The sequence below is a fragment of the Gorilla gorilla genome, chromosome 21, assembly GCF_029281585.2.
Source record: "Gorilla gorilla gorilla isolate KB3781 chromosome 21, NHGRI_mGorGor1-v2.1_pri, whole genome shotgun sequence".
In the NCBI taxonomy this organism is placed as follows: Eukaryota; Metazoa; Chordata; class Mammalia; order Primates; family Hominidae; genus Gorilla; species Gorilla gorilla.
This window is the reverse complement of record NC_073245.2, coordinates 5,472,084-5,544,172: the sequence shown is the minus strand read 5'-3', so window position 1 is coordinate 5,544,172 and position 72,089 is coordinate 5,472,084.

The following is a 72,089-nucleotide window of genomic DNA, read 5'->3' as shown; positions in this document are numbered from 1 at the left end:
GAATGGTATTGGCTAGGTTTTCTTCTAGAGTTGTTATGGTTTTAGATCTTATGTTTAAGTCTTTAATCCATCTTGAGTTAATTATTTTATAAGGTGTAAGGAAGGGGTCCAGTTTCAGCTTTCTTCATATGGCTAGCCAGTTTTCCCATCACCATTGATTAAATAGTCAATCTTTCCCCATTGTTTGTTTTCGTCAGGTGTGTCAGAGATATGTTGTATATTTCATGGTACAATGCCTTCTGTCAATGGGGAAAAATAACAAGCATATATGGGATGAATGAAGTCTGCTATGGTTAAGGTTGAGAATATTTACTGATCCTTGAGTTCAGTCTCCAGGAATGTTGGAAATAGAGAATGGAGATAATGGAGATAAAGAAAAGTTCTGAAAATGACACTTCCCATAGTGTCAAAATTGTGATCTATTGGAGAATTCTGTGATACATCAAAATCTCTGTTTATACTGATGTTTGTTATTGTGTATGAGCATATCTTTATCAGGTGTAGGCTATTTCTATACTTTCATGTCTTTAAATCAATGTTTCTATTCACATATGTATATGTGCAAATGGAAGCATGTTAATATTATATATATATTTTCTGTCATTACCATGATTGCTATGATTATCATTAGCATGTATTATTAGTGTGACCGAAGTATCATCAGTATCAGTTTCTTTTTAACTGCAGTGCTCCTGTAATGCTTCATTTCTACAGAGCCAACCTACACCCACCGTTTCCCTGACTATAACTTTACCTAAAGTATAAGCCCTTATAAAGCCATGAAAGCCTACCAAGAATTGTCAAAGAAGCTAGGCAGCAGCCAGGCTCTGCCTTAGGAAAAGACTTTACTTTTTATTATCATGTGCAGTACTTAACTACTTGTTTTGACCTCTAAGATTTTGCTCTCCTATATTTCTATCCCCTGGCTTTCTGATATTTCATGTGATTATATTTGAAATTTTAACCTTGCTTTTCTTTTTGGAATCTCTGATATCTCTGCTGCCACAGGTAATGACAGGTTCCTCTCTAACTGTTGGTGTTATCCCTGGTCAGATTATTACTGATGACAGAAGTAGATGTTTTACGTGGATTCTCTCGATATCAGAAACAAATACAGATATCACAACTCAAAAATGACAGACTGATAACCATTATGAACTTAGATGCAACATTCTTAATACAATATTAGCAAGTCGAGTCTAGGAATATTTAAAAATGATCATGTGTTTTAACCAAGTGGGGTATATCTCAAGTTGGTTTCAACAACTGAAAATCTACCATGCTGACAGAAAAAAGAAAAATCACGTGACACTCTCAATAGATGCAAAAAAGGAATTTACAAAATGTAACACATTTTTTAAATTAAAAACTCCCAGCAAACTGAGGATAGAAAAGTACATTTTCAAACTGATTATGTGTTTACAAAAAATCTATAGCAAACATCTTACTTAAAATGGTGAAAGCCTTAATACTTTCTACATAAGATTATGAAAAATGCAATGATGTCCTCTCTCCCTAGTTCTTTAAAGTATTGCATTCAATATTAAATAAGTGGAAATATATACCAAGTTCATTGATAAATATTTAATACTTATGAGATGATAATTCTCCTGAAATTGATCTCTAGATTCAGTGGAATTCCCATGAAACCTTATAGGTCCTTTTGGATAAATTACAAAACTGATTCTAAAACAGGGAGAAAGAAAGAAGGGAAGGAAGGAGGAATGGACGGAAAGAAGAAAGAAATAAAGAGAAAAGAAAAGAAAATAAGAAATAAGTGACACCCAAGTTGGGAAGAAAGAAAAATACTATTCTCCCGTGATGTAAACATATACATAGAAAATCCTTAGGCATCTGCAGAAGTGTGCTAGAGGTATGAAGTGAATTTAACAAAGTTGTAGGATGAAAGATCAATAAATAAAATCAATTGTGTTTCTATACACAATCAACACCAATTAGAAAATAAAATTATGTAAGCAATTTAACTTACAATAGCCTCAAAAATAATAAAATAATTCAGAATAAATTTAATAAAAGGTATGCTGATCCAAAATTTCTAAATCACTAATACGAGAGATTGAATAGGTAGAAATATGTATCAAGTTCATTGGTAAATATACATGTCATACTTATTAGATGATAATTCTTCTGAAACTGATCTCCAGATTTGGCACAATCCCAATCAAACCTATAGGCCTTTTTGGAGAAATTACAAAGCTGATTCTAATTTTTTTTTTTTTAATGTGGAAGTCCTAGAATAGCCAGAGCATGTTTTAGAAAGAAGAATAAAGTTGGAAAACTTTCCAAATTTCAAGACATATTGTAAAGCTACACTAACCAGTACAGTAAACTTACTGGCATGAAGAAGACATATATATCAGTGAAACAGAATAAATAATTTAGAAATATATCCAGCCTTACATGGCCAAAGTTGCCAAAATAATTCAATAAGGAAATCAATGTCTTTATAAAGATGGTACTAATAAAATTGGATATTAAATGGAGAATATGAACTTCAGAATTACCTCACACCATATCCTCAAATTAACTCAACATGTATTTTATACATAATGTAAATATAAAAAGTATAAAGCTTACTGAATAGGAAAAATTTTTAATAATCTTACTATAGCTAAAAATTTTTTAGATAAGAAAAGGATGGATGAAAATGGAAAAAAATAGTAAGTTGGACTTCATGAAATTAAGACTTTTGAAATTTAAAACATAGCATCAAAAAATGAAAAGGCAAACCACAGATTGGGACAGAATAATTTTAAATATGTCTGATAAAGAACTTTCATCTAGAATGTACACATAACTAAAAAACTAAATAACAAAACACAAATAACTCATTTAACATAATATTTTGACCTAAATGGGCCAAATATTTGTACAGATATTTTAATTTAAAAAGAGATGATGTCCAATACACAAATGAAAAGATACTTAACATTACCCGTCATCAGGGAAATGCAAGTTAAAGCCACATTGAGGTACCACTGTACACCCACTGGAGTGGCTGACACGAGCAGAACTGACCATACTACATGATGTGAAGAATTGCTATTCACACCTGGCTAGTGGGACTTCAAAATGGTACAGACATTGTGGAAAGCAGTTTGGCAGTTTCTTTTAATGTGAAACTTAGTACTGATCATATAGCCAAATAATTCCACTGCCACTCAAAATAAATAAAAACATATCCGTACCAAGCCTCATCCTTGAAGTTCATAGCAGATGTGTCCATCAACTTGTAAATGGATAAACCACTTGTAGATGGAGTACCACTCAACAATAAAAAGGAGCAAACTGGTACAACAGCAATATAAATGAATAGCAAAAGCATTATTCTCAGTGAAAGAAGCTAGACATGAAAGACACCAATGTATCATTCCACTAATAGGATACTCTAGAAAATGCAAACTGTAGAAACAGAAGCAGATTAGTGGTTGCCTGTGTTCAGGAATGGAGAAAAGATCAAATGCAAAACAGCAAAAGAAAACATTTTGTGATGATGCAGATTTTCTGTATCTTGATCATGATTGTGGTCAAATGATGATATTCATCTGCCATAACCCATTGAATTGCACATTGAAAAGGGTGAATTTTACTGTGTGTACATTATACTTAAATGGAGCTGTAAATATGTTTGGAGCTTATCTGTGAACATTAGTTGCAGAGCAGGAGTTATTTTTATAGAGTGGAAATCTGCTGAGTGCCAACTTGAGAAGGGTTGAAAAAAATTAGAACCTTCTTCCAACACATTTCAGTTAGAACACTCTTAGGATGTCGTTACAGCTGCGCTCTATATTGGAGTCTCTGATGAAATCACATGTCTAACAATCTCAGCATGCCTTTCATCAACAGAATACACAGGTGTTTTCTTTTTTTTACTATAAAGGATATACCAAACAACTTTTTCAAGACTTTACTTCAAAAAGGCACGTAGTTTTGCAACATTTTTGGTAAGTCTTTAATTATTTCAAAATGAAAAATTGAAAATAAAATGCAATTATTTACTCAGACCCCCACAAAAAAGGCCTGTACGGGGAATGCATGTGGGGTGTGTGTGTGTGTGTGTGTGTGTGTGTGTGTGTGTGTGTGTGTGTAAGTGTGTGATTTGAAGAATTGAAAAAATTTTAGTGGGGTTTTGTAGCATCACTTTGATAGCATCCTGTAATTTTGTATTGTGTTTGAAATAAAAATAAAGTGAATACACTGATAAAATAATTTGACTAGATGACGAGTTAGTGGGTGCTGCGCACCAGAAGGGCACATGTATACATATGTAACTAACCTGCACAATGTGCACATGTACCCTAAAACTTAAAGTATAAGAAAAAAAAAAAGAATTTGAAAAGAATTTGCATTATGGCCTAAATTATGTGTGGTTTCCACAGTGGCATGAATCGAGCATCTTTAACCTACATAACAATATATCAGAATGTATTAGGTAAAAAATAAGTAAACTAGTATAACAAAGTTAAATATTTCTAAAGGAAAATTATAGCTTTATTTTTTTTCCTGAAATGTTTTGAGGAGATATTTACACCAAAAGCTATTATCATTGATCAATGAAACTTTTTCAGAATTTGCTTGTGTCCCACCAATATTTGATTACATAGTGCTTCTGTGAGTTCCATTTCATTAATTTAGCATTGACAGGAGAGAAGGCAATGGCTCTGCAGCCTCTCTTGGTGTGGCATGATCCTGGTTCTGCTGGCTGATATCTATTAGAACCATGGCCTTAATCATGCCTTTCATGCTTCTAACTTGATTTGCATTTGTTGTGTAATCCAAATTTATTCTCTTGTTTAGTCGCTTCCACCCATAGAAAAGCAGGTCTTTTTCATTTCTCCTTCACCATTGCCCCCATTTTTTCTTTTTGTCTTCCCATGATGAAAAACAAGACAGAAACAAACTATAACAACAACAGACACCTTTTGTCTGTGGTCACCAATGCATTGTAGCACTAAACTTTGTTCAAAATCTCTAGATCTGACCTCTATATCTGCTGTTCCCAGAGTTTTTCAATGTATTCTCTAGACTGCTGTGACCCATTGACAGAAAGTCTAGCTATATTTAATTGAAAGTTATTACTGTCTGATATGGTTTGGCTGTGTCCGCACCGAAATCTCATCTTGCACTGTAGCTCCCATAATTCACATGTTGTGGGAGGGACCCAGTGAGAGATAAGTGGATCATGGGGGCAGTTTTCCCCACACTGTTCTAGTGGTAGTGAATAAGTCTCATGAGATCTGATGGTTTTATAAGGGGAAACCCCTTTCGCCTTTCACTTGGTTCTCATTTGCTAAATCATGCCTCTCAGCTGATTCTCTCTAGAATTTATTCTCAGGAGATCTAATTAATAACTTGTCAAGCTGATGTCCATCCTTGGGGACAACTCGTATCTGAAGAATGGCCAGTGAAAGGTATTAAAACTCCATACTCCTGCCTCAATTTAGGGCAACTCTGAAGGGTCACCCCAGCTTCTCAGCTCCCCCTTGAGATTAGCTGAGGTATTTGTTGTGACTGCCTCACATCTCAACTCCCTTTATCCAATTCAGCTTTTTCGCCACAGTTGTTGGTTCCTAGGATTTTACCCAGTTAAATGTTCTCTACACAAATCTCTATCTCAAATCTGCTTTACAGGGAATGTGGCCTCAGACAGGTTTTCATTAGGTTCTGGACATAACTCTCATTAGTCATTGATATGATTCGGCTGTGTCTCCGGCCGAATCTCACCTTGATTGTAATTATCCCCGCATGTCAAGGACGGAGTCAGGTGGAGATAATTGAATCATAGGGCTGGGTTCCCCCTACTGTTCTCCTGGTAGCGAATAAGTCTCACGAGATCTGATGCTTTTAAAATGGGAGTTTCTCTACACAAGCTTTCTTCTCTGCTACCATTTAAGATGTGCCTTTGCTTCTTTTTTGCCTTCTGCCGTGACTGTGAGGCCTCCCCAGCCATGTGGAATTGTGAGTTCATTAAACCTCTTTCCTTTATAAATTACCCGGTCTTGGGTAGGACTTTATTAGCAGCATGAGAACAAACTAGTACAGTCTGTTCTATAAGCCCAAGTCGGATCACAGAGTCCCGCTTTCTGTTTCTTTTGTTTTCTAGCCCATATTTCTACTAAAACTTGACTCATATAGACTTAAAACAAAATAATTAAGCATGGCTAATATTTATTTAATATTTTATACGTGTCAGGTACTGTATTTTGTAACTTATCTTTTAATAATCTTTCCAAATCTCTAAAAGGAGAATTCTGCTCTTTTATAGAGAAAATAAGGATGGCTCTGAAAATGTTAGTATTAGGGGAAGTAGGGTGAGGGACATAGGGGGCACTTTGTGTTATTTGTGCATTTTACTATCAGTCTAAAATCAGGTCAAAATAAAAATTAAAAAAAATGAGTAGTAGAAGCAGGTTGTTAAGATTTTCAGTGTGACTCTAGAATTTTTTTGTTTGTTGTTTGTTTTGGAGTGTAGTGGTAAGATCTCTGCTCACTGCAACCTCCACTTCCCAGGCTCAAGCAATTCTCCTGCCTCAGTCTCCCAAGTAGCTGGGATTATAGGTGTCCGCCACCACACCCAGCTAATTTTTGTATATATATATATATTTTTTAGTAGAGATGGGGTTTCAGCATGTTGGCCAGGCCAGTCTCCAACTCCTGACTTCAAGTCATCCGCGCGCCTCAGCCTCCCGAAGTGCTGGGATTATAGGCATGAGCCACCACTCCTGGCCCAAAGTTCATATTTTAACTACTAACCTAAATTATTTTAAAAACAATAGCCTCCTTGGACTCAAACCAGGTCAGAGTGACATGATCATGTGCCTGTTTTGTGCAGGGTGAAGTGAGATTATTATCTAGGAAATAGCTGAAATGTCTTGTTGTGGGCATAAATATTTCATATAAATTCTAAGCTTCGTATTAGCACTTAGATTATAATTATCTAAAGAATAGAGAACAATTTCATATAATTTTCAGTGTATCAGGCGAATCAAAAGTATACATACAAGCATGCAGATGAATTTCAGTGAATATAGTGGTGACAATGCTCAACAGAATATGTGTCCCCCACCCCATCCCTGCTTCTTGCTCTTTCACTGTCCTAAAGATAGAACAAAATGGTTCAGGCATCCAGCTTGTCCCCTCCACACTTCACACTTTTACTTAATAGCAGCTTATCTTTAACACTTTGTCATCTTTAAGATGTTGCTAATTCTTTCTGGTAGATCCCAGGACTGAGGATGAGGAAGAATGATTTTATTTAAATAAATTTGCTAAATTAAAAAAACAATTTTTTTTAGGTTTAAAATATTTGCATTATTTTATAAAATTTTTGTGGGTACAAAGGAGGTTTATATATTTGTGGGGTACATGAGATGTTTTGATACAGGCATGCAGTGTGAAATAATCACATCATGAGGAATGGGCTTTCCATCCCCTCAAGCATTTATCCTCTGAGTTAAAAACTATTCAATTGGCTGGGCGCGGTGGCTCACGCCTGTAGTCCCAGCTCTTTGGGAGGCCAAGGGGGGCGGATCGCCTGAGGTCAGGAGTTTGAGACCAGCCTGGCCAACATGATGAAACCCCATCTCTACTAAAAATACAAAAATTAGCCAGGTGTGGTGGCGAGTGCCTGTCATCCCAGCTACTCGGGAGGCTGAGACAGGAGAATCATTTGAACCTGGGAGGTGGAGGTTACAGTGAGCCGAGATCATGCCATTGTACTCCAGCCTGAGTGACAAGAGTGAAACTCCATGTCAAAAACAAACAAAAATCAATTACATTCTTTAAGTTATTAAAATTAAACATTGTAAATGATTTTTTTTCCCAAAGCTTTTTCAGAGAAAAAAAAAAAAGTAAAAACAAAGACACTTTCTACTGATTTCCAACATGGTGACTGTATTTCTAGCATGTGTTAAGGTGAAAAATTGATTTTATGTTTAATACAAAACATAGCATAATGTAATGAAAAGCAAGATTGTAATGATGAAGGAAAATAACATTAGTGCTAATTTTTTTCAATTTGAAGCATTGGATTAAAATGAATTAGGTTATATTCCAACATGTTTATATTGAATTTCTTTTTTCTCCATTTGGTTTCTTTTTATTAATGGGGGAGTGTTGCATTTGTATAAGGTTTCCCTATTATATTCAATTGTTTTGAGATGCTTTTAATATGAAGTTTTTATGTTTTCTTTTTGATGTATACATGTTATGCTTTTATGCTGAATTTGATAATTGGTGCTGTATATGCAAAGCAAATGTAATTTCCCAGCTTTTATTTTTTAAAGCCCTGGGAAGCAACATAATGAAGTAGAAATAGTATCAAGACAGGAGTTAGAATACCTGGATTCTAAAATTTAAATTAAATTAGGATCCAGTGACATTATAGGTGTTCCTTGATCTTCTGATGACCTGATTCCTCAAAAGAAAAATAAAATAATCTATAAATTGTTTCTAATTCTAAAACTCTATCAATCCTATTTTTAAAATTATAATTAGTTGAACTCTATAAGGTCACAAAAGTCCCTATTAAGAAACTAAAATAAAATTTTATCATATCTTAAAAATACTCTGATCTTTTTTTATATGCTGACATGAAATCTAATTATTTTTGAGCCCCTAAAAAACATTTAAGATCACAGTTTATGTTTTATTATTGACTTTCAGATAATTAACATTTTACTGATAGACATGAACAAATCTACTCTAACAGAGATAGTCATTAGTTTATTTCTCTCTTTTCAGTATCAATAAAAAGTATTGATTTACCAATAACAATGAATTAATTGCCTGAAATAAATGAAACGTAAGCAGCAAAAGTGAACCTTTGAGTATAACTCTTCTTGTAAACATTGACTTAGTTCAAAGGGAGCTTATCTTTAAAAAAAAAGCGCTAATTCATGTCTATTGGTATAGATATAATCTTTTGTTCCTTGAAAATAGATCCTACTATACTCCAGACACTATGCCACTTGGTGCAGATATTAACACAAATAGCAGGTGATCATTGTCCTCATGGAGTTTATTTTAAAGAGAACAAAGTGAGACAAAGGCACACAAGCAAAGAACTACAATACAAAGGGGATGGCATCTGACTCAGCATGGAGGTGTCACGGAAGGTGTTGTTTTGCTTAGGTTTTGAAGTGTGGGTAGGAGATGGCCCATGTTGAGAGTGGGAACTGGGAATTAAAAAGATGAGGAGGTCTCTGCAAATCTACATGGATGGGAAGTAGCATGCTGATGTGGGAAACAACTAAAAGGTTCCAGAATGCATGGTTTATAAAGCGTGAGTCAGAGAGGGCTAGACCAGTAGCCAGATCAAGGATATCTCAGATGTTATAGTCATGAATTAGTGCATTGACCTGCAGGCCATGGGAGTCACTGAAGGTTTCAGTCAGGTAAGTGAGCTGATCAGAACAGTCCTTTAGATAGGCCGCTCTTTTGGCTGTAAGGGGGACACGTTTGAAGTAGAGCTATAGCTAAAAATATACAGACACTTCCTCTTGTCTACAGCCCTGCTGGCATCTGTTGTATTTTGACTTTTTAATAATAGCCATTCCAACCGGTATGAAATGGTATCTCATTGTGTTTTGATTTGCATTTTTCTGATGATTAGTGATTCTAAACATTTTTTTTTTTCGTGTATTTGTTGGCCATTTGTATGTGTTCTTTTGAGAAGTGTTTGTTCATGTCCTCTGCTCATTTTTTAATTGGGTTATTTTTTTTTCTAATTGATTTAAGTTCCCTGTAGATTCTGGATACTAAAAAACAAACAAAAACCAGAAGTAAATAAATTCTCAGGACACACTCACACCCACACCCACACCCACAGAGAGAGAGAGAGAGAGAGAGCGCCTAGGTAAGAGGCCACCAACCACCAGGGTCTAAACTGGGAACACTTTCTAGTACAGAATGAATGGAAAGGATTCATGAAATATCTAGAAAGTAACGTTAATGAGATTTACATGTATGGAGTGAATGAGGAGAAACGGATCATTCAGGATTCTGGTGGGAATAACAGGGGGAGTCATTAGTTGAAATTTTGAAGTGGGAGAAGGAGAGGGAGTTTTAGGGAGAAAGATGAGTTGTTTTTTAGGTATTTCAAACCCTTGAAGCTTCTATGGGACATCGAAGTGGAAATAACAGTCTGTGGGTTGGGACAATAAAGAAAGAAATTGGTTGAAGACTAGGGGAAGAGTATAGAGCAAAGAAATATTTAAGATAATAAACATAGAGAGATAGCTGAAAATGTGGGACTGGATTACAAAGGAAGAGTGATTTAGTTATGAAGCCCAAGGGCTGACAGGAATGGGTGACTACTCGAGGAGTTCATATGCATCTGTTATTGTATGAATAAAAAAAATTATCTGTTCCTTCCTAAAGATATCTTCAACCTGTTTTTGGATACATATGGGCACTGCTTTTCATTCTCTTAGCCCCATTTCTTATTTTAGCCTCTGCTGTAGCAATCAGTTCTGCACAGGCTTTGACCCAGGCTTTGACTAGTTGGTGCAGGTGTGATATGACACTTACCTGGAATGGCCCACAGTTTGTGGCTGCTCTCACTTAAGCAGGTGGGATGCTCATGTAGGTGTAACCTAGAAGCTTGGTAGAGTTTATGCCCATGGGGCAACCTGTGACCACTCAAAAATAAAGCCCTTTCCTCCTCCCAGATTGAGGAGTCTTGCATTATGTAATAAAACTCCTTAGAAGGCCTATTAGGTTCCAATACAGCATTAGGCAACTTGATAAGGTATCCCATCATCAGCCTTCCTTTCTTGCCTCATTCCTCTGCCTCTCACTCTTCCTTCCTAAGTTAACTTCTTAGATAAAATGCCAACTTTCTATATTTTGTTTCACATCAGGGAAAATAATTGTATATCCCATTTCAAAAGCATATAAAAAGGTTACGGTATAGAAAATTTGTCTTTAATAGATTAAGCTGTAATTTTCCAAATACTTTAAAATTTTATTTCAGATACGTTTTTCATTTTTATAAGCTTCATCTAAAAGCAGAGTTCACCTAAGAATATACCTAAGAGCATATTACATAGAATATATTTTATATTTCAGTAGTTTAGCTAGGATACTTTCAAAATTGAGAGGATCTACAAATATTTCTAACACATTAGTTTTCAGTCTTAAGGCTGAGTCAAGAACAAAGCTCCTAAACTTTGCGTTGGTGATTGAGAACATTTTAAAATTGTTATTTAATTCATTAATTTATTTTTAAAAAATTTTCACATTGTAATTATATAGATTTATAGGATACAATTTGATGTTTCAATGAATATGTATGTTGTCTAATGATCCAATAAGGATACTTAGTGTATTAATTACCTCATGCATTCATCATTTCTTTTTCATAAGAAATTTCAAAATCCTTTCTTCTAGATACTTTGTAATATACAATACTTTACTTTTAACTATAGTCACCCTGCTTTGCAAAGAACACTACAACTTATTCTTCCTATATAATTGTGATTTCATAACTGTTAACCAATCTATCTCCATTTTGCCCTCCCCACTTCTTCCTCACTGTTTGGTAACCACTATTCTACTCTACTTCTCTATTAACTTTTTTTTTTTAAGATTCCACATATGAGAGAGATCATGCGGTATTTGCTTTCTGTGTCTGGCTTATTTCACTTAACATTGTATCCTACAGGGTCATCCATGTTGTTGCAACTGGCAGAATTTCATTCTTTTTTTATGGTTGAATAGTATTTCATTGTGTGTGTGTCCATATACATATATATATATATATAATTAATTTTATGTATAATTATAATTACACATAAAATTATATATAATTATAATTATATATAATAATGTATATTATATGTAATATATATAATATACATAATATACGTTATGTATGTTATATATAATATACGTTATGTATATTATATATAATATGCATAACGTATATTATATATTATACGTTATATATATTATATATAATATACATAATATACAATGTATATTATATACATAATATATATTATGTATATAATATACGTAACATATTATGTATATTATACATAATATATATTATATATAATATACATAATATATATTATATATAATATACATAATATATATTATATATAATATACATAATATATTATATATATTATACATCATATATATTATATAATATACATAATATATATTATGTATAATATACATAATATATATTATATACATAATATATATTATATATAATATACATAATGTATATTATGTACATAATATATATTATATATAATATACATAATATATATTATATACATTATATATTATATATAATATACATAATATATATTATATATAATATACATAATATATATTGTATTTATATAATTCACTTGTTTGTTTTTAGACACATAGATTGATTCCATATCTGATTATTAGAAATAGTGCTACAGTAAACATAAGAGTGCAGATATTTTTCAAACACAATGATTTCATTTCCTATGGATGTATACCCAGTAGTGGGATTGCTGGGTTATGTGATCGAATGATTGTTTTTTTTTTTTTATTTTTTAGCGAATTTCCATAAAGTTTTGCTTAATGGTTGTACTAGTTTACAACCCCATCAACAGTGTGTAAGTGTTCCCTTTTCTCCACTTCCTTGCCAACTCTTGTTATCTTTTACCTTTTTGGTAATAGCCATTCTAATGGGTGAAGTGGTATCTCATTGTGGTTTTGATTTGCATTTCCCTGATGGTTAGTGATGTTGAACATGATTTTATTATATATTCGTCTTGACCATTTCTATATTTTCTCTTGTGGCATGTCTTTTAGTTTATTTTGTCCTTTTTTTTTTTTTGAGAAGGAGTCTTGCTCTGTTGCCCAAGCTGGAGTACAGTGGTGCAATCGGGGCTCACGGCAACCTCCATCTCCCTGGTTCAAGCAATTCCCCTGCCTCAGCCTGCTGAGTAGCCGGGGTTACAGGCACACGCCATCATGTTTGGCTAAATTTTTGTATTTTTAGTAGAGAAATGATTTCACCATATTGGTCAGGCTGGTCTCAAACTCCTGACCTCAGGCAATCCACCTGCCTCAGCCTCCCAGTTTTGCCCATTTTTAAATAAGTTATTTATGTTTTTGCTGTTGAGTTGTTTAAGTTTCTTATATAATCTGGGCATTAACTCCTTAGCAGATGTATAGTTTGCAAATATTGTATCCCATTCTGTAAGTTGTTTTTTCACTCTGTTAAGTTTCCTTTGCTGTGCAAAAGCATTTTAGTTTGATGAAACCCCATTTATCTATTTTTGCTTTTGTTGCCTGTGCTTTTGACGTCTCATTTAAAAAATCCTTGTACAACCCAAAGTTATAGAGAATTTCCCACATGTTATCTTCTAGTAGTTTTTCATAGTTTTCAATCTTACCTTTAGGTCTTTAATCGCATTTGAGTTGATTTTTGTATAAGGTAAAAGATAGGGGTCTGATTTCATTATCCCACATGTAGATATCCAATCTTCTCAGTACCATTTAATGAAGAGACTGTCTTTACCCCTGTGTGTGCTCTTGACTCCTTTTTTGAAAATCAGTTGACTTTAGGTATCAGAATTTCTTTCTGAGCTGTATATTCTCTTCCATTGGTCTATGTGTTTGCTTTATGGCAGTGCCATGCTGTTTTGCTTACTATGGCTTTGTAGTATATTTTGAAGTCAGGTAGTGTGGTGCCTCCAGCTTTGTTATTTTTGCACAGGATTGCTTTGGTTATTTGGGGTCTTTTCTGGTTTCATACACATTTTAGGGTATTTTTTTCTTTTTCTGTGAAGAATTTCATTGGTATTTTGATAGGGATTGCATTGAATCTGTAGGACATTTTGTTAGTATGGTCATTTCAATAGTATCAATTCTTCCATTCCATGAGTATATAGTGTCCATTTTTTGTGTATTGTAAATTTTTCCATCAGTGTGTTATAGTTTTCATTGTAGAGATCTTTCACGACCTTGATTAAATTTATCTGCAGATTTCTTGGTAGCTATTGTAAATGGAATTCCTTTCTTGATGACTTTTTCAGATAGTTCACTATTAGTGTATAGAAACACCACTGAATTTTCTGTGTTGATTTTGTATACTACAACTTTACTGAATTTATTTATTATTTCTAGTAGTTTTTGGTCAAGTCTTTAGGGTTCTCACTCTATATAAGTATATATAGAAAGAACCCTAAAGAGAGAGAGATCATATATATCTATATGATCATATATATAGATGTATACATATGTATGTGAGATCACATTTTCTACAAACAGAAACAATCTGACTTCCTTCTTTCCAGTTTGGATCCCTCTTATTTATTTCTTTTGTCTAATTGCTCTGGCTCTGACCTCCAGTACTATGCTAAGTAGAAGTGGTAGAAGTTGACATCCTTGTCTTCCTCCATATCATAGAGGAAAAGCATTTAACTATTCACCATAAATAAGATGTTAGCTGTGGGTTTGTCACATATGGCCTTTACTGCGTTGAGGTACACTCGTATACCTACTTTCTTGACAGTTTTTATCATAAAGGAATGTTGACTTTTGTCACGTGTTCTTTTTGCATCTGTTGAAATGATCACATGGTTTTTGTTTTTCTTTCTATTGTGGTGGTGTATCATATTTACTGATTTGTGCATGTTAAGCCATCCTTTCATCCCTGGGATGAATCCCACTTGATTATAGTGAATACTCTTTTTAGTGTGCTGTTGAAGTCAGTTCACTTGTATCTTGTTGAGAATTTTTTTATCTATGTTCTCCAGGAATATTGGCCTGTTATTTTCATTTTGTGCGTGTCTTTGTCTGGTTTTAGAATCAGGATATTGCGAGCCTCATAAGATGAGTATGGAAGTATTCCTTCCTCATTCCTTTTGTGGAAAAGTTTGTGGAGAATTGGTAGTTATTCTTTAACTGTTTGGTAGAATTCAGCAGTGAAGACATCAGGTCCTGGGTGTTGGTTGTTGTTGTTGTTGTTTTGATGGAAGATGTCTTATTATTGATTCAATTTCCAAACTCATTATTGATGTGTTCAGATGTTATATTTCCTCACAATTTAATCTTGGTAGTTGTATGTGTGCAGAAATTTATTCACTTTATTCTACATTATCAAATTTGTTGGCATATAGTTATGAGTAATGTCTTACAATCCCTTATATTTCTGTGGTGTATCAGTTGTAATGTCTCCTTTTTCATCTTTTATTTATTTGAATTTTCTCTCCTTTTGTCTTAGTTTAGCTAAAGGTTTGTCAGTTTTACCTTTACACTTTGTCTTATTTATCTTTTGAAATATTTTTTAGTGTCTGTTTCATTTATATCTGCTGTGAGCTTTATTATTTCCTTCCTTCTACCAATTTTGGGTTTAGTTTGTTTTTGATGTTCTAGTTACTTGAAGTGTATAATTTTGCTTTGTGATTTGAAAATCTTTCTTCTTTTTTGGTGTAGGCTTTTATTGCTATAAATTTCCCTCTTAGAACTGCTTTTGCTACGTTCCATAGCTTTGGGTATGTTGGATTTTCATTCTTACTTGTCTCAGTGACTTTTGAAATTTTCCTATTAATGTCTTAATGAGACCTATTGATTTCTTGGGTGCATGCTATTTAATTTCCATGTTTTTATAAAATTTCCAAGGGCTTTCCTGTTGTTGATTTCTGGCTTTATATCCCTGTAATCAGAAAAGATACTTCATATGATATCTGTCTTCTTAAGTTTGTTAAGACTTATTATGTGTCATAATGTATGATTGGTCCTAGAGAATGTTTGGTGTACAGTTGAGAATAATTTGTATTCTGCAGCTGTTGGATGATGTATTAGTCTGTTTTCATACTGCTGATAAAGACATACCCGAGACTGGGTAATTTACAGAGAAAAAGAGGTTTAGTGGACTCATAGTTCCACGTGGCTGGGGAGGTCTCCCAATCATGATGGAAGGCGAAAGACACATCTTACATGGTAGCAAACAAAATAGAATTGAGAACCAAGTGAAAGGGTTCCACATTATAAAACCATCAGATCTTGTTAGACGTATTCACTACCACAAGAACAGTATGGGGGAAACCACCCCCATGATTCAATTATCTCCCACTGGTTCCCTCCCACAACATGTATGAATTATGGGAGCTATAATCAAGATGAGATTTGGGTGGGGATATACAGCCAAACCATATCAGGTGAGATCTTCTTTACCTGCTATGTCCATTTGGTCTATGGTATTGTTTGAGTCTGTCATTTTTTGGTTGATTTTCTCTTCATATAATCTGTCCATTTTTAAAGTGGAGTGTTGAAATTTCCTACTAATATTGTATTGCAGTCTATCTCTACCTTTAAATCTAATATTTGCTTTATATATCTGGTTGTTCTGGTGTTGGGTACATATATAGTTACACCTAAGTAATATATATGTTATGTCCTCTTATTGAATTGGGCCTTTTATCATTTCATTATACAGCGACATTCTTTTTTTATATAGTTTTTTTATTTAAAGCCTTTTAAAATATGACATGACTGTGGCTACTCCTGCTTGCTTTTCATTTGTTTGCATAAAATATATTTTTCCATCTCTTCACTTTCAGTCTATTTGTCTTTAATAGTGAGGTAAGTATCATGTAGGCAGCACATAGGTGGGTTTTGCTATCTGAATCCATTCATCCACTTTATATCTTTTAACTAGAGTTTAATCCACTTCTATTCAAGTTTATTATTGATAAATTAGGACTTCCTTCTACCATTTCATTAGTTGTTTTTTAGATTACTTGTTCACTTCTTCCTTTCTTATTGTTCATCTCTCTAGTTTGGTGGTTTTCTGTGGTGCTAAGCTTTGTTTCTTTTCCCTTTTTTGGTGTGTGTGTGTGTATCTGCTGTAATTTAATTCTTTCGGGTAGGTGAAACTAACACACAGAGTCCTGTATTTGTAACAGACTATTTTACACTGATAACAACTTAACTTCTGTCACATAAAAATACTCTTGACTTCTCCCCCTCACACACAATTTATATTTTTGTTACCTTACATTGCATCTTTATGAATGGTAGACTCAATGGAACATAGGATCTATGTCACAACTAAATCAATTATTTAATGGCAGCATTAAAGCAGCCCAAAGAATGTGAAAAACTGGTGTGGGTGTATTTAACTTTTTAAAACTATGTTTCATAATGTTTTCATTAAAAAGTCTTTATCAGTTTGCTAATGCCTAATTTTTACAACCAGCCACCATAGATTTTACAGGATAAATATATTATTTCAGTGGTAATTGAAGCAGAATTTTTGTTGCTCTTCTTACCCTTAGAGATTGTGTATTATCCTCAGACGAAATTCTTTGATTTTTTTTCTTTTCATGTTGTTACACATAGTTACCAACAATCAACGTGAGAATAACCTTTGAATATTTTCAAGCATTAAGATTTGTTTATACAGCTGCACAATTAGACAACCAACACTGTTGGGTCTTTACCTCTCAGCATACACCTGATTATTAACTTAAAGGTATGACGGGAAAAGTATCAATTTTTCTTGGTCACCTAGATTTAGAAATATGTAATAACTATAAGCTTGGGTCTGCTTCTTCAGAAGCCTAGGAAGTGGAGTGATGGTTCTCTGAAGAGGCTGGAAACAAAGTATGTGTTTCCAGAAGGCTTAATAGAATATGTTGAGACATAGGCCATTAACACAAAAGTGAAAGAAATGCAAAAAATGTATGAAAGTAAGGATTTGAGAAGGGAAGTTTTGTTTTTAAGTCTAAGATTCCTATGAATTATATGAAAGTAAATGTCCTATCCCTAAAATTAGCCAAAGGAAGCACTTTACTTATCAATATGATATGACTTTTCATACTCTTATCTAAAGATATCCTAAACTAAGATCCAGTTTTCTAAGAAAAGACCTTTTACTCATGCTTTAAAGCATGTTAGATGATTCCTACCACATCACATCATGTTGTTTACATGTATGATATAAACTGCATTTATTCTTCAACTCACTGGTTCCTTAGGCTTCTTATCTTTCCTTGCACGCTTAGATAATTTTATGTAAAATTGATTTTTAGAAGTTTAGTTGCTGGGCTTAATGGCTGTCACCTGTAAACCCAGTACTTTGGGAATTCAAGGCAGGTGGATTGCTTGAGTCTTGGTGTTTGAGGCCTGCCTGGGAAAGATGACAAACCCCATTTGTACAAAAATAAAAATGTTAGCTGGATATGGTGGCACATGCCTGTGGTCCCAGCTACCCCAAGGCTGAGGTGGGTGGATGACTTGAGTCCGAGAGGCAGAGGTGTGAGCCAAGATCATGCCCTGTTCTTCACCCTGGGCAATGAAGCCAGACCCTGTTTCAAAAAAAAAATCTAGTGAGATTAGATTTCTATTTCTAAGTGATTCAAAATTAGGAGAACTTCAAGGCTAATGACTATTAAAAAAAGGCCATTGCTACTTGCATATTCTATGAAGCCAGCATACACAGCAACGTGCTACCTAAAAACCAAGCTATTTAATATGTAGCTTAGATTTCAGATTTGATTGTCTTTGAGGTTGGATTATTGCAGAGATCAATTGCCAGACCAAATATAGACTAATTCTGTATTTGGTCTTTTTAACATATGAAACATCCCAGCCTTGGGTATAAATTAAGAGCAAACACGGATGTTTATACCGATAGCAGTGTAGATATTTCCATGTTTATACAGTTAGCGGTGTAGATATTTCCATGTCTATACAGATAGCGGTGTGGACATTTCCATGTTTATACAGATAGTGGTGTAGATATTTCCATGTTTATAGAGATAGCGGTATAGATATTTCCATGTTTATAGAGATGGCGGTGAAGATATTTCCATGTTCATACAGATGGCGGTGTAGGTATTTCCATGTTCATACAGATGGCGGTGAAGATATTTGCATGTTCATACAGATGTATGTGTACATATTTCCATGATCATACAGATGGCGTTGTAGATATTTCCAAGTTCATACAGATTTCAGGGTAGATATTTCCAAGTTCATACAGATGGCGGTGCAGATATTTCCATGTTTATAGAGATTGCGGTGAAGATATTTTCATGTTTATAGAGACGGCGGTGTAGGTATTCCCATTTTTATTCAGATAGCGGTGGAAATATTTCCATTTTATAGGGATAGCGGTGTAGATATTTCCATGTTCATACAGATGGCGGTGAAGATATTTACATCTTTATAGAGATGGCGGTGTAGATATTTCCATGTTCATTCAGATGGCGGAGTAGATATTTCCATGTTTATAGAGATAACGGTGTAGATATTTCCATGCTTATATACATAGCGTTGTAGATATTTCCATGTTTATAGAGACAGCGGTGTAGACATTTCCATGTTAATAGAGATAGCATTGTAGATATTTCCATGTATCTACAGATAGCGGTGTAGATATTTCAATGTTTATACAGATAGTAGTGTAGATATCTCCATGTTTATAGAGATAGCGGTGTAGACACTTCCCTGTTTTACAGATAGCAGTGAAGATATTTCCATGTTTATACAGATAGCGGTGTAGATATCTCCATGTTTATACAGATAGCGGTGTAGATATTTCCATGTTTATACAGATAGCGGTGTACGTATTGCCATGTTCATACAGATAGCGGTGTAGATATTTCCATGTTTATACAGATAGCGTTGTAGATATTTCCATGCTTATACACTTAGTGGTGTAGATATTTCCATGTTAATACAGATAGCGGTGTAGGTATTTCCATCTTTATAGTGATGGCGCTGTGGATATTTCCATGTTCAAACCGATGGTGTAGAAATTTCCATGTTTACATAGATAGCGGTGTAGACATTTCCATGTTTACACAGATACCGTTGTAGATATTTCCATGTTTATAGAGATAGCGGTGTAGATATTTCCATGTTTATACAGATAGCTGTGAAGATATTTCCATGTTTAAAAGATAGCGGTGTAGATATTTCCATGTTTTTACAGATAGTCTTGTAGATATTTCCATGTTTATACAGATGGCGGTGTGGATATTTCCATGTTTATACAGATGGCGTTGTAGGTATTTCCATGTTTATGGAGATGGCAGTCTAGATATTTTCATGTTTATGGAGATAGCGGTGTAGTTATTTCCATGTTTAGAGAGATAGCGGAGTTGATATTTCCATGTTCATTCAGATAGCGGTGTAGATATTTCCATGTTCATACAGATAGCGGTGTAGATAATTCCACCTTCATGGAGATGGCGGTGTAGATATTTCTATGTTCATACAGAGGGCTGTGTAGTTATTACCATGTTTATAGAGATGGCGGTGTAGATATTTCCATGTTTATACAAATGGCGGTGTAGATATTTCCATGTTTATAGAGATGGTGGTGTAGATGTTTCCATGTTTATAGAGATGGCGGTGTGGATATTTCCATGTTTATAGAGATGGCGGTGTAGATATTTCCACATTTATACAGAAAGCGGTGTAGATACTTCCATGTTTACACAGATAGTGGTGTAGACCTTTCCATGTTTACACAGATAGCGTTGTAGATATTTACATGTCTATAGAGATAACGGTGTAGTTATTTCCTTCTTTATATAGATAGCGGTGAAGATATTTCCATGTTTACACACATAGCGGTGTGGATATTTCCATGATTATACAGATAGCGGTGCAGATATTTCCATGTTTATACAGATAGCGGTGCAGATATTTCCATGTTTATACAGATAGCGATATAGAAATTTCCATGTTTATACAGATAGCGGTGAAGATATTTCCATGTTTATAGAGATGGCGGTCTAGATATTTCCATGTTTATAGAGATAGCGGTGTAGTTATTTCCTTGTTTATAGAGAAAGCTGTGTAGATATTTCCATGTATATGCAGTTAGCTGTGTAGATATTTCCATGTTCATACAGATAGCGGTGTAGATATTTCCATGTTCATACAGGTAGCGGTGTAGCTATTTCCATGTTCATACAGGTAGCGCTGTAGATATTTCCATGTTCATACAGATGGTGGTGCAGATAATTCCATGCTCATCCAGATGGCGGTGTAGGTATTTCCAAGTTCATGCAGATGGCGGTGAAGATATTTCCATGTTCATACAGATGGCGGTGTAGATGTTTCCATGTTCATAGTGATGGTGGTGTAGTTATTTCTATGTTTATAGAGATAGCGGTGTAGTTATTTCCATGTTTATAAAGACAGCAGTGTACATATCTCCATTTATATACAGATAGCAGTGTAGATATTTCCAAGTTCATACAGATAGCAGTGTAGATATTTCCATTTATATACAGATAGCTGTGTAGATATTTCCATGTTCGTACAGATAGCGGTGTAGATATTTCCATGTTCATACAGATAGCGGTGTAGAAATTTCCATGTTCCTAAAGATAGTGGTGTAGATATTTCCATGTTCATCCAGATGGCGGTGAAGATATTTCTATGTTCATACAGATGGCGGTGAAGATATTTCCATGTTCATACAGATGGCGGTGTAGATATTTCCATGTTTATAGAGGTGGTCATGTAGATATTTTCATTTTTATACAGAGGGCAGTTTAAATATTTCCATGTTTACAGAGATAGCGGTGTAGATATTTCTATGCTGAAACACATAGCGGTGTAGACATTTCTAAGTTTATAGAGATAGCAGTGTAGATATTTCCAAATTTATAGAGATAGCGGTGTAGGTATTTCCATGTTTATGGAGATAGCGATGTAGATATTTCCATGTTTATACAGATGGCGGTGTAGATATTTCTGTTTATAGAGATGGCGGTGTAGATATTTCTACGTTTACAGATATAGTGTTGTAGATATTTCCAAGTTTATAGAGATAGCGGTGTAGATATTTCCATGTTTATACAGATAGCGGTGTAGATATTTCCATGTTTAAACAGATAGCGGTGTAGATATTTACATGTTTATTGAGATGGCGGTCTAGATATTTCCATGTTCATACAGATAGCGGTATAGATATTTCCATGTTCATACAGATAGCGGTGTAGACATTTCCATGTTTACACAGATAGTGCTGTAGATATTTACATGTTTATAGAGATAGCGGTGTAGTTATTTCCAGGTTTATACAGATCGTGGTGAAGATATTTCCATGTTTACACAGATAAAGGTGTGGATATTTCCAAGTTTATACAGATAGCGGTGTAGATATTTCCATGTTCATACAGATAGCGGTGCAGATATTTCCATGTTTATACAGATAGCGGGGTAGATATTTCCATGTTCATACTGATGGCGGTGTAGATATTTCCATGTTTATAGAGATGGTGATGTAGATATTTCCATGTTTCTACAGATAGCGGTGTAGATAGTTCCATGTTCATACAGATAGCGGTGTAGATATTTCCATATTTACGGAGATAGCGGTGTAGATATTTCCATGTTTATACAGATTGCGGTATAGTTATTTCCATGTTTATACAGATGGCGGTGTAGATAATTCTATGTTTATAAAGATAACGGTCTAGATATTTCCATGTTTACAGAGATAGTGTTGTAGTTATTTCCAATTTTATAGAGATAGCGGTGTAGATATTTCCATGTTTATACAGATAGCGGTGTAGATATTTCCATGTTTATAGAGATAGCGTAGATATTTCAAATTTTATACAGATAGCAGTGTAGATATTTCCATGTTTATAGAGATGGCGGTGTAGATATTTTCATGTTTACACAGATGGCGGTGTAGATATTTCCATGTATACACAGATAGCGGTGTGGATATTTCCATGTTTATGCGGATAGCGGTGTAGATATTTCCATGTTTATACAGATAGCGGTGCGGATATTTCCATGTTTATACAGATTGCGGTGTAGATATTTCCATGTTTATACTGATAGCGGTGTAGATATTTCCATCTTAATACATATGGCGGTGTAGTTATTTCCATGTTCATACAGATGGCGGTGCAGATATTTCCATGTTCATCCAGATGGTGATGTAGATATTTCCATGTTTTTAGAGATAGCGTTGTAGTTATTTCCATGTTTATAGAGATAGCGGTGTAGATATTTCCACGTATATGCAGATAGCTGTGTAGATATTTCCATGTTCCTACAGATAGCGGTGTAGATATTTGCATGTTCATACAGATAGCGGTGTAGGTATTTCCATGTTCATACAGATAGCGGTGTGGATATTTCCATGTTCTTACAGATAGCGGGGTAGATAATTCCACCTTCATAGAGATGGCGGTGTAGATATTTCTATGTTCATACAGAGGGCGGTGAAGATATTTCCATGTTTATAGAAATGACGGTGTAGATATTTCCATGTTTATACGAAAGGCGGTGTAGACATTTCCATGTTTATAGAGATGGCGGTGTAGATATTTCCATCTTTGTAACGAAAGCGGTGTAGATATTTCCATGTTTACACAGATAGCGGTGAAGACCATTCCATGTTTACACAGATTACTTTGTAGATATTTACAGGTTTATAGAGATAGCGGTGTAGTTATTTCCTTGTTTATACAGATAGCGCTGAAGATATTTGCATGTTTACACAGATAGCGGTGTGGATATTTCCATTTTTATGCTGATAGTGGTGTAGATATTTCCATCTTAATACAGATGGCGGTGTAGATATATCTATGTTCCTACATATGGCGCTGTAGATATTTCCATGTTCATACAGATGGCGTTGTAGATATTTCCATGTTCCTACAGATGGCGGAATAGATATTTCCATGTTCATACAGATGGCGGTGTAGATATTTCCACGTTTATAGAGATAGCGGTGTAGTTATTTCCATGTTTACACAGATAGCGGTGTAGATATTTCCATGTTGACACAGATAGCGGTGTGGATATTGCCATGTTTATGTGGATAGCGGTGTAGATATTTCCATGTTTATACAGATTTCGGTGCGGGTATTTCTATGTTTATACAGATATCGGTGCAGATATTTGCGTGTTTATACAGACAGTGGTGTAGATATTTCCATCTTAATACAGATGGCGGTGTGGATATTTCCATGTTCATACAGATGGCGGTGTAGATATTTCCATGTTCACACAGATGGCGGTGTAGATATTTCGAAGATTATAGAGATAGTGGTGTAGTTATTTCCACGTTTATAGAGAAATCTGTGTAGATATTTCCATGTATATGCAGATAGCTGTGTAGATATTTCCATGTTCATGCAGATCGCGGTGTAGATATTTCCATATTCATGAAGATGCCGGTGTAGATATGTCCATGTTCATACAGATGGCGTTGAAGATATTTCCATGTTTATACACATGGGGGTGAAGATATTTCCATGTTCATACAGATGGCGGTGAAGATATTTCAATGTTCATACAAATGGCTGTGTAGATATTTCCATGTTCATAGAGATGGCGGTGTAGATATTTCCATTTCATACAAATGGCGGTGTAGATATTACCATGTTAATAGAGATGGCGGTGTAGATATTTCCATGTTTGTAGAGATAGCAGTGCAGATATTTCCATTGATATATAGATAGCTGTGTAGATATTTGCATGTTCATACAGATAGCGGTGTAGATATTTCCATGTTCATAGAGATAGCGGTGTAGATATTTCCAAGTTCATACAGATAGCGGTGTAGATATTTCCATGTTCATACAGATAGCGGTGTAGATAATTCCATGTTCAAACAGATAGCGGTGTTGATATTTCCATGTCCATATAGATGGCGTTGTAGTTATTTCCACGTTTGTAGAGATGGCGTTGTAGATATTTCTATGTTTATACAGAGGGCGGTTTAGATATTTCCATGTTTACACAGATAGCGGTGTAGATATTTCCATGTTGATACACATAGCGGTGTAGGTATTTCCAAGTTTATAGAGAAAGCGGTGTAGATATTTCTACGTTTATAGAGACAGCATTGTAGATATTTCCATGTTTATACAGATAGAGGTATAGACATTTCCATGTGTATACACTTGGCGGTGTAGTTATTTCCATCTTTATAGAGATGGCAGTGTCGATGTAACCATGTTCATACAAATGACGGTGTAGATATTTCCATGTTTATAGAGATAGCAGTGTAGTTATTTCCTTGTTTATAGAGAAAGCTGTGTAGATATTTCCATGTATATGCAGATAGCTGTGTAGATATTTCCAAGTTCATACAGATAGCGGTGTAGATAATTCCACCTTTACAGAGATGGCGGTGTAGATATTTCTATGTTCATACAGATGGCGGTGTAGATATTTCCATGTTTATACAGATGGCGGTGTAGATATTTCTATGTTTATAGAGATGGCGGTGTACATATTTCCATGTTAATACAGAAAGCGGTGTAGATATTTCCATGTTTACACAGACAGCGGTGTAGACCTTTCCATGTTTACACAGATAGCGTTGTAGATATTTACGTGTTTATAGAGATAGTTGTGTATTTATTTCCATGTATATACAGATAGCGCATAAGATATTTCCTTGTTTACACAGATAGCGGTGTGGATATTTCCATGTTTATACAGATAGCGGTGTAGACATTTCCATCTTAATACAGATGGCGGTGTAGATATTTCCATGTTCCTACAGATGGCGGTGTAGGTATTTCCGTGTTCATACAGACGGCGGTGTAGATATTTTGAAGTTTATAGAGATAGCGGTGTATTTATTTCCTTCTTTATAGAGAAAGCTGTGTAGATATTTCCATGTATATGCAGATAGCTGTGTAGATATTTCCATGTTCATGCAGATAGCGGTGTAGATATTTCCATGTTCATCCAGATGCCGGTGTAGATATATCCATGTTCATACAGATGGCGGTGAAGATATTTCCATGTTCATACAGATGGTGCTGTAGATATTTCCATGTTCATACAAATGGCGGTGTAGGTACTTCCATGTTCATAGAGGTGGCAGTGTAGATATTTCCATGTTCATACAAATGGCGGTGTAGGTATTTCCATGTTCATAGAGATGGCAGTGTAGATATTTCCATATTTACGGAGATAGCGGTGTAGATATTTCCATGTTTATACAGATTGCGGTATAGTTATTTCCATGTTTATACAGATGGCGGTGTAGATAATTCTATGTTTATAAAGATAACGGTCTAGATATTTCCATGTTTACAGAGATAGTGTTGTAGTTATTTCCAATTTTATAGAGATAGCGGTGTAGATATTTCCATGTTTATACAGATAGCGGTGTAGATATTTCCATGTTTATAGAGATAGCGTAGATATTTCAAATTTTATACAGATAGCAGTGTAGATATTTCCATGTTTATAGAGATGGCGGTGTAGATATTTTCATGTTTACACAGATGGCGGTGTAGATATTTCCATGTATACACAGATAGCGGTGTGGATATTTCCATGTTTATGCGGATAGCGGTGTAGATATTTCCATGTTTATACAGATAGCGGTGCGGATATTTCCATGTTTATACAGATTGCGGTGTAGATATTTCCATGTTTATACTGATAGCGGTGTAGATATTTCCATCTTAATACATATGGCGGTGTAGTTATTTCCATGTTCATACAGATGGCGGTGCAGATATTTCCATGTTCATCCAGATGGTGATGTAGATATTTCCATGTTTTTAGAGATAGCGTTGTAGTTATTTCCATGTTTATAGAGATAGCGGTGTAGATATTTCCACGTATATGCAGATAGCTGTGTAGATATTTCCATGTTCCTACAGATAGCGGTGTAGATATTTGCATGTTCATACAGATAGCGGTGTAGGTATTTCCATGTTCATACAGATAGCGGTGTGGATATTTCCATGTTCTTACAGATAGCGGGGTAGATAATTCCACCTTCATAGAGATGGCGGTGTAGATATTTCTATGTTCATACAGAGGGCGGTGAAGATATTTCCATGTTTATAGAAATGACGGTGTAGATATTTCCATGTTTATACGAAAGGCGGTGTAGACATTTCCATGTTTATAGAGATGGCGGTGTAGATATTTCCATCTTTGTAACGAAAGCGGTGTAGATATTTCCATGTTTACACAGATAGCGGTGAAGACCATTCCATGTTTACACAGATTACTTTGTAGATATTTACAGGTTTATAGAGATAGCGGTGTAGTTATTTCCTTGTTTATACAGATAGCGCTGAAGATATTTGCATGTTTACACAGATAGCGGTGTGGATATTTCCATTTTTATGCTGATAGTGGTGTAGATATTTCCATCTTAATACAGATGGCGGTGTAGATATATCTATGTTCCTACATATGGCGCTGTAGATATTTCCATGTTCATACAGATGGCGTTGTAGATATTTCCATGTTCCTACAGATGGCGGAATAGATATTTCCATGTTCATACAGATGGCGGTGTAGATATTTCCACGTTTATAGAGATAGCGGTGTAGTTATTTCCATGTTTACACAGATAGCGGTGTAGATATTTCCATGTTGACACAGATAGCGGTGTGGATATTGCCATGTTTATGTGGATAGCGGTGTAGATATTTCCATGTTTATACAGATTTCGGTGCGGGTATTTCTATGTTTATACAGATATCGGTGCAGATATTTGCGTGTTTATACAGACAGTGGTGTAGATATTTCCATCTTAATACAGATGGCGGTGTGGATATTTCCATGTTCATACAGATGGCGGTGTAGATATTTCCATGTTCACACAGATGGCGGTGTAGATATTTCGAAGATTATAGAGATAGTGGTGTAGTTATTTCCACGTTTATAGAGAAATCTGTGTAGATATTTCCATGTATATGCAGATAGCTGTGTAGATATTTCCATGTTCATGCAGATCGCGGTGTAGATATTTCCATATTCATGAAGATGCCGGTGTAGATATGTCCATGTTCATACAGATGGCGTTGAAGATATTTCCATGTTTATACACATGGGGGTGAAGATATTTCCATGTTCATACAGATGGCGGTGAAGATATTTCAATGTTCATACAAATGGCTGTGTAGATATTTCCATGTTCATAGAGATGGCGGTGTAGATATTTCCATTTCATACAAATGGCGGTGTAGATATTACCATGTTAATAGAGATGGCGGTGTAGATATTTCCATGTTTGTAGAGATAGCAGTGCAGATATTTCCATTGATATATAGATAGCTGTGTAGATATTTGCATGTTCATACAGATAGCGGTGTAGATATTTCCATGTTCATAGAGATAGCGGTGTAGATATTTCCAAGTTCATACAGATAGCGGTGTAGATATTTCCATGTTCATACAGATAGCGGTGTAGATAATTCCATGTTCAAACAGATAGCGGTGTTGATATTTCCATGTCCATATAGATGGCGTTGTAGTTATTTCCACGTTTGTAGAGATGGCGTTGTAGATATTTCTATGTTTATACAGAGGGCGGTTTAGATATTTCCATGTTTACACAGATAGCGGTGTAGATATTTCCATGTTGATACACATAGCGGTGTAGGTATTTCCAAGTTTATAGAGAAAGCGGTGTAGATATTTCTACGTTTATAGAGACAGCATTGTAGATATTTCCATGTTTATACAGATAGAGGTATAGACATTTCCATGTGTATACACTTGGCGGTGTAGTTATTTCCATCTTTATAGAGATGGCAGTGTCGATGTAACCATGTTCATACAAATGACGGTGTAGATATTTCCATGTTTATAGAGATAGCAGTGTAGTTATTTCCTTGTTTATAGAGAAAGCTGTGTAGATATTTCCATGTATATGCAGATAGCTGTGTAGATATTTCCAAGTTCATACAGATAGCGGTGTAGATAATTCCACCTTTACAGAGATGGCGGTGTAGATATTTCTATGTTCATACAGATGGCGGTGTAGATATTTCCATGTTTATACAGATGGCGGTGTAGATATTTCTATGTTTATAGAGATGGCGGTGTACATATTTCCATGTTAATACAGAAAGCGGTGTAGATATTTCCATGTTTACACAGACAGCGGTGTAGACCTTTCCATGTTTACACAGATAGCGTTGTAGATATTTACGTGTTTATAGAGATAGTTGTGTATTTATTTCCATGTATATACAGATAGCGCATAAGATATTTCCTTGTTTACACAGATAGCGGTGTGGATATTTCCATGTTTATACAGATAGCGGTGTAGACATTTCCATCTTAATACAGATGGCGGTGTAGATATTTCCATGTTCCTACAGATGGCGGTGTAGGTATTTCCGTGTTCATACAGACGGCGGTGTAGATATTTTGAAGTTTATAGAGATAGCGGTGTATTTATTTCCTTCTTTATAGAGAAAGCTGTGTAGATATTTCCATGTATATGCAGATAGCTGTGTAGATATTTCCATGTTCATGCAGATAGCGGTGTAGATATTTCCATGTTCATCCAGATGCCGGTGTAGATATATCCATGTTCATACAGATGGCGGTGAAGATATTTCCATGTTCATACAGATGGTGCTGTAGATATTTCCATGTTCATACAAATGGCGGTGTAGGTACTTCCATGTTCATAGAGGTGGCAGTGTAGATATTTCCATGTTCATACAAATGGCGGTGTAGGTATTTCCATGTTCATAGAGATGGCAGTGTAGATATTTCCATGTTTATACAGATAGCAGTGTAGTTATTTCCATGTTTATAGAGATAGGAATGTAGATATTTCCACTGATATACAGATAGCTGTGTAGATATTTGCATGTTCATACAGATAGCGGTGTAGATATTTCCATGTTCATACAGTTAGCGGTGTAGATATTTCCATTTTCATACAGATGGCGGTGTAGGTATTTCCATGTTCATACAGATGGTGGTGAATATATTTCCATGTTCATACAGATGGCGCAGTAGATATTTCCATGTTTATAGAGATAGCGGTGTAGTTATTTCCATGGTTATAGAGATAGCGGTGTAGGTACTTCCATGCATATAGAGATAGCTGTGTAGATATTTCCATGTTGATACAGATAGCGTTGTAGATATTTCCGTATTCATACAGATAGCTGTGTAGATATTTCCATGATCATGCAGATAGCGGAGTAGGTTTTTCCATGGTCATACAGATTGCGGTGTAGATAATTCCACATTTATAGAGATGGCGGTGTAGATATTTCCATGTTCATACAGATAACGGTGTAGATAATTCCATGTTCATACAGATAGCGGTGTAGATATTTCCATGTTCATACAGTTAGCGGTGTAGATATTTCCATGTTCATACAGATGGAGGTGTAGATATTTCCATGTTCATACAGATGGCGGTGTAGATACTTCCATGTTCATACAGATGGCGGTGTAGATATTTCCATGTTCATAGAGATGGCCGTGTAGATATTTCCAATTTTATGCAGATAGCGGTATAGCTATTTCCATGTTTATACAGATGGTGGTGTACATATTTCCATGTTTATATACGTGGCGGTCTAGATATTTCCATGTTTATAGAGATAGTGGTGTAGTTCTTTCCAAGTTTATAGAGACAGCGTTGTAGATATTTCCATGTTTATACAGATAGCGGTGAAGATATTTCCATGTTTATACAGATATTGGTGTAGATATTTCCATGTTTATACAGATAGCGGTGTAGGTATTTCCATGTTTATGGAGATAGTGGTGTAGATAATTCCAATTATTTACAGATAGCAGTGTAGATATTTCGAAGTTCATACAGATAGCGGGGTAGATATTTCCACGTATATAGGGATGGCGGTGTAGATATTTCCATGTTCATACAGATGGCAGTGTAGATATTTGCATGTTCATACAGATGGCGGAGTAGATATTTTCATGTTTACACAGATGGTGGTGTAGGTATTTCCATGTTTACACAGATAGCGGTGTAGACATTTCCATGTTTACACAGATAGCGGTGTGGATATTTCCATGTTTATGCAGATAGCGGTGTAGATATTTCCATGTTTTTACAGATAGCGGTGCGGATATTTCCATGTTTATACAGATAGTTGGGCAGATATTTCCATGTTTATACAGATAGCGGTGTAGATATTTCCATCTTAATACAGATGGCGGTGTAGATATGTCCATGTTCGTATAGATTGCGGTGTAGGTATTTCCATGTTCATATAGATGGCGGTGTAGATATTTCGAAGTTTATAGAGATAGCGCTGTAGTTATTTCCATATTTATAGAGAAATCTGTGTAGATATTTCCATGTATATGCATATAGCTGTGTAGATATTTCCATGTTCATGCAGATAGCAGTGTAGATATTTCCATGTTCATCCGGATGCTGGTGTAGATTTATCCATGTTCATACAGATGGCGGTGAAGATATTTCCATTTTCATACAGATGGAGGTGTAGATATTTCCATGTTCATACAAATGGCGGTGTAGGTATTTCCATGTTCATAGAGATGGCGGTGTAGATATTTCCATGTTTATACAGATAGCAGTGTAGTTATTTCCATGGTTATAGAGATAGCAGTGTAGATATTTCCATTGATATACGGATAGCTGTGTAGATATTTCCGTGTTCATACAGATAGCGGTGTAGATATTTGCATGTTCATACAGATAGCGGTGTAGATATTTCCATGTTCATACAGATAGCGGTGTAGATATTTCCATGTTCATACAGATAGCGGTGTAGATATTTCCATGTTCATAGAGATAGCGGTGTAGATATTTCCATGTTCATACAGATGGCGGTGTAGATATTTCCATGTTCATACAGATGGCGGTGTAGATATTTCCATGTTCGTATGGATGGCAGTGTAGATATTTGCATGTTCATACAGGTGGCGGTGTAGATATTTCCATGTTTTTACAGATAGCAGTGTAGTTATTTCCATGTTTATAGAGATAGCTGTGTAGATATTTCCGTTGATATACAGATAGCTTTGTAGATACTTGCATGTTCATACAGATAGCGGTGTAGATATTTCCATGTTCATACAGATAGCAATGTAAATATTTCCATGTTCATGCAGATAGCGGTGTAGATATTTCCATGTTCATACAGATAACGGTGTAGATATTTCCATGTTTATACAGGTAGCGGTGTAGATATTTCCATGTTCATACAGTTAGCGGTGTAGATATTTCCATGTTCATACAGATGGCGGTGCAGATATTTACATGTTCATACAGATGGCGGTGTAGATATTTCCATGTTCGTACAGATGGCGGTGTAGATATTTCCATGTTCATAGAGATGGTGGCGTAGATATTTCTATGTTTATGCAGATAGCGGTATAGATATTTCCATATTTATACAGATGGTGGTGTAGATATTTCCATGTTTATAGAGATAGTGGTGTAGTTATTTCCAAGTTTATATAGATGGCATTGTAGATATTTCCATGTTTATACAGATAGCGGGGAAGATATTTCCATGTTTATACAGATAGCGGTGTAGACATTTAAATGTTTATACAGATATCAGTGTAGATATTTCCATGTTTATAGAGATAGTGGTGTAGATAATTCCAATTTTATACAGATAGCAGTGTAGATATTTCCAAGTTAATACAGATAGCGTTGTAGATATTTCCACGTTTATACAGATGGCGGTGTAGATATTTCCATGTCCATGCAGATGGCGCAGTAGATATTTCCATGTTTATATCGATGGCGGTGTAGATATTTTCATGTTTACACAGAAGCGGTGTAGATATTTCCATGTTTACACAGAAAGCGGTGTAGACATTTCCGTGTTTACACAGATAGCGGTGTGGATATTTCCATGTTAATGCAGATAGCGGTGTAGATATTTTCATGTTCATACAGATAGCGGTGCGGATATTTCCATGTTTATACAGATAGTTGGGCAGATATTTCCATGTTTATACAGATAGCAGTGTAGATATTTCCATCTTAATACAGATGTCGGTGTAGATATCTCCATGTTTGTACAGATGGCGGTGTAGATATTTCCATGTTCGTACAGATGGCAGTGTAGCTATTTCTTAGTTTATAGAGATAGCGCTGTAGTTATTTCCATATTTATAGAGAAATCTGTGTAGATATTTCCATGTATATGCAGATAGCTGTGTAGATATTTCCATGTTCATGCAGATAGCGGTGTAGATATTTCCATGTTCATCCAGATGCCGCTGTAGATATATTCATGTTCATACAGATGGCGGTGAAGATATTTCCATGTTCATACAGATGGCGGTGTAGATATTTCCAAGTTCATACAGATAACTGTGTAGATATTTCCATGTTCATACAGTTAGCGGTGTAGATATTTCCATGTTTATACAGTTAGCATTGTAGATATTTCCATGTTCATACAGATGGCGGTGTAAATATTTCCATATTCGTACAGATGGCGGTGTAGATATTTCCATGTTCATAGAGATGGCGGTGTAGATATTTCCATGTTTATGTAGATAGCGGTATAGATATTTCCATGTTTATACAGATGGTGGTGTAGATATTTCCATGTTTATAGAGATAATCGTGTAGTTATTTCCAAGTTTATAGAGACAGCGTTGTAGATATTTCCATGTTTATACAGATAGCGGTGAAGATATTTCCATGTTTATACAGATAGCGGTGTAGATATTTCCATGTTCATACAGATAGCCGTGTAGATATTTCCACGTTTATAGAGATAGTGGTGTAGATAATTCCAATTTTATACAGATAGCGGTGTAGATATTTCCAAGTTCATACAGATAGCGGTGTAGATATTTCCACGTTTATAGAGATGGCGGTGTAGATATTTCCATGTTCATACAGATGGCGGTGTAGATATTTCCATGTTTATAGAGATGGCGGTGTAGATATTTCCATGTTTACACTGATAGCGGTGTAGACATTTCCATGTTTACACAGATAGCGGTGTGGATATTTCCATGTTTATGCAGATAGCGGAGTAGATATTTCCATGTTTATACAGATAGCGGTGCGGTTATTTCCATGTTTATACAGATAGCGGTGCAGATATTTCTATGTTTATACAGATAGCGGTGTAGATATTTCCATCTTAATACAGATGGCGGTGTAGATATGTAAATGTTCGTACAGATGGCAGTGTAGATATTTTGATGTTCATACAGATGGCGGTGTAGATATTTCGAAGTTTATAGATATAGCGCTGTAGTTATTTCCATATTTGTAGAGAAATCTGTGTAGATATTTCCATGTATATGCCGATACCTGTGAAGGTATTTCCATGTTCATGCAGATAGCGGTGTAGATATTTGCATGTTCATCCAGATGCCGGTGTAGATATATCCATGTTCATACAGATAGCGGTGAAGATATTTCCATGTTCATACAGATGGCGGTGTAGATATTTCCATGTTCATACAAATGGCGGTGTAGATATTTACATGTTCATAGAGATGGCGGTGTAGATATTTCCATGTTCATACAAATGGCGGTGTAGATATTTCCATGTTCATAGAGATGGCGGTGTAGATATTTCCATGTTTATACAGTTAGCTGTGTAGTTATTTCCATGTTTATAGAGATAGCAGTGTAGATATTTCCATTGATATACAGATAGGTGTGTAGATATTTGCATGTTCATAGAGATAGCGGTGTAGATATTTCCATGTTCATACAGATAGCGGTGTAGATATTTCCATGTTCATACAGATAGCAGTGTAGATATTTCCATCTTCATACAGATAGCGGTGTAGATATTTCCATGTTCATACAGATAGCGGTGTAGATATTTCCATGTTCATACACTTAGCGGTGTAGATATTTCCATGTTCATACAGATGGCGGTGTAGATATTTACAAGTTCATACAGATGGCGTTGTAGATATATCCATCTTCGTACGGATGGCAGTGTAGATATTTCCATGTTCGTACAGGTGTCAGTGTAGATATTTCCATGTTTATACAGACAGCAGTGTAGTTATTTCCATGTTTATAGAGATAGCAGTGTAGATATTTTCATTGATATACAGATAGCTGTGTAGATATTTGCATGTTCATACAGATAGCGGGGTAGATATTTCCATGTTCATACAGATAACGGTGTAGATATTTCCATGTTCATGCAGATAGCGGTGAAGATATTTCCATGTTTATACAGTTTGTGGTGTAGATATTTCCATGTTCATACAGATGGCGGTGTAGATATTTACATGTTCATACAGATGGTGGTGTAGATATTTCCATGTTCGTACAGATGGTGGTGTTGATATTTCCATGTTCATAGAGATGGCGGTGTAGGTATTTCTATGTTTATGCAGATAGCGGTATAGGTATTTCCATGTTTATACAGATGGTGGTGTAGATATTTCCATGTTTATAGAGATTGCGGTCTAGATATTTCCATGTTTATAGAGATAGTGGTGTAGTTATTTCCAAGTTTATAGAGACAGCATTGTAGATATTTCCATGTTTATACAGATAGCGGTGAAGATATTTCCATGTTTATACAGATGGCGGTGTAGATATTTCCATGTTCATACAGATGGCGGTGAAGGTATTTACATGTTCAAACAGATGGCGGTGTAGATATTTCCATGTTCATGGAGATCGCGGTGTAGATATTACCATGCTCATAGACATAGCAGTGTAGATGTTTCCATGTTCATACGGATGGCGGTGTAGATATTTCCACTTTTATATATATAGCAGTGAAGTTGTTTCCATGTTTATAGAGATAGCAGTGTAGATATTTCCATTGATATACAGATAGCGGTGTAGATATTTGCATGTTCATACAGATAGTGGTGTAGATATCTCCATGTTCATACATATAGCGGTGTAGATATTTCCATGTTCATGCAGATAGCGGTGTAGATATTTCTATGTTCATACAGATGGCGGTGTAGATATTTCCATGTTCATGTAGATGGCGGTGAAGATATTTACATGTTCATACAGATGGCGGTGAAGATATTTCTATGTTTATAGTGATGGCGGAGTAGATATTTCCATGTTCATAGAGATGGTGGTGTAAATATTTCCATGTTCATACAGATGGCAGTGTAGATATTTCCATGTTCATACAGATCGCGGTGTAGATATTTCCATGTTTATAATGATGGCGGTGTAGATGTTTCCATGTTTATACAGAGGGCGGTTGAGATATTTCCATGTTTACACAGATAGCGGTGTAGATATTTAAATGTTGATGCACACAGCGGTGTAGATATTTCCAAATTTATAGAGATAGCGGTGTAGATATTTCCATGTTTATAGAGACAGTGTTGTAGATATTTCCATGTTTACACACATATCGGTGTGGATAATTGCATGATTATGCTGAGAGTGCTGCAGATATTTCCATGTTTATACAGATAGCGGTGTAAATATTTGCATGTTAATACAGATGGCCGTGTAGATATTTCCATCTTAATACAGATCGCATTGTAGATATTTCCATGTTGCTACAGATGGCAGTGTAGATGTTTCCATGTTCATACAAATGGCGGTGTAGATATTTCCATGTTTATAGAGAAAGCAGTGTAGTTGTTTCCTTGTTTGCAGAGAAAGCTGTGTAGATATTTCCATGTATATGCAGTTAGCTGTGTAGATATTTTCATGTTCATACAGATAGCAGTGGAGATATTTCCATGTTCATTCAGATAGCGGTGTAGATATTTCCATGTTCATACAGATAGCGTTGTATATATTTCCATCTTCATACTGGAAGGTGTGTACATATTTCCATGTTCATGCAGATGGCGGTATAGATGCTTCCATGTTCATCCAGATGGCGGTGTAGATATTTCCATGTTCATAGAGATGGCGGTGTAGATATTTTCATGTTTATAGAGATAGTGGTGTAGTTATTTCCATGTTTATAGAGATAGAATTGTAGATATTTCCATTTATGTACAGATAGCTTTGTAGAAATTTCCATGTTCTTACAGATAGCGGTGTACATATTTCCATGTTCATACAGATAGCGGTGTAGAAATTTCCATGTTCATACAGATAGCGGTGTAGATATTTCCATGTTCATCCAGATGGCGGTGAAGATATTTCCATGTTCATACAGATGGCGGTGAAGATATTTCCTTGTTCATACAGATGGCGGTGTATATATTTCCAGTTTTATAGAGATAGCGGTGTAGTTATTTCCATGTTTATAGAGATATCTGTGTAGAATTTTCCATGTATATACAGATAGCTATGTAGATATTTCCATGTTGATACAGATAGCGATGTAGATATTTCCATGTTCATACAGATAGCGGTGTAGATATTTCCATGTTCATACAGGTAGCGGTGTAGATATTTCCATGTTCATTCAGATAGCGGTGTAGATATTTCCATGTTCATACAGATAGCGGTGTAGATATTTCCATGTTCATACAGATGGTGGTGTAGATATTTCCATGTTTATACAGACAGCGGTGTAGATATTTGCATGTTAATACAGATAGCCGTGTAGATATTTCCATCTTAATACAGATGGCGTTGTAGATATTTCCATGTTCCTACAGATGGCAGTGTAGATGTTTCCATGTTCATACAAATGCCGGTGTAGATATTTCCATGTTTATAGAGATAGTGATTTAGTTATTTCCTTGTTTATAGAGAAAGCTGTGTAGATATTTCCATTTATATGCAGTTAGCTGTGTAGATATTTTCATGTTCATACAGATAGCAGTGTAGATATTTCCATGTTCACTCAGATAGCGGTGTAGACATTTCCATGTTCGTACAGATAGCGGTGTATATATTTCCATCTTCATTCTGGTAGGGGTGTACATATTTCCATGTTCATCCAGATGGCGGTGTAGATATTTCCATGTTCATGCAGATGGCGGTGAAGATATTTCCATGTTCATACAGATGGCGGTGTAGATATTTCCATGTTCATACAAATGGCGGTGTAGATATTGCCATGTTCCTAGAGATGGCGGTGTAGTTATTTTCATGTTTACAGAGATAGTGGTGTAGTTATTTCCATGTTCATAGAGATAGCAGTGTAGATATTTCCATATATGTACAGATAGCTTTGTAGATATTTCCATGTTCTTACAGATAGCGGTGTAGATATTTCCATCTTCATACAGATAGCGGTGTAGAAATTTCCATGTTCTTACAGATAGCGGTGTACATATTTCCATGTTCATACAGATAGCGGTGTTGACATTTCCATGTACATACAGATAGCGGTGTAGATATTTCCATGTTCATCCAGATGGCGGTGAAGATATTTCCATGTTCATACAGATGGCGGTGAAGACATTTCCATGTTCATACAGATGGCGGTGTAGATATTTCCATGTTCTTACACATGGCGGTGTAGATATTTCGATGTTCATACGGATGGCAATGTAGATATTTCCATTTCATACTGATGGCGGTGTAGATGTTTCCATGTTTATAGAGATGGCGGTGTAGATCTTTCCATGCTGATACACATAGCGGTGTAGAGATTTCCAAGTTTATAGAGATAGCGGTGTGGATATTTCAAAGTTTATAGAGATAGCGGTGTAGATATTTCCATGTTAATAGAGATGGCGGTGTAGATATTTCCATGTTTATACAGATTTCGGTGTGGTTATTTCTATGTTTATACAGATATCGGTGCAGATATTTGCGTGTTTATACAGACAGTGGTGTAGATGTTTCCATCTTAATACAGATGGCGGTGTGGATATTTCCATGTTCATACAGATGTCGGTGTAGATATTTCCATGTTCACACAGATGGCGGTGTAGATATTTCGAAGATTATAGAGATAGTGGTGTAGTTATTTCCACGTTTATAGAGAAATCTGTGTAGATATTTCCATGTATATGCAGATAGCTGTGTAGATATTTCCATGTTCATGCAGATCGCGGTGTAGATATTTCCATATTCATGAAGATGCCGGTGTAGATATGTCCATGTTCATACAGATGGCGGTGAAGATATTTCCATGTTTATACACATGGGGGTGAAGATATTTCCATGTTCATACAGATGGCGGTGAAGATATTTCAATGTTCATACAAATGGCGGTGTAGATATTTCCATGTTCATACAGATGGTGGTGTAGATATTTCCATTTCATACAAATGGCGGTGTAGATATTACCATGTTAATAGAGATGGCGGTGTAGATATTTCCATGTTTGTAGAGATAGCAGTGTAGATATTTCCATTGATATATAGATAGCTGTGTAGATATTTGCATGTTCATACAGATAGCGGTGTAGATATTTCCATGTTCATAGAGATAGCGGTGTAGATATTTCCAGGTTCATACAGATAGCGGTGTAGATATTTCCATGTTCATACAGATAGCGGTGTAGATAATTCCATGTTCAAACAGATAGCGGTGTTGATATTTCCATGTCCATATAGATGGCGGTGTAGTTATTTCCACGTTTGTAGAGATGGCGTTGTAGATATTTCTATGTTTATACAGAGGGCGGTTTAGATATTTCCATGTTTACACAGATAGCGGTGTAGATATTTCCATGTTGATACACATAGCGGTTTAGGTATTTCCAAGTTTATAGAGAAAGCGGTGTAGATATTTCTACGTTTATAGAGACAGCATTATAGATATTTCCATGTTTATACAGATAGAGGTATAGACATTTCCATGTGTATACATTTGGCGGTGTAGTTATTTCCATCTTTATAGAGATGGCAGTGTCGATGTAACCATGTTCATACAAATGACGGTGTAGATATTTCCATGTTTATAGAGATAGCAGTGTAGTTATTTCCTTGTTTATAGAGAAAGCTGTGTAGATATTTCCATGTTCATACAGATGGTGATGTAGATATTTCCAAGTTTGTAGAGATAGCAGTGTAGTTATTTCCATGTTTATAGAGAAAGCTGTGTAGATATTTCCATGTATATGCAGATAGCTGTGTAGATATTTCCAAGTTCATACAGATAGCGGTGTAGATAATTCCACCTTTACAGAGATGGCGGTGTAGATATTTCTATGTTCATACAGATGGCGGTGTAGATATTTCCATGTTTATACAGATGGCGGTGTAGATATTTCTATGTTTATAGAGATGGCGGTGTACATATTTCCATGTTTATACAGAAAGCGGTGTAGATATTTCCATGTTTACACAGACAGCGGTGTAGACCTTTCCATGTTTACACAGATAGCGTTGTAGATATTTACGTGTTTATAGAGATAGTTGTGTAGTTATTTCCATGTATATACAGATAGCGCATAAGATATTTCCTTGTTTACACAGATAGCGGTGTGGATATTTCCATGTTTATTCAGATAGCGGTGTAGACATTTCCATCTTAATACAGATGGCGGTGTAGATATTTCCATGTTCCTACAGATGGCGGTGTAGGTATTTCCGTGTTCATACAGACGGCGGTGTAGATATTTTGAAGTTTATAGAGATAGCGGTGTATTTATTTCCTTCTTTATAGAGAAAGCTGTGTAGATATTTCCATGTATATGCAGATAGCTGTGTAGATATTTCCATGTTCATGCAGATAGCGGTGTAGATATTTCCATGTTCATCCAGATGCCGGTGTAGATATATCCATGTTCATACAGATGGCGGTGAAGATATTTCCATGTTCATACAGATGGTGCTGTAGATATTTCCATGTTCATACAAATGGCGGTGTAGGTACTTCCATGTTCATAGAGGTGTCGGTGTAGATATTTCCATGTTCATACAAATGGCGGTGTAGGTATTTCCATGTTCATAGAGATGGCAGTGTAGATATTTCCATGTTTATACAGATAGCAGTGTAGTTATTTCCATGTTTATAGAGATAGCAGTGTAGATATTTCCACTGATATACAGATAGCTGTGTAGATATTTGCATGTTCATACAGATAGCGGTGTAGATATTTCCATGTTCATACAGTTAGCGGTGTAGATATTTCCATTTTCATACAGATGGCGGTGTAGGTATTTCCATGTTCATACAGATGGTGGTGAATATATTTCCATGTTCATACAGATGGCGCAGTAGATATTTCCATGTTTATAGAGATAGCGGCGTAGTTATTTCCATGGTTATAGAGATAGCGGTGTAGGTACTTCCATGCATATAGAGATAGCTGTGTAGATATTTCCATGTTGATACAGATAGCGTTGTAGATATTTCCGTATTCATACAGATAGCGGTGTAGATATTTCCATGTTCATGCAGATAGCGGAGTAGGTTTCTCCATGTTCATACAGATTGCGGTGTAGATAATTCCACCTTTATAGAGATGGCGGTGTAGATATTTCCATGTTCATACAGATAACGGTGTAGATAATTCCATGTTCATACAGATAGCGGTGTAGATATTTCCATGTTCATACAGTTAGCGGTGTAGATATTTCCATGTTCATACAGATGGAGGTGTAGATATTTCCATGTTCATACAGATGGCGGTGTAGATACTTCCATGTTCGTACAGATGGCGGTGTAGATATTTCCATGTTCATAGAGATGGCCGTGTAGATATTTCCAATTTTATGCAGATAGCGGTATAGCTATTTCCATGTTTATACAGATGGTGGTGTACATATTTCCATGTTTATATACGTGGCGGTCTAGATATTTCCATGTTTATAGAGATAGTGGTGTAGTTCTTTCCAAGTTTATAGAGACAGCGTTGTAGATATTTCCATGTTTATACAGATAGCGGTGAAGATATTTCCATGTTTATACAGATATTGGTGTAGATATTTCCATGTTTATACAGATAGCGGTGTAGGTATTTCCATGTTTATGGAGATAGTGGTGTAGATAATTCCAATTATTTACAGATAGCAGTGTAGATATTTCGAAGTTCATACAGATAGCGGGGTAGATATTTCCACGTATATAGGGATGGCGGTGTAGATATTTCCATGTTCATACAGATGGCAGTGTAGATATTTGCATGTTTATACAGATGGCGGAGTAGATATTTTCATGTTTACACAGATGGTGGTGTAGGTATTTCCATGTTTACACAGATAGCGGTGTAGACATTTCCATGTTTACACAGATAGCGGTGTGGATATTTCCATGTTTATGCAGATAGCGGTGTAGATATTTCCATGTTTTTACAGATAGCGGTGCGGATATTTCCATGTTTATACAGATAGTTGGGCAGATATTTCCATGTTTATACAGATAGCGGTGTAGATATTTCCATCTTAATACAGATGGCGGTGTAGATATGTCCATGTTCGTATAGATTGCGGTGTAGGTATTTCCGTGTTCATATAGATGGCGGTGTAGATATTTCGAAGTTTATAGAGATAGCGCCGTAGTTATTTCCATATTTATAGAGAAATCTGTGTAGATATTTCCATGTATATGCATATAGCTGTGTAGATATTTCCATGTTCATGCAGATAGCAGTGTAGATATTTCCATGTTCATCCGGATGCTGGTGTAGATTTATCCATGTTCATACAGATGGCAGTGAAGATATTTCCATTTTCATACAGATGGAGGTGTAGATATTTCCATGTTCATACAAATGGCGGTGTAGGTATTTCCATGTTCATAGAGATGGCGGTGTAGATATTTCCATGTTTATACAGATAGCAGTGTAGTTATTTCCATGGTTATAGAGATAGCAGTGTAGATATTTCCATTGATATACGGATAGCTGTGTAGATATTTGCATGTTCATACAGATAGCGGTGTAGATATTTGCATGTTCATACAGATAGCGGTGTAGATATTTCCATGTTCATACAGATAGCGGTGTAGATATTTCCATGTTCATACAGATAGCGGTGTAGATATTTCCATGTTCATAGAGATAGCGGTGTAGATATTTCCATGTTCATACAGATGGCGGTGTAGATATTTCCATGTTCATACAGATGGCGGTGTAGATATTTCCATGTTCGTATGGATGGCAGTGTAGATATTTCCATGTTCATACAGGTGGCGGTGTAGATATTTCCATGTTTTTACAGATAGCAGTGTAGTTATTTCCATGTTTATAGAGATAGCTGTGTAGATATTTCCGTTGATATACAGATAGCTTTGTAGATACTTGCATGTTCATACAGATAGCGGTGTAGATATTTCCATGTTCATACAGATAGCAATGTAAATATTTCCATGTTCATGCAGATAGCGGTATAGATATTTCCATTTTCATACAGATAACGGTGTAGATATTTCCATGTTTATACAGGTAGCGGTGTAGATATTTCCATGTTCATACTGTTAGCGGTGTAGATATTTCCATGTTCATACAGATGGCGGTGCAGATATTTACATGTTCATACAGATGGCGGTGTAGATATTTCCATGTTCGTACAGATGGCGGTGTAGATATTTCCATGTTCATAGAGATGGTGGCGTAGATATTTCTATGTTTATGCAGATAGCGGTATAGATATTTCCATATTTATACAGATGGTGGTGTAGATATTTCCATGTTTATAGAGATAGTGGTGTAGTTATTTCCAAGTTTATATAGATGGCATTGTAGATATTTCCATGTTTATACAGATAGCGGGGAAGATATTTCCATGTTTATACAGATAGCGGTGAAGACATTTAAATGTTTATACAGATAGCAGTGTAGATATTTCCATGTTTATAGAGATAGTGGTGTAGATAATTCCAATTTTATACAGATAGCAGTGTAGATATTTCCAAGTTAATACAGATAGCGTTGTAGATATTTCCACGTTTATACAGATGGCGGTGTAGATATTTCCATGTCCATGCAGATGGCGCTGTATATATTTCCATGTTTATATCGATGGCGGTGTAGATATTTTCATGTTTACACAGAAGCGGTGTAGATATTTCCATGTTTACACAGAAAGCGGTGTAGACATTTCCGTGTTTACACAGATAGCGGTGTGGATATTTCCATGTTAATGCAGATAGCGGTGTAGATATTTTCATGTTCATACAGATAGCGGTGCGGATATTTCCATGTTTATACAGATAGTTGGGCAGATATTTCCATGTTTATACAGATAGCAGTGTAGATATTTCCATCTTAATACAGATGTCGGTGTAGATATCTCCATGTTTGTACAGATGGCGGTGTAGATATTTCCATGTTCGTACAGATGGCAGTGTAGCTATTTCTTAGTTTATAGAGATAGCGCTGTAGTTATTTCCATATTTATAGAGAAATCTGTGTAGATATTTCCATGTATATGCAGATAGCTGTGTAGATATTTCCATGTTCATGCAGATAGCGGTGTAGATATTTCCATGTTCATCCAGATGCCGCTGTAGATATATTCATGTTCATACATTTGGCGGTGAAGATATTTCCATGTTCATACAGATGGCGGTGTAGATATTTCCAAGTTCATACAGATAACTGTGTAGATATTTCCATGTTCATACAGTTAGCGGTGTAGATATTTCCATGTTCATACAGTTAGCATTGTAGATATTTCCATGTTCATACAGATGGCGGTGTAAATATTTCCATATTCGTACAGATGGCGGTGTAGATATTTCCATGTTCATAGAGATGGCGGTGTAGATATTTCCATGTTTATGTAGATAGCGGTATAGATATTTCCATGTTTATACAGATGGTGGTGTAGATATTTCCATGTTTATAGAGATAATCGTGTAGTTATTTCCAAGTTTATAGAGACAGCTCTGTAGGTATTTCCATGTTTATACAGATAGCGGTGAAGATATTTCCATGTTTATACAGATAGCGGTGTAGATATTTCCATGTTCATACCGATAGCCGTGTAGATATTTCCAAGTTTATAGAGATAGTGGTGTAGATAATTCCAATTTTATACAGATAGCGGTGTAGATATTTCCAAGTTCATACAGATAGCGGTGTAGATATTTCCACGTTTATAGAGATGGCGGTGTAGATATTTCCATGTTCATACAGATGGCGGTGTAGATATTTCCATGTTTATAGAGATGGCGGTGTAGATATTTTCATGTTTCCGCAGATGGAGGTGTAGATATTTCCATGTTTACACTGATAGCGGTGTAGACATTTCCATGTTTACACAGATAGCGGTGTGGATATTTCCATGTTTATGCAGATAGCGGAGTAGATATTTCCATGTTTATACAGATAGCGGTGCGGTTATTTCCATGTTTATACAGATAGCGGTGCAGATATTTCTATGTTTATACAGATAGCGGTGTAGATATTTCCATCTTAATACAGATGGCGGTGTAGATATGTAAATGTTCATACAGATGGCAGTGTAGATATTTTGATGTTCATACAGATGGCGGTGTAGATATTTCGAAGTTTATAGATATAGCGCTGTAGTTATTTCCATATTTGTACAAAAATCTGTGTAGATATTTCCATGTATATGCCGATACCTGTGAAGATATTTCCATGTTCATGCAGATAGCGGTGTAGATATTTGCATGTTCATCCAGATGCCGGTGTAGATATATCCATGTTCATACAGATAGCGGTGAAGATATTTCCATGTTCATACAGATGGCGGTGTAGATATTTCCATGTTCATACAAATGGCGGTGTAGGTATTTCCATGTTCATAGAGATGGCGGTGTAGATATTTCCATGTTTATACAGTTAGCTGTGTAGTTATTTCCATGTTTATAGAGATAGCAGTGTAGATATTTCCATTGATATACAGATAGGTGTGTAGATATTTGCATGTTCATAGAGATAGCGGTGTAGATATTTCCATGTTCATACAGATAGCGGTGTAGATATTTCCATGTTCATACAGATAGCAGTGTAGATATTTCCATCTTCATACAGATAGCGGTGTAGATATTTCCATGTTCATACAGATAGCGGTGAAGATATTTCCATGCTCATACACTTAGCGGTGTAGATATTTCCATGTTCATACAGATGGCGGTGTAGATATTTACATGTTCATACAGATGGCGTTGTAGATATATCCGTGTTCATGGAGATCGCGGTGGAGATATTACCATGCTCATAGACATAGCAGTGTAGATGTTTCCATGTTCATACGGATGGCGGTGTAGATATTTCCATGTTCTTACACATGGCGGTGTAGATATTTCGATGTTCATACGGATGGCAATGTAGATATTTCCATTTCATACTGATGGCGGTGTAGATGTTTCCATGTTTATAGAGATGGCGGTGTAGATCTTTCCATGCTGATACACATAGCGGTGTAGAGATTTCCAAGTTTATAGAGATAGCGGTGTGGATATTTCAAAGTTTATAGAGATAGCGGTGTTGATATTTCCATGTTAATAGAGATGGCGGTGTAGATATTTCCATGTTTATACAGATTTCGGTGCGGGTATTTCTATGTTTATACAGATATCGGTGCAGATATTTGCGTGTTTATACAGACAGTGGTGTAGATGTTTCCATCTTAATACAGATGGCGGTGTGGATATTTCCATGTTCATACAGATGGCGGTGTAGATATTTCCATGTTCACACAGATGGCGGTGTAGATATTTCGAAGATTATAGAGATAGTGGTGTACTTATTTCCACGTTTATAGAGAAATCTGTGTAGATATTTCCATGTATATGCAGATAGCTGTGTAGATATTTCCATGTTCATGCAGATCGCGGTGTAGATATTTCCATATTCATGAAGATGCCGGTGTAGATATGTCCATGTTCATACAGATGGCGGTGAAGATATTTCCATGTTTATACACATGAGGGTGAAGATATTTCCATGTTCATACAGATGGCGGTGAAGATATTTCAATGTTCATACAAATGGCGGTGTAGATATTTCCATGTTCATAGAGATGGCGGTGTAGATATTTCCATTTCATACAAATGGCGGTGTAGATATTACCATGTTAATAGAGATGGCGGTGTAGTTATTTCCATGTTTGTAGAGATAGCAGTGTAGATATTTCCATTGATATATAGATAGCTGTGTAGATATTTGCATGTTCATACAGATAGCGGTGTAGATATTTCCATGTTCATAGAGATAGCGGTGTAGATATTTCCAGGTTCATACAGATAGCGGTGTAGATATTTCCATGTTCATACAGATAGCGGTGTAGATAATTCCATGTTCAAACAGATAGCGGTGTTGATATTTCCATGTCCATATAGATGGCGGTGTAGTTATTTCCACGTTTGTAGAGATGGCGTTGTAGATATTTCTATGTTTATACAGAGGGCGGTTTAGATATTTCCATGTTTACACAGATAGCGGTGTAGATATTTCCATGTTGATACACATAGCGGTGTAGGTATTTCCAAGTTTATAGAGAAAGCGGTGTAGATATTTCTACGTTTATAGAGACAGCATTATAGATATTTCCATGTTTATACAGATAGAGGTATAGACATTTCCATGTGTATACATTTGGCGGTGTAGTTATTTCCATCTTTATAGAGATGGCAGTGTCGATGTAACCATGTTCATACAAATGACGGTGTAGATATTTCCATGTTTATAGAGATAGCAGTGTAGTTATTTCCTTGTTTATAGAGAAAGCTGTGTAGATATTTCCATGTTCATACAGATGGTGGTGTAGATATTTCCAAGTTTATAGAGACAGCAGTGTAGTTATTTCCATGTTTATAGAGAAAGCTGTGTAGATATTTCCATGTATATGCAGATAGCTGTGTAGATATTTCCAAGTTCATACAGATAGCGGTGTAGATAATTCCACCTTTACAGAGATGGCGGTGTAGATATTTCTATGTTCATACAGATGGCGGTGTAGATATTTCCATGTTTATACAGATGGCGGTGTAGATATTTCTATGTTTATAGAGATGGCGGTGTACATATTTCCATGTTTATACAGAAAGCGGTGTAGATATTTCCATGTTTACACAGACAGCGGTGTAGACCTTTCCATGTTTACACAGATAGCGTTGTAGATATTTACGTGTTTATAGAGATAGTTGTGTAGTTATTTCCATGTATATACAGATAGCGCATAAGATATTTCCTTGTTTACACAGATAGCGGTGTGGATATTTCCATGTTTATACAGATAGCGGTGTAGACATTTCCATCTTAATACAGATGGCGGTGTAGATATTTCCATGTTCCTACAGATGGCGGTGTAGGTATTTCCGTGTTCATACAGACGGCGGTGTAGATATTTTGAAGTTTATAGAGATAGCGGTGTATTTATTTCCTTCTTTATAGAGAAAGCTGTGTAGATATTTCCATGTATATGCAGATAGCTGTGTAGATATTTCCATGTTCATGCAGATAGCGGTGTAGATATTTCCATGTTCATCCAGATGCCAGTGTAGATATATCCATGTTCATACAGATGGCGGTGAAGATATTTCCATGTTCATACAGATGGTGCTGTAGATATTTCCATGTTCATACAAATGGCGGTGTAGGTACTTCCATGTTCATAGAGGTGGCGGTGTAGATATTTCCATGTTCATACAAATGGCGGTGTAGGTATTTCCATGTTCATAGAGATGGCAGTGTAGATATTTCCATGTTTATACAGATAGCAGTGTAGTTATTTCCATGTTTATAGAGATAGCAGTGTAGATATTTCCACTGATATACAGATAGCTGTGTAGATATTTGCATGTTCATACAGATAGCGGTGTAGATATTTCCATGTTCATACAGTTAGCGGTGTAGATATTTCCATTTTCATACAGATGGCGGTGTAGGTATTTCCATGTTCATACAGATGGTGGTGAATATATTTCCATGTTCATACAGATGGCGCAGTAGATATTTCCATGTTTATAGAGATAGCGGCGTAGTTATTTCCATGGTTATAGAGATAGCGGTGTAGGTACTTCCATGCATATAGAGATAGCTGTGTAGATATTTCCATGTTGATACAGATAGCGTTGTAGATATTTCCGTATTCATACAGATAGCGGTGTAGATATTTCCATGTTCATGCAGATAGCGGAGTAGGTTTTTCCATGTTCATACAGATTGCGGTGTAGATAATTCCACCTTTATAGAGATGGCGGTGTAGATATTTCCATGTTCATACAGATAACGGTGTAGATAATTCCATGTTCATACAGATAGCGGTGTAGATATTTCCATGTTCATACAGTTAGCGGTGTAGATATTTCCATGTTCATACAGATGGAGGTGTAGATATTTCCATGTTCATACAGATGGCGGTGTAGATACTTCCATGTTCGTACAGATGGCGGTGTAGATATTTCCATGTTCATAGAGATGGCCGTGTAGATATTTCCAATTTTATGCAGATAGCGGTATAGCTATTTCCATGTTTATACAGATGGTGGTGTACATATTTCCATGTTTATATACGTGGCGGTCTAGATATTTCCATGTTTATAGAGATAGTGGTGTAGTTCTTTCCAAGTTTATAGAGACAGCGTTGTAGATATTTCCATGTTTATACAGATAGCGGTGAAGATATTTCCATGTTTATACAGATATTGGTGTAGATATTTCCATGTTTATACAGATAGCGGTGTAGGTATTTCCATGTTTATGGAGATAGTGGTGTAGATAATTCCAATTATTTACAGATAGCAGTGTAGATATTTCGAAGTTCATACAGATAGCGGGGTAGATATTTCCACGTATATAGGGATGGCGGTGTAGCTATTTCCATGTTCATACAGATGGCAGTGTAGATATTTGCATGTTTATACAGATGGCGGAGTAGATATTTTCATGTTTACACAGATGGTGGTGTAGGTATTTCCATGTTTACACAGATAGCGGTGTAGACATTTCCATGTTTACACAGATAGCGGTGTGGATATTTCCATGTTTATGCAGATAGCGGTGTAGATATTTCCATGTTTTTACAGATAGCGGTGCGGATATTTCCATGTTTATACAGATAGTTGGGCAGATATTTCCATGTTTATACAGATAGCGGTGTAGATATTTCCATCTTAATACAGATGGCGGTGTAGATATGTCCATGTTCGTATAGATTGCGGTGTAGGTATTTCCGTGTTCATATAGATGGCGGTGTAGATATTTCGAAGTTTATAGAGATAGCGCTGTAGTTATTTCCATATTTATAGAGAAATCTGTGTAGATATTTCCATGTATATGCATATAGCTGTGTAGATATTTCCATGTTCATGCAGATAGCAGTGTAGATATTTCCATGTTCATCCGGATGCTGGTGTAGATTTATCCATGTTCATACAGATGGCGGTGAAGATATTTCCATTTTCATACAGATGGAGGTGTAGATATTTCCATGTTCATACAAATGGCGGTGTAGGTATTTCCATGTTCATAGAGATGGCGGTGTAGATATTTCCATGTTTATACAGATAGCAGTGTAGTTATTTCCATGGTTATAGAGATAGCAGTGTAGATATTTCCATTGATATACGGATAGCTGTGTAGATATTTGCATGTTCATACAGATAGCGGTGTAGATATTTGCATGTTCATACAGATAGCGGTGTAGATATTTCCATGTTCATACAGATAGCGGTGTAGATATTTCCATGTTCATACAGATAGCGGTGTAGATATTTCCATGTTCATAGAGATAGCGGTGTAGATATTTCCATGTTCATACAGATGGCGGTGTAGATATTTCCATGTTCATACAGATGGCGGTGTAGATATTTCCATGTTCGTATGGATGGCAGTGTAGATATTTCCATGTTCATACAGGTGGCGGTGTAGATATTTCCATGTTTTTACAGATAGCAGTGTAGTTATTTCCATGTTTATAGAGATAGCTGTGTAGATATTTCCATTGATATACAGATAGCTTTGTAGATACTTGCATGTTCATACAGATAGCGGTGTAGATATTTCCATGTTCATACAGATAGCAATGTAAATATTTCCATGTTCATGCAGATAGCGGTATAGATATTTCCATGTTCATACAGATAACGGTGTAGATATTTCCATGTTTATACAGGTAGCGGTGTAGATATTTCCATGTTCATACTGTTAGCGGTGTAGATATTTCCATGTTCATACAGATGGCGGTGCAGATATTTACATGTTCATACAGATGGCGGTGTAGATATTTCCATGTTCGTACAGATGGCGGTGTAGATATTTCCATGTTCATAGAGATGGTGGCGTAGATATTTCTATGTTTATGCAGATAGCGGTATAGATATTTCCATATTTATACAGATGGTGGTGTAGATATTTCCATGTTTATAGAGATAGTGGTGTAGTTATTTCCAAGTTTATATAGATGGCATTGTAGATATTTCCATGTTTATACAGATAGCGGGGAAGATATTTCCATGTTTATACAGATAGCGGTGTAGATATTTAAATGTTTATACATATATCAGTGTAGATATTTCCATGTTTATAGAGATAGTGGTGTAGATAATTCCAATTTTATACAGATAGCAGTGTAGATATTTCCAAGTTAATACAGATAGCGTTGTAGATATTTCCACGTTTATACAGATGGCGGTGTAGATATTTCCATGTCCATGCAGATGGCGCTGTATATATTTCCATGTTTATATCGATGGCGGTGTAGATATTTTCATGTTTGCACAGAAGCGGTGTAGATATTTCCATGTTTACACAGAAAGCGGTGTAGACATTTCCGTGTTTACACAGATAGCGGTGTAGATATTTCCATGTTAATGCAGATAGCGGTGTAGATATTTTCATGTTCATACAGATAGCGGTGCGGATATTTCCATGTTTATACAGATAGTTGGGCAGATATTTCCATGTTTATACAGATAGCAGTGTAGATATTTCCATCTTAATACAGATGTCGGTGTAGATATCTCCATGTTTGTACAGATGGCGGTGTAGATATTTCCATGTTCGTACAGATGGCAGTGTAGCTATTTCTTAGTTTATAGAGATAGCGCTGTAGTTATTTCCATATTTATAGAGAAATCTGTGTAGATATTTCCATGTATATGCAGATAGCTGTGTAGATATTTCCATGTTCATGCAGATAGCGGTGTAGATATTTCCATGTTCATCCAGATGCCGCTGTAGATATATTCATGTTCATACAGATGGCGGTGAAGATATTTCCATGTTCATACAGATGGCGGTGTAGATATTTCCAAGTTCATACAGATAACTGTGTAGATATTTCCATGTTCATACAGTTAGCGGTGTAGATATTTCCATGTTTATACAGTTAGCATTGTAGATATTTCCATGTTCATACAGATGGCGGTGTAGATATTTCCATGTTCATAGAGATGGCGGTGTAGATATTTCCATGTTTATGTAGATAGCGGTATAGATATTTCCATGTTTATACAGATGGTGGTGTAGATATTTCCATGTTTATAGAGATAATCGTGTAGTTATTTCCAAGTTTATAGAGACAGCTTTGTAGATATTTCCATGTTTATACAGATAGCAGTGAAGATATTTCCATGTTTATACAGATAGCGGTGTAGATATTTCCATGTTCATACAGATAGCCGTGTAGATATTTCCAAGTTTATAGAGATAGTGGTGTAGATAATTCCAATTTTATACAGATAGCGGTGTAGATATTTCCAAGTTCATACAGATAGCGGTGTAGATATTTCCACGTTTATAGAGATGGCGGTGTAGATATTTCCATGTTCATACAGATGGCGGTGTAGATATTTCCATGTTTATAGAGATGGCTGTGTAGATATTTTCATGTTTCCGCAGATGGAGGTGTAGATATTTCCATGTTTACACTGATAGCGGTGTAGACATTTCCATGTTTACACAGATAGCGGTGTGGATATTTCCATGTTTATGCAGATAGCGGAGTAGATATTTCCATGTTTATACAGATAGCGGTGCGGTTATTTCCATGTTTATACAGATAGCGGTGCAGATATTTCTATGTTTATACAGATAGCGGTGTAGATATTTCCATCTTAATACAGATGGCGGTGTAGATATGTAAATGTTCATACAGATGGCAGTGTAGATATTTTGATGTTCATACAGATGGCGGTGTAGATATTTCGAAGTTTATAGATATAGCGCTGTAGTTATTTCCATATTTGTACAAAAATCTGTGTAGATATTTCCATGTATATGCCGATACCTGTGAAGATATTTCCATGTTCATGCAGATAGCGGTGTAGATATTTGCATGTTCATCCAGATGCCGGTGTAGATATATCCATGTTCATACAGATAGCGGTGAAGATATTTCCATGTTCATACAGATGGCGGTGTAGATATTTCCATGTTCATACAAATGGCGGTGTAGGTATTTCCATGTTCATAGAGATGGCGGTGTAGATATTTCCATGTTTATACAGTTAGCTGTGTAGTTATTTCCATGTTTATAGAGATAGCAGTGTAGATATTTCCATTGATATAAAGATAGGTGTGTAGATATTTGCATGTTCATAGAGATAGCGGTGTAGATATTTCCATGTTCATTCAGATAGCGGTGTAGATATTTCCATGTTCATACAGATAGCAGTGTAGATATTTCCATCTTCATACAGATAGCGGTGTAGATATTTCCATGTTCATACAGATAGCGGTGTAGATATTTCCATGCTCATACACTTAGCGGTGTAGATATTTCCATGTTCATACAGATGGCGGTGTAGATATTTACATGTTCATACAGATGGCGTTGTAGATATATCCGTGTTCATGGAGATCGCGGTGGAGATATTACCATGCTCATAGACATAGCAGTGTAGATGTTTCCATGTTCATACGGATGGCGGTGTAGATATTTCCATGTTCTTACACATGGCGGTGTAGATATTTCGATGTTCATACGGATGGCAATGTAGATATTTCCATTTCATACTGATGGCGGTGTAGATGTTTCCATGTTTATAGAGATGGCGGTGTAGATCTTTCCATGCTGATACACATAGCGGTGTAGAGATTTCCAAGTTTATAGAGATAGCGGTGTGGATATTTCAAAGTTTATAGAGATAGCGGTGTTGATATTTCCATGTTAATAGAGATGGCGGTGTAGATATTTCCATGTTTATACAGATTTCGGTGCGGGTATTTCTATGTTTATACAGATATCGGTGCAGATATTTGCGTGTTTATACAGACAGTGGTGTAGATGTTTCCATCTTAATACAGATGGCGGTGTGGATATTTCCATGTTCATACAGATGGCGGTGTAGATATTTCCATGTTCACACAGATGGCGGTGTAGATATTTCGAAGATTATAGAGATAGTGGTGTACTTATTTCCACGTTTATAGAGAAATCTGTGTAGATATTTCCATGTATATGCAGATAGCTGTGTAGATATTTCCATGTTCATGCAGATCGCGGTGTAGATATTTCCATATTCATGAAGATGCCGGTGTAGATATGTCCATGTTCATACAGATGGCGGTGAAGATATTTCCATGTTTATACACATGAGGGTGAAGATATTTCCATGTTCATACAGATGGCGGTGAAGATATTTCAATGTTCATACAAATGGCGGTGTAGATATTTCCATGTTCATAGAGATGGCGGTGTAGATATTTCCATTTCATACAAATGGCGGTGTAGATATTACCATGTTAATAGAGATGGCGGTGTAGTTATTTCCATGTTTGTAGAGATAGCAGTGTAGATATTTCCATTGATATATAGATAGCTGTGTAGATATTTGCATGTTCATACAGATAGCGGTGTAGATATTTCCATGTTCATAGAGATAGCGGTGTAGATATTTCCAGGTTCATACAGATAGCGGTGTAGATATTTCCATGTTCATACAGATAGCGGTGTAGATAATTCCATGTTCAAACAGATAGCGGTGTTGATATTTCCATGTCCATATAGATGGCGGTGTAGTTATTTCCACGTTTGTAGAGATGGCGTTGTAGATATTTCTATGTTTATACAGAGGGCGGTTTAGATATTTCCATGTTTACACAGATAGCGGTGTAGATATTTCCATGTTGATACACATAGCGGTGTAGGTATTTCCAAGTTTATAGAGAAAGCGGTGTAGATATTTCTACGTTTATAGAGACAGCATTATAGATATTTCCATGTTTATACAGATAGAGGTATAGACATTTCCATGTGTATACATTTGGCGGTGTAGTTATTTCCATCTTTATAGAGATGGCAGTGTCGATGTAACCATGTTCATACAAATGACGGTGTAGATATTTCCATGTTTATAGAGATAGCAGTGTAGTTATTTCCTTGTTTATAGAGAAAGCTGTGTAGATATTTCCATGTTCATACAGATGGTGGTGTAGATATTTCCAAGTTTATAGAGACAGCAGTGTAGTTATTTCCATGTTTATAGAGAAAGCTGTGTAGATATTTCCATGTATATGCAGATAGCTGTGTAGATATTTCCAAGTTCATACAGATAGCGGTGTAGATAATTCCACCTTTACAGAGATGGCGGTGTAGATATTTCTATGTTCATACAGATGGCGGTGTAGATATTTCCATGTTTATACAGATGGCGGTGTAGATATTTCTATGTTTATAGAGATGGCGGTGTACATATTTCCATGTTTATACAGAAAGCGGTGTAGATATTTCCATGTTTACACAGACAGCGGTGTAGACCTTTCCATGTTTACACAGATAGCGTTGTAGATATTTACGTGTTTATAGAGATAGTTGTGTAGTTATTTCCATGTATATACAGATAGCGCATAAGATATTTCCTTGTTTACACAGATAGCGGTGTGGATATTTCCATGTTTATACAGATAGCGGTGTAGACATTTCCATCTTAATACAGATGGCGGTGTAGATATTTCCATGTTCCTACAGATGGCGGTGTAGGTATTTCCGTGTTCATACAGACGGCGGTGTAGATATTTTGAAGTTTATAGAGATAGCGGTGTATTTATTTCCTTCTTTATAGAGAAAGCTGTGTAGATATTTCCATGTATATGCAGATAGCTGTGTAGATATTTCCATGTTCATGCAGATAGCGGTGTAGATATTTCCATGTTCATCCAGATGCCAGTGTAGATATATCCATGTTCATACAGATGGCGGTGAAGATATTTCCATGTTCATACAGATGGTGCTGTAGATATTTCCATGTTCATACAAATGGCGGTGTAGGTACTTCCATGTTCATAGAGGTGGCGGTGTAGATATTTCCATGTTCATACAAATGGCGGTGTAGGTATTTCCATGTTCATAGAGATGGCAGTGTAGATATTTCCATGTTTATACAGATAGCAGTGTAGTTATTTCCATGTTTATAGAGATAGCAGTGTAGATATTTCCACTGATATACAGATAGCTGTGTAGATATTTGCATGTTCATACAGATAGCGGTGTAGATATTTCCATGTTCATACAGTTAGCGGTGTAGATATTTCCATTTTCATACAGATGGCGGTGTAGGTATTTCCATGTTCATACAGATGGTGGTGAATATATTTCCATGTTCATACAGATGGCGCAGTAGATATTTCCATGTTTATAGAGATAGCGGCGTAGTTATTTCCATGGTTATAGAGATAGCGGTGTAGGTACTTCCATGCATATAGAGATAGCTGTGTAGATATTTCCATGTTGATACAGATAGCGTTGTAGATATTTCCGTATTCATACAGATAGCGGTGTAGATATTTCCATGTTCATGCAGATAGCGGAGTAGGTTTTTCCATGTTCATACAGATTGCGGTGTAGATAATTCCACCTTTATAGAGATGGCGGTGTAGATATTTCCATGTTCATACAGATAACGGTGTAGATAATTCCATGTTCATACAGATAGCGGTGTAGATATTTCCATGTTCATACAGTTAGCGGTGTAGATATTTCCATGTTCATACAGATGGAGGTGTAGATATTTCCATGTTCATACAGATGGCGGTGTAGATACTTCCATGTTCGTACAGATGGCGGTGTAGATATTTCCATGTTCATAGAGATGGCCGTGTAGATATTTCCAATTTTATGCAGATAGCGGTATAGCTATTTCCATGTTTATACAGATGGTGGTGTACATATTTCCATGTTTATATACGTGGCGGTCTAGATATTTCCATGTTTATAGAGATAGTGGTGTAGTTCTTTCCAAGTTTATAGAGACAGCGTTGTAGATATTTCCATGTTTATACAGATAGCGGTGAAGATATTTCCATGTTTATACAGATATTGGTGTAGATATTTCCATGTTTATACAGATAGCGGTGTAGGTATTTCCATGTTTATGGAGATAGTGGTGTAGATAATTCCAATTATTTACAGATAGCAGTGTAGATATTTCGAAGTTCATACAGATAGCGGGGTAGATATTTCCACGTATATAGGGATGGCGGTGTAGCTATTTCCATGTTCATACAGATGGCAGTGTAGATATTTGCATGTTTATACAGATGGCAGAGTAGATATTTTCATGTTTACACAGATGGTGGTGTAGGTATTTCCATGTTTACACAGATAGCGGTGTAGACATTTCCATGTTTACACAGATAGCGGTGTGGATATTTCCATGTTTATGCAGATAGCGGTGTAGATATTTCCATGTTTTTACAGATAGCGGTGCGGATATTTCCATGTTTATACAGATAGTTGGGCAGATATTTCCATGTTTATACAGATAGCGGTGTAGATATTTCCATCTTAATACAGATGGCGGTGTAGATATGTCCATGTTCGTATAGATTGCGGTGTAGGTATTTCCATGTTCATATAGATGGCGGTGTAGATATTTCGAAGTTTATAGAGATAGCGCTGTAGTTATTTCCATATTTATAGAGAAATCTGTGTAGATATTTCCATGTATATGCATATAGCTGTGTAGATATTTCCATGTTCATGCAGATAGCAGTGTAGATATTTCCATGTTCATCCGGATGCTGGTGTAGATTTATCCATGTTCATACAGATGGCGGTGAAGATATTTCCATTTTCATACAGATGGAGGTGTAGATATTTCCATGTTCATACAAATGGCGGTGTAGGTATTTCCATGTTCATAGAGATGGCGGTGTAGATATTTCCATGTTTATACAGATAGCAGTGTAGTTATTTCCATGGTTATAGAGATAGCAGTGTAGATATTTCCATTGATATACGGATAGCTGTGTAGATATTTGCATGTTCATACAGATAGCGGTGTAGATATTTGCATGTTCATACAGATAGCGGTGTAGATATTTCCATGTTCATACAGATAGCGGTGTAGATATTTCCATGTTCATACAGATAGCGGTGTAGATATTTCCATGTTCATAGAGATAGCGGTGTAGATATTTCCATGTTCATACAGATGGCGGTGTAGATATTTCCATGTTCATACAGATGGCGGTGTAGATATTTCCATGTTCGTATGGATGGCAGTGTAGATATTTCCATGTTCATACAGGTGGCGGTGTAGATATTTCCATGTTTTTACAGATAGCAGTGTAGTTATTTCCATGTTTATAGAGATAGCTGTGTAGATATTTCCATTGATATACAGATAGCTTTGTAGATACTTGCATGTTCATACAGATAGCGGTGTAGATATTTCCATGTTCATACAGATAGCAATGTAAATATTTCCATGTTCATGCAGATAGCGGTATAGATATTTCCATGTTCATACAGATAACGGTGTAGATATTTCCATGTTTATACAGGTAGCGGTGTAGATATTTCCATGTTCATACTGTTAGCGGTGTAGATATTTCCATGTTCATACAGATGGCGGTGCAGATATTTACATGTTCATACAGATGGCGGTGTAGATATTTCCATGTTCGTACAGATGGCGGTGTAGATATTTCCATGTTCATAGAGATGGTGGCGTAGATATTTCTATGTTTATGCAGATAGCGGTATAGATATTTCCATATTTATACAGATGGTGGTGTAGATATTTCCATGTTTATAGAGATAGTGGTGTAGTTATTTCCAAGTTTATATAGATGGCATTGTAGATATTTCCATGTTTATACAGATAGCGGGGAAGATATTTCCATGTTTATACAGATAGCGGTGTAGATATTTAAATGTTTATACATATATCAGTGTAGATATTTCCATGTTTATAGAGATAGTGGTGTAGATAATTCCAATTTTATACAGATAGCAGTGTAGATATTTCCAAGTTAATACAGATAGCGTTGTAGATATTTCCACGTTTATACAGATGGCGGTGTAGATATTTCCATGTCCATGCAGATGGCGCTGTATATATTTCCATGTTTATATCGATGGCGGTGTAGATATTTTCATGTTTGCACAGAAGCGGTGTAGATATTTCCATGTTTACACAGAAAGCGGTGTAGACATTTCCGTGTTTACACAGATAGCGGTGTAGATATTTCCATGTTAATGCAGATAGCGGTGTAGATATTTTCATGTTCATACAGATAGCGGTGCGGATATTTCCATGTTTATACAGATAGTTGGGCAGATATTTCCATGTTTATACAGATAGCAGTGTAGATATTTCCATCTTAATACAGATGTCGGTGTAGATATCTCCATGTTTGTACAGATGGCGGTGTAGATATTTCCATGTTCGTACAGATGGCAGTGTAGCTATTTCTTAGTTTATACAGATAGCGCTGTAGTTATTTCCATATTTATAGAGAAATCTGTGTAGATATTTCCATGTATATGCAGATAGCTGTGTAGATATTTCCATGTTCATGCAGATAGCGGTGTAGATATTTCCATGTTCATCCAGATGCCGCTGTAGATATATTCATGTTCATACAGATGGCGGTGAAGATATTTCCATGTTCATACAGATGGCGGTGTAGATATTTCCAAGTTCATACAGATAACTGTGTAGATATTTCCATGTTCATACAGTTAGCGGTGTAGATATTTCCATGTTCATATAGATGGCGGTGTAAATATTTCCATATTCGTACAGATGGCGGTGTAGATATTTCCATGTTCATAGAGATGGCGGTGTAGATATTTCCATGTTTATGTAGATAGCGGTATAGATATTTCCATGTTTATACAGATGGTGGTGTAGATATTTCCATGTTTATAGAGCGTGTAGTTATTTCCAAGTTTATAAGATATTTCCATGTTTATACAGATAGCGTATTTCCATGTTTATACAGATAGCGGTGTAGATATTTCCATGTTCCAGATATAGATATTTCCATAGTGGTGTAGATACAGATAGCGGTGTAGATATTTCCAAGTTCATACAGATAGCGGTGTAGATATTTCCACGTTTATAGAGATGGCGGTGTAGATATTTCCGTTCATACAGATGCGGTGTTATTTCCATGTTTATAGAGATGTGTAGATATTTTCACAGATGGAGGTGTAGATATTTCCATGGATAGCGGTGTAGACATTTCCATGTTTCAGATATGATATTTCCATGTTTATGCAGATAGCGTAGATATTTCCATGTTTATACAGATATATTTCCATGTTTATACAGATAGCGGTGCAGATATTTCTATGTTTATACAGATAGCGGTGTAGATATTTCCATCTTAATACAGATGGCGGTGTAGATATGTAAATGTTCATACAGATGGCAGTGTAGATATTTTGATGTTCATACAGATGGCGGTGTAGATATTTCGAAGTTTATAGATATAGCGCTGTAGTTATTTCCATATTTGTACAAAAATCTGTGTAGATATTTCCATGTATATGCCGATACCTGTGAAGATATTTCCATGTTCATGCAGATAGCGGTGTAGATATTTGCATGTTCATCCAGATGCCGGTGTAGATATATCCATGTTCATACAGATAGCGGTGAAGATATTTCCATGTTCATACAGATGGCGGTGTAGATATTTCCATGTTCATACAAATGGCGGTGTAGGTATTTCCATGTTCATAGAGATGGCGGTGTAGATATTTCCATGTTTATACAGTTAGCTGTGTAGTTATTTCCATGTTTATAGAGATAGCAGTGTAGATATTTCCATTGATATAAAGATAGGTGTGTAGATATTTGCATGTTCATAGAGATAGCGGTGTAGATATTTCCATGTTCATTCAGATAGCGGTGTAGATATTTCCATGTTCATACAGATAGCAGTGTAGATATTTCCATCTTCATACAGATAGCGGTGTAGATATTTCCATGTTCATACAGATAGCGGTGTAGATATTTCCATGCTCATACACTTAGCGGTGTAGATATTTCCATGTTCATACAGATGGCGGTGTAGATATTTACATGTTCATACAGATGGCGTTGTAGATATATCCGTGTTCATGGAGATCGCGGTGGAGATATTACCATGCTCATAGACATAGCAGTGTAGATGTTTCCATGTTCATACGGATGGCGGTGTAGATATTTCCATGTTCTTACACATGGCGGTGTAGATATTTCGATGTTCATACGGATGGCAATGTAGATATTTCCATTTCATACTGATGGCGGTGTAGATGTTTCCATGTTTATAGAGATGGCGGTGTAGATCTTTCCATGCTGATACACATAGCGGTGTAGAGATTTCCAAGTTTATAGAGATAGCGGTGTGGATATTTCAAAGTTTATAGAGATAGCGGTGTTGATATTTCCATGTTAATAGAGATGGCGGTGTAGATATTTCCATGTTTATACAGATTTCGGTGCGGGTATTTCTATGTTTATACAGATATCGGTGCAGATATTTGCGTGTTTATACAGACAGTGGTGTAGATGTTTCCATCTTAATACAGATGGCGGTGTGGATATTTCCATGTTCATACAGATGGCGGTGTAGATATTTCCATGTTCACACAGATGGCGGTGTAGATATTTCGAAGATTATAGAGATAGTGGTGTACTTATTTCCACGTTTATAGAGAAATCTGTGTAGATATTTCCATGTATATGCAGATAGCTGTGTAGATATTTCCATGTTCATGCAGATCGCGGTGTAGATATTTCCATATTCATGAAGATGCCGGTGTAGATATGTCCATGTTCATACAGATGGCGGTGAAGATATTTCCATGTTTATACACATGAGGGTGAAGATATTTCCATGTTCATACAGATGGCGGTGAAGATATTTCAATGTTCATACAAATGGCGGTGTAGATATTTCCATGTTCATAGAGATGGCGGTGTAGATATTTCCATTTCATACAAATGGCGGTGTAGATATTACCATGTTAATAGAGATGGCGGTGTAGTTATTTCCATGTTTGTAGAGATAGCAGTGTAGATATTTCCATTGATATATAGATAGCTGTGTAGATATTTGCATGTTCATACAGATAGCGGTGTAGATATTTCCATGTTCATAGAGATAGCGGTGTAGATATTTCCAGGTTCATACAGATAGCGGTGTAGATATTTCCATGTTCATACAGATAGCGGTGTAGATAATTCCATGTTCAAACAGATAGCGGTGTTGATATTTCCATGTCCATATAGATGGCGGTGTAGTTATTTCCACGTTTGTAGAGATGGCGTTGTAGATATTTCTATGTTTATACAGAGGGCGGTTTAGATATTTCCATGTTTACACAGATAGCGGTGTAGATATTTCCATGTTGATACACATAGCGGTGTAGGTATTTCCAAGTTTATAGAGAAAGCGGTGTAGATATTTCTACGTTTATAGAGACAGCATTATAGATATTTCCATGTTTATACAGATAGAGGTATAGACATTTCCATGTGTATACATTTGGCGGTGTAGTTATTTCCATCTTTATAGAGATGGCAGTGTCGATGTAACCATGTTCATACAAATGACGGTGTAGATATTTCCATGTTTATAGAGATAGCAGTGTAGTTATTTCCTTGTTTATAGAGAAAGCTGTGTAGATATTTCCATGTTCATACAGATGGTGGTGTAGATATTTCCAAGTTTATAGAGACAGCAGTGTAGTTATTTCCATGTTTATAGAGAAAGCTGTGTAGATATTTCCATGTATATGCAGACAGCTGTGTAGATATTTCCAAGTTCATACAGATAGCGGTGTAGATAATTCCACCTTTACAGAGATGGCGGTGTAGATATTTCTATGTTCATACAGATGGCGGTGTAGATATTTCCATGTTTATACAGATGGCGGTGTAGATATTTCTATGTTTATAGAGATGGCGGTGTACATATTTCCATGTTTATACAGAAAGCGGTGTAGATATTTCCATGTTTACACAGACAGCGGTGTAGACCTTTCCATGTTTACACAGATAGCGTTGTAGATATTTACGTGTTTATAGAGATAGTTGTGTAGTTATTTCCATGTATATACAGATAGCGCATAAGATATTTCCTTGTTTACACAGATAGCGGTGTGGATATTTCCATGTTTATACAGATAGCGGTGTAGACATTTCCATCTTAATACAGATGGCGGTGTAGATATTTCCATGTTCCTACAGATGGCGGTGTAGGTATTTCCGTGTTCATACAGACGGCGGTGTAGATATTTTGAAGTTTATAGAGATAGCGGTGTATTTATTTCCTTCTTTATAGAGAAAGCTGTGTAGATATTTCCATGTATATGCAGATAGCTGTGTAGATATTTCCATGTTCATGCAGATAGCGGTGTAGATATTTCCATGTTCATCCAGATGCCAGTGTAGATATATCCATGTTCATACAGATGGCGGTGAAGATATTTCCATGTTCATACAGATGGTGCTGTAGATATTTCCATGTTCATACAAATGGCGGTGTAGGTACTTCCATGTTCATAGAGGTGGCGGTGTAGATATTTCCATGTTCATACAAATGGCGGTGTAGGTATTTCCATGTTCATAGAGATGGCAGTGTAGATATTTCCATGTTTATACAGATAGCAGTGTAGTTATTTCCATGTTTATAGAGATAGCAGTGTAGATATTTCCACTGATATACAGATAGCTGTGTAGATATTTGCATGTTCATACAGATAGCGGTGTAGATATTTCCATGTTCATACAGTTAGCGGTGTAGATATTTCCATTTTCATACAGATGGCGGTGTAGGTATTTCCATGTTCATACAGATGGTGGTGAATATATTTCCATGTTCATACAGATGGCGCAGTAGATATTTCCATGTTTATAGAGATAGCGGCGTAGTTATTTCCATGGTTATAGAGATAGCGGTGTAGGTACTTCCATGCATATAGAGATAGCTGTGTAGATATTTCCATGTTGATACAGATAGCGTTGTAGATATTTCCGTATTCATACAGATAGCGGTGTAGATATTTCCATGTTCATGCAGATAGCGGAGTAGGTTTTTCCATGTTCATACAGATTGCGGTGTAGATAATTCCACCTTTATAGAGATGGCGGTGTAGATATTTCCATGTTCATACAGATAACGGTGTAGATAATTCCATGTTCATACAGATAGCGGTGTAGATATTTCCATGTTCATACAGTTAGCGGTGTAGATATTTCCATGTTCATACAGATGGAGGTGTAGATATTTCCATGTTCATACAGATGGCGGTGTAGATACTTCCATGTTCGTACAGATGGCGGTGTAGATATTTCCATGTTCATAGAGATGGCCGTGTAGATATTTCCAATTTTATGCAGATAGCGGTATAGCTATTTCCATGTTTATACAGATGGTGGTGTACATATTTCCATGTTTATATACGTGGCGGTCTAGATATTTCCATGTTTATAGAGATAGTGGTGTAGTTCTTTCCAAGTTTATAGAGACAGCGTTGTAGATATTTCCATGTTTATACAGATAGCGGTGAAGATATTTCCATGTTTATACAGATATTGGTGTAGATATTTCCATGTTTATACAGATAGCGGTGTAGGTATTTCCATGTTTATGGAGATAGTGGTGTAGATAATTCCAATTATTTACAGATAGCAGTGTAGATATTTCGAAGTTCATACAGATAGCGGGGTAGATATTTCCACGTATATAGGGATGGCGGTGTAGCTATTTCCATGTTCATACAGATGGCAGTGTAGATATTTGCATGTTTATACAGATGGCGGAGTAGATATTTTCATGTTTACACAGATGGTGGTGTAGGTGTTTCCATGTTTACACAGATAGCGGTGTAGACATTTCCATGTTTACACAGATAGCGGTGTGGATATTTCCATGTTTATGCAGATAGCGGTGTAGATATTTCCATGTTTTTACAGATAGCGGTGCGGATATTTCCATGTTTATACAGATAGTTGGGCAGATATTTCCATGTTTATACAGATAGCGGTGTAGATATTTCCATCTTAATACAGATGGCGGTGTAGATATGTCCATGTTCGTATAGATTGCGGTGTAGGTATTTCCATGTTCATATAGATGGCGGTGTAGATATTTCGAAGTTTATAGAGATAGCGCTGTAGTTATTTCCATATTTATAGAGAAATCTGTGTAGATATTTCCATGTATATGCATATAGCTGTGTAGATATTTCCATGTTCATGCAGATAGCAGTGTAGATATTTCCATGTTCATCCGGATGCTGGTGTAGATTTATCCATGTTCATACAGATGGCGGTGAAGATATTTCCATTTTCATACAGATGGAGGTGTAGATATTTCCATGTTCATACAAATGGCGGTGTAGGTATTTCCATGTTCATAGAGATGGCGGTGTAGATATTTCCATGTTTATACAGATAGCAGTGTAGTTATTTCCATGGTTATAGAGATAGCAGTGTAGATATTTCCATTGATATACGGATAGCTGTGTAGATATTTGCATGTTCATACAGATAGCGGTGTAGATATTTGCATGTTCATACAGATAGCGGTGTAGATATTTCCATGTTCATACAGATAGCAGTGTAGATATTTCCATGTTCATACAGATAGCGGTGTAGATATTTCCATGTTCATAGAGATAGCGGTGTAGATATTTCCATGTTCATACAGATGGCGGTGTAGATATTTCCATGTTCATACAGATGGCGGTGTAGATATTTCCATGTTCGTATGGATGGCAGTGTAGATATTTCCATGTTCATACAGGTGGCGGTGTAGATATTTCCATGTTTTTACAGATAGCAGTGTAGTTATTTCCATGTTTATAGAGATAGCTGTGTAGATATTTCCATTGATATACAGATAGCTTTGTAGATACTTGCATGTTCATACAGATAGCGGTGTAGATATTTCCATGTTCATACAGATAGCAATGTAAATATTTCCATGTTCATGCAGATAGCGGTATAGATATTTCCATGTTCATACAGATAACGGTGTAGATATTTCCATGTTTATACAGGTAGCGGTGTAGATATTTCCATGTTCATACTGTTAGCGGTGTAGATATTTCCATGTTCATACAGATGGCGGTGCAGATATTTACATGTTCATACAGATGGCGGTGTAGATATTTCCATGTTCGTACAGATGGCGGTGTAGATATTTCCATGTTCATAGAGATGGTGGCGTAGATATTTCTATGTTTATGCAGATAGCGGTATAGATATTTCCATATTTATACAGATGGTGGTGTAGATATTTCCATGTTTATAGAGATAGTGGTGTAGTTATTTCCAAGTTTATATAGATGGCATTGTAGATATTTCCATGTTTATACAGATAGCGGGGAAGATATTTCCATGTTTATACAGATAGCGGTGTAGATATTTAAATGTTTATACATATATCAGTGTAGATATTTCCATGTTTATAGAGATAGTGGTGTAGATAATTCCAATTTTATACAGATAGCAGTGTAGATATTTCCAAGTTAATACAGATAGCGTTGTAGATATTTCCACGTTTATACAGATGGCGGTGTAGATATTTCCATGTCCATGCAGATGGCGCTGTATATATTTCCATGTTTATATCGATGGCGGTGTAGATATTTTCATGTTTGCACAGAAGCGGTGTAGATATTTCCATGTTTACACAGAAAGCGGTGTAGACATTTCCGTGTTTACACAGATAGCGGTGTAGATATTTCCATGTTAATGCAGATAGCGGTGTAGATATTTTCATGTTCATACAGATAGCGGTGCGGATATTTCCATGTTTATACAGATAGTTGGGCAGATATTTCCATGTTTATACAGATAGCAGTGTAGATATTTCCATCTTAATACAGATGTCGGTGTAGATATCTCCATGTTTGTACAGATGGCGGTGTAGATATTTCCATGTTCGTACAGATGGCAGTGTAGCTATTTCTTAGTTTATACAGATAGCGCTGTAGTTATTTCCATATTTATAGAGAAATCTGTGTAGATATTTCCATGTATATGCAGATAGCTGTGTAGATATTTCCATGTTCATGCAGATAGCGGTGTAGATATTTCCATGTTCATCCAGATGCCGCTGTAGATATATTCATGTTCATACAGATGGCGGTGAAGATATTTCCATGTTCATACAGATGGCGGTGTAGATATTTCCAAGTTCATACAGATAACTGTGTAGATATTTCCATGTTCATACAGTTAGCGGTGTAGATATTTCCATGTTTATACAGTTAGCATTGTAGATATTTCCATGTTCATACAGATGGCGGTGTAAATATTTCCATATTCGTACAGATGGCGGTGTAGATATTTCCATGTTCATAGAGATGGCGGTGTAGATATTTCCATGTTTATACAGATAGCGGTATAGATATTTCCATGTTTATACAGATGGCGGTGTAGATATTTCCATGTTTATAGAGATGGCGGTGTAGATATTTCCATGTTCATACAGATGGCGGTGTAGATATTTCCATGTTCATACAGATGGCAGTGTAGATATTTCCATGTTTATACAGATAGCGGTGTAGATATTTCCATGTTTATACAGATAGCCGTGTAGATATTTCCAAGTTATATACAGATAGTGGTGTAGATATTTCCATGTTTATACAGATAGCGGTGTAGATATTTCCATGTTCATACAGATAGCGGTGTAGATATTTCCATTTTCATACAGATGGCGGTGTAGATATTTCCATGTTCATACAGATGGCGGTGAAGATATTTCCATGTTCATACAGATGGCGGTGTAGATATTTCCATGTTTCTGCAGATGGCGGTGTAGTTATTTCCATGTTTATAGAGATAGCGGTGTAGATATTTCCATGTTTATACAGATAGCTGTGTAGATATTTCCATGTTTATACAGATAGCGTTGTAGATATTTCCATGTTTATACAGATAGCGGTGTAGATATTTCCATGTTCATACAGATAGCGGTGTAGATATTTCCATGTTCATACAGATAGCGGTGTAGATATTTCCATCTTTATACAGATGGCGGTGTAGATATTTCCATGTTCATACAGATAACGGTGTAGATATTTCCATGTTCATACAGATAGCGGTGTAGATATTTCCATGTTCATACAGTTAGCGGTGTAGATATTTCCATGTTCATACAGATGGAGGTGTAGATATTTCCATGTTCATACAGATGGCGGTGTAGATATTTCCATGTTCATACAGATGGCGGTGTAGATATTTCCATGTTCATAGAGATGGCCGTGTAGATATTTCCATGTTCATACAGATAGCGGTGATAGATATTTCCATGTTTATACAGATGGCGGTGTAGATATTTCCATGTTCATACACGTGGCGGTGTAGATATTTCCATGTTCATAGAGATGGCGGTGTAGATCTTTCCATGTTTATAGAGATGGCGGTGTAGATATTTCCATGTTTATACAGATAGCGGTGTAGATATTTCCATGTTTATACAGATATTGGTGTAGATATTTCCATGTTTATAGAGATAGCGGTGTAGATATTTCCATGTTTATGGAGATAGTGGTGTAGATAATTCCATGTTTACAGATAGCGGTGTAGATATTTCGATGTTCATACAGATAGCGGTGTAGATATTTCCACGTTCATACAGATGGCGGTGTAGATATTTCCATGTTCATACAGATGGCGGTGTAGATATTTCCATGTTCATACAGATGGCGGTGTAGATATTTCCATGTTCACACAGATGGCGGTGTAGATATTTCCATGTTTACACAGATAGCGGTGTAGACATTTCCATGTTTACACAGATAGCGGTGTGGATATTTCCATGTTTATGCAGATAGCGGTGTAGATATTTCCATGTTTTTACAGATAGCGGTGCAGATATTTCCATGTTTATACAGATAGTTGTGCAGATATTTCCATGTTTATACAGATAGCGGTGTAGATATTTCCATCTTAATACAGATGGCGGTGTAGATATGTCCATGTTCATATAGATTGCGGTGTAGGTATTTCCATGTTCATACAGATGGCGGTGTAGATATTTCGATGTTCATAGAGATAGCGGTGTAGATATTTCCATGTTTATAGAGAAATCTGTGTAGATATTTCCATGTATCATGCAGATAGCGGTGTAGATATTTCCATGTTCATGCAGATAGCAGTGTAGATATTTCCATGTTCATCCGGATGCTGGTGTAGATTTTTCCATGTTCATACAGATGGCGGTGAAGATATTTCCATTTTCATACAGATGGAGGTGTAGATATTTCCATGTTCATACAAATGGCGGTGTAGGTATTTCCATGTTCATAGAGATGGCGGTGTAGATATTTCCATGTTTATACAGATAGCAGTGTAGTTATTTCCATGGTTATAGAGATAGCAGTGTAGATATTTCCATTGATATACGGATAGCTGTGTAGATATTTGCATGTTCATACAGATAGCGGTGTAGATATTTGCATGTTCATACAGATAGCGGTGTAGATATTTCCATGTTCATACAGATAGCAGTGTAGATATTTCCATGTTCATACAGATAGCGGTGTAGATATTTCCATGTTCATAGAGATAGCGGTGTAGATATTTCCATGTTCATACAGATGGCGGTGTAGATATTTCCATGTTCATACAGATGGCGGTGTAGATATTTCCATGTTCGTATGGATGGCAGTGTAGATATTTCCATGTTCATACAGGTGGCGGTGTAGATATTTCCATGTTTTTACAGATAGCAGTGTAGTTATTTCCATGTTTATAGAGATAGCTGTGTAGATATTTCCATTGATATACAGATAGCTTTGTAGATACTTGCATGTTCATACAGATAGCGGTGTAGATATTTCCATGTTCATACAGATAGCAATGTAAATATTTCCATGTTCATGCAGATAGCGGTATAGATATTTCCATGTTCATACAGATAACGGTGTAGATATTTCCATGTTTATACAGGTAGCGGTGTAGATATTTCCATGTTCATACTGTTAGCGGTGTAGATATTTCCATGTTCATACAGATGGCGGTGCAGATATTTACATGTTCATACAGATGGCGGTGTAGATATTTCCATGTTCGTACAGATGGCGGTGTAGATATTTCCATGTTCATAGAGATGGTGGCGTAGATATTTCTATGTTTATGCAGATAGCGGTATAGATATTTCCATATTTATACAGATGGTGGTGTAGATATTTCCATGTTTATAGAGATAGTGGTGTAGTTATTTCCAAGTTTATATAGATGGCATTGTAGATATTTCCATGTTTATACAGATAGCGGGGAAGATATTTCCATGTTTATACAGATAGCGGTGTAGATATTTAAATGTTTATACATATATCAGTGTAGATATTTCCATGTTTATAGAGATAGTGGTGTAGATAATTCCAATTTTATACAGATAGCAGTGTAGATATTTCCAAGTTAATACAGATAGCGTTGTAGATATTTCCACGTTTATACAGATGGCGGTGTAGATATTTCCATGTCCATGCAGATGGCGCTGTATATATTTCCATGTTTATATCGATGGCGGTGTAGATATTTTCATGTTTGCACAGAAGCGGTGTAGATATTTCCATGTTTACACAGAAAGCGGTGTAGACATTTCCGTGTTTACACAGATAGCGGTGTAGATATTTCCATGTTAATGCAGATAGCGGTGTAGATATTTTCATGTTCATACAGATAGCGGTGCGGATATTTCCATGTTTATACAGATAGTTGGGCAGATATTTCCATGTTTATACAGATAGCAGTGTAGATATTTCCATCTTAATACAGATGTCGGTGTAGATATCTCCATGTTTGTACAGATGGCGGTGTAGATATTTCCATGTTCGTACAGATGGCAGTGTAGCTATTTCTTAGTTTATACAGATAGCGCTGTAGTTATTTCCATATTTATAGAGAAATCTGTGTAGATATTTCCATGTATATGCAGATAGCTGTGTAGATATTTCCATGTTCATGCAGATAGCGGTGTAGATATTTCCATGTTCATCCAGATGCCGCTGTAGATATATTCATGTTCATACAGATGGCGGTGAAGATATTTCCATGTTCATACAGATGGCGGTGTAGATATTTCCAAGTTCATACAGATAACTGTGTAGATATTTCCATGTTCATACAGTTAGCGGTGTAGATATTTCCATGTTTATACAGTTAGCATTGTAGATATTTCCATGTTCATACAGATGGCGGTGTAAATATTTCCATATTCGTACAGATGGCGGTGTAGATATTTCCATGTTCATAGAGATGGCGGTGTAGATATTTCCATGTTTATGTAGATAGCGGTATAGATATTTCCATGTTTATACAGATGGTGGTGTAGATATTTCCATGTTTATAGAGATAATCGTGTAGTTATTTCCAAGTTTATAGAGACAGCGTTGTAGATATTTCCATGTTTATACAGATAGCGGTGAAGATATTTCCATGTTTATACAGATAGCGGTGTAGATATTTCCATGTTCATACAGATAGCCGTGTAGATATTTCCAAGTTTATAGAGATAGTGGTGTAGATAATTCCAATTTTATACAGATAGCGGTGTAGATATTTCCAAGTTCATACAGATAGCGGTGTAGATATTTCCACGTTTATAGAGATGGCGGTGTAGATATTTCCATGTTCATACAGATGGCGGTGTAGATATTTCCATGTTTATAGAGATGGTGGTGTAGATATTTTCATGTTTCCGCAGATGGCGGTGTAGATATTTCCATGTTTACACTGATAGCGGTGTAGACATTTCCGTGTTTACACAGATAGCGGTGTGGATATTTCCATGTTTATGCAGATAGCGGAGTAGATATTTCCATGTTTATACAGATAGCGGTGCGGTTATTTCCATGTTATACAGATAGCGGTGCAGATATTTCTATGTTTATACAGATAGCGGTGTAGATATTTCCATCTTAATACAGATGGCGGTGTACATATGTAAATGTTCGTACAGATGGCAGTGTAGATATTTTGATGTTCATACAGATGGCGGTGTAGATATTTCGAAGTTTATAGATATAGCGCTGTAGTTATTTCCATATTTGTAGAGAAATCTGTGTAGATATTTCCATGTATATGCCGATACCTGTGAAGATATTTCCATGTTCATGCAGATAGCGGTGTAGATATTTGCATGTTCATCCAGATGCCGGTGTAGATATATCCATGTTCATACAGATAGCGGTGAAGATATTTCCATGTTCATACAGATGGCGGTGTAGATATTTCCATGGTCATACAAATGGCGGTGTAGATATTTACATGTTCATAGAGATGGCGGTGTAGATATTTCCATGTTCATACAAATGGCGGTGTAGATATTTCCATGTTCATAGAGATGGCGGTGTAGATATTTCCATGTTTATACAGTTAGCTGTGTAGTTATTTCCATGTTTATAGAGATAGCAGTGTAGATATTTCCACTGATATACAG